At 35.8% G+C, this 72,089-nt stretch overlaps 5 protein-coding genes across 5 annotated transcripts; 2 read left to right on the top strand and 3 right to left on the bottom strand.

Annotated features, from left to right (window-relative positions):
* Window positions 1-694: 694 nt before the first annotated feature.
* Window positions 695-1,759, top strand: Alg13 (Alg13 UDP-N-acetylglucosaminyltransferase subunit). The gene has a single exon (XM_085941871.1). The coding sequence runs from the start codon at window positions 900-902 to the stop codon at window positions 1,395-1,397; it is 498 nt and encodes a 165-aa protein (XP_085797997.1). The 5' UTR covers window positions 695-899; the 3' UTR covers window positions 1,398-1,759.
* Window positions 1,760-5,959: 4,200 nt separating this feature from the next.
* eca (transmembrane p24 trafficking protein eclair) lies at window positions 5,960-14,845 on the bottom strand. The gene is made up of 4 exons (XM_085942102.1): window positions 14,651-14,845; window positions 14,341-14,564; window positions 9,050-9,193; window positions 5,960-6,444 (listed from the first exon to the last, which is right to left on the bottom strand). The coding sequence occupies exons 1-4, from the start codon at window positions 14,772-14,774 to the stop codon at window positions 6,295-6,297; spliced, it is 642 nt and encodes a 213-aa protein (XP_085798228.1). The 5' UTR covers window positions 14,775-14,845; the 3' UTR covers window positions 5,960-6,294.
* Window positions 14,846-15,155: 310 nt separating this feature from the next.
* Smyd5 (SET and MYND domain containing, class 5) lies at window positions 15,156-30,378 on the top strand. The gene is made up of 7 exons (XM_085942103.1): window positions 15,156-15,306; window positions 15,389-15,516; window positions 18,633-18,869; window positions 20,223-20,460; window positions 23,972-24,149; window positions 26,305-26,519; window positions 27,617-30,378. Exons 1-7 carry the CDS (start codon window positions 15,268-15,270, stop codon window positions 27,743-27,745), a joined length of 1,164 nt encoding a protein of 387 aa, XP_085798229.1. The 5' UTR covers window positions 15,156-15,267; the 3' UTR covers window positions 27,746-30,378.
* A 183-nt stretch (window positions 30,379-30,561) lies between these two features.
* On the bottom strand, window positions 30,562-43,046 carry LOC147075793 (tubulin alpha-8 chain-like). Its single transcript, XM_085942089.1, has 4 exons — window positions 42,806-43,046; window positions 39,645-40,117; window positions 31,769-32,125; window positions 30,562-30,819 (listed from the first exon to the last, which is right to left on the bottom strand). Exons 1-4 carry the CDS (start codon window positions 42,933-42,935, stop codon window positions 30,562-30,564), a joined length of 1,218 nt encoding a protein of 405 aa, XP_085798215.1. The 5' UTR covers window positions 42,936-43,046.
* An 856-nt stretch (window positions 43,047-43,902) lies between these two features.
* Ddrgk1 (DDRGK domain containing 1) lies at window positions 43,903-48,155 on the bottom strand. The gene is made up of 5 exons (XM_085942090.1): window positions 47,811-48,155; window positions 46,526-46,615; window positions 46,148-46,395; window positions 45,294-45,473; window positions 43,903-44,709 (listed from the first exon to the last, which is right to left on the bottom strand). Exons 1-5 carry the CDS (start codon window positions 47,905-47,907, stop codon window positions 44,452-44,454), a joined length of 873 nt encoding a protein of 290 aa, XP_085798216.1. The 5' UTR covers window positions 47,908-48,155; the 3' UTR covers window positions 43,903-44,451.
* Window positions 48,156-72,089: the final 23,934 nt, after the last annotated feature.

Consider the following 72,089-nt stretch of genomic DNA (forward strand, 5'->3'; position numbering starts at 1 on the left):
AGGAACCCATCAACGTCTCTATTCAACCCTATACATCGAACGGCACGATGGTCTATACCTCGTCAATGAATCATTGTCACATACAGGAATTTGGTATACCGAACACCAGGTGATAACAAACAGATATCTCAAGGACTTCAAAGTCAAATTCGAATAATGAAAGGAGTTTTACCTACCAATAAAACTCTTATTGTTCATGTTGACTTTGAAGTCCAGGTAACTTCTACCTGGTTCCTTGAGCTATATCATAATGACAAAGGAGTCCCAAACTTCCTACATAAAAAAGGGAGGAATGACCCAACGACAAGAAATAGGAAAATAAATTAGTAGAATATAACCTCACGCGAAGAAGGAAGAGCAAACCCTATCTCAAGGCCTTCAAAGTCAACATGAATAATAAGAGTTTTATTGGTAGGTAAAACTCCGTTCATTATTAATTCAGCAACACGTAGGTACATATTCCACCCTCGCGTAAGTCGTGTATTCATAAATATGACGTCTTCTATCTTACTCTAACGTATATTGCGGATATTATAACCGTGACGAATGCTTTCTCACTTATGGTTATTTTTTGTTCATGCCATGGTTTTCAAATATTTTAATAAATTTATTATTGGCAAGATAGTTCATTTTTCACCATTGGAAAATGGTTTTCAGTCAGTAAAACTGGCAGCACTGATTACCAGATGAAAGAAGAAAGTGACACTGACAGTGACAGTTGTCGGTTGCAAAGTGTATAACAACAATAAACTAAAATTTTAATTTTTATTATTATATTATGAATAATGGTTGTCATTTAATATAATTTAATCTGTTTCCATAACTATTGCCCCTTGAAGTTTGTTCAAAATCTCTTATATATACCGTAGTTAATATTAAATCCATATATTCGAATAAAGATGGGGAAGAATGTATTTATTACGGTGGGAACTACAAAATTTGACGAGCTGTGCGACTCTGTTTTTAATACAATAAAATCATTCAGAGCTTTGGGTTTTACCAAATTAACTATGCAAATCGGAAACAGTGATTGTTCGCCAGAGAAGTTTTCGACGGACGGTATGACCGTTGAAGTATATCGATTTAAGGAAAGCATCGCAGATGATATTAAGCACGCAGACCTAATTATCAGTCACGCAGGTGCTGGGACTTGTTTGGAGGTTTTAGACCACGCCAAACCCCTTCTAGTGGTTATAAACACAGACTTGATGGATAACCACCAGCTAGAAATAGCGGAGCAGCTGCAAATCGACGGCCATTTGTATTACTGTACGTGCGATTCCCTCCAACAGACCTTGGAAGATGCAGACTTTTCCCTATTGAGGCCATACCCAAAAGCAGATTCTACTCACTTCTTCAAATATTTAGATAACTTTTTGGGAATCAAAAATGCGTAAAGAATTTTGTTTCCACTCTCTTTGTGATGACATCTGTATATCGTGAAGCTGTAAACAGATCTTCCATTCGCTAGATGTCTTATCAATCACCAATGTGTTGGCACCAAAGCTGGACGGATATAATTAAGTTTATTTTGTATTAAAGGACAATTTCTTGACTTCTGTAAACCTAACACCTTTTGCATTTTTAGGACTGGTGTACTCCACTAACTCGATTATACAAATATTTTATTTGAACGTAAAACACTATCTAACAGTGCCAGAAATTCTTGAAAAAAGTTATATTAATATCTTTATTAGATATATTATTATTGTTGTTATTCTATATAAATTTGTTACAAAAAATGACAATAAATATTCTACCATGCATCTCATTTTTTATTTCAAAAAACTATTTCATGGTTATGTATTGCCAGTTTTCAAAAATACCAGATTTTATCATTCAAATAGCTATTCACAATGGTTTTCAAGTATTTCTATTTTCAAATTGAACATGTATACATTCTTCATGCATATTTACTTCAGTCTGCAATAGAAACAATTGGTTCCTAAAAAGTGAAAATTATGAATTCACCAGTTTAAAAAAAACCCTGCACTACACTAAAACCTCAATAAAATTGAGTGGATATAACGGTTAAAATTTTTCTATTTATCAGATTCCTTACACTCATTTTTGTAATTTTAGAAAAATTGCAGACTTGAAAAGTTCAAATAAAACCTGATGGTTTTGGAAAAGATTACTGAAAACAAGCACCGCATTAGTCTGTTACATCGAGGTTTTACTCGAAATAACCTATTAATCGTTGTGTGACTTACTATTTTTGTGCGCGAAAGATAAAGGGTGATAAGTCTTAAAGATTGAAAATGCCAATGTATAATAATATACAATACAGAGATGAAAAGAAACATAACTCGAATCAACACCTCTAAATTACTACATTCCACACAGAAACATTGGATTACGGAGTACATACGAAATGGTCCAAAAATAAATCTTCTTTTGGCAATTTTGAAAAATAGTGATTTTAGTATTAATGCCTTTTGCACGCAGATTTAACTATGCACTTGCTTAACGTTGCTTATCATTTTTTATGTATATATATATTGATGAATTGCGTCTCATAATACATGAGTAATTGCTAACAAAAAGGTCAAAGTCACACTTGACCTTTATGAAATTGATTGCAGCAGTATGCGGACGGATGCCTATCACAGAATTGTTGGATAAATATATTTATTTTTCCGTAGATAAAAACAAAACAAACCACTTTTATATTTTTGTTAATATCGGATTAAATGAGTACAAGTTACACATTATAATTTTGAAATGAGCAGTTTCAGTCCAATTTTATATTTTCTGCAACTTGCAGCTATGAATTCGTCAAAATAAAATACATGGTGGTCAATGTTCATCACACAAATATTTCCTACCTCCGCATACAGAAATATAGGCCATCCATAGACTAAAACTGTATGCTGTATCTGTTCATGGAAATATATTTTCACAAAGTACATTATAAGCATCAGATCGTATCAGTGTATACCATACACTTACAAACTTATTAATATAATAATATATTTTCATGAACAGAAACCATAAGTTTAGAGTATGACACACAGTTCTAAACTGCATATGGTTTCAGTCTATGGATGGCCTCTTATTTTAGATAGTAGTATATGATACCAAAATTTTGGTTGCCTAAGAAGTAGAGGTGGGAAAACTGGTCGATTTTGAAGACTAAGTATACTTACTACCAGTATTAAAAAATACTTAGTATCGAAACTTGTTCCAAAATACTTACTAGTATTTGAAATATCGGCTATAATAGAATCGTTAAAAATACATCCGCTTTTCGGAAAGTCCCATTTTCGAGACAGGTATAGCTGGAACTATGGCACTAGTCACTCCTGTTTCAGTAGAAAATACTGGAGCATTAAAAGCACTGGTTTCATTTATCTGTAAAGCATTTTCATTTACAGGTGGAGCTATATTTTGCCTGGCAAATTCAATATGAATAGTTGGGTGCTTACGCTGTAAAAGTTTCTTCAAATTTGACATTGACTTGTATGAATTTTTTATTTTACAAACATTACAGATGGCATAATTTGTAACTATTTCTTTGGAACGATTCCACACGAAACTTAACCTTTTAGTAGCCATTTTTACACAAATTGTTTATTAAGTATAATATAATTATTATCCATTTATACAATCACGCATACAATTTGAATTCAGTTTATGTTTATAAGTTCCAATTATAACACTAAAAAATCGAGAAACTTGACGTGACAAAACCAGATAAACGCGTAGTCAGTTAGCGTTATCAGAACTCCGCTATTCCGGCTTGCGACTGACGTCAACTCGATGTAAATGTCGTACTCAACTGAAACTAAAACTAAAACCAATCGCATACTAAACATACGTGAGTCGCGACGCCGAGGTGTGATGATTTCATACGTAGCAAGACTACGAACTATCTAGCGGACGGCGAGATCACATACCATGCGTCGGACTACGGAACTCGATAAAGTCTCATACTCAACTGAAACCTCTTAAAACTAAAACTACGGCGAACTCAAATAGTATACTATAAAACGAGTGACCATTTCTGTCCTTCACTATACCAACTTTACAACAGAGGAGAAAGGGAGAACAATGACAGTTGAGTATAATATCACGGCTAGACATACGTGTATCATGATATCTCGCTCGCGCGCATTTAATATCAATAGCGTTGAAAGTCAACCAGCATTACGCGAGTCACTGCGATGACATCATCGAATGCGTTTGAATTCGAACATCTAATACGTTTCAAGTTTCTTGAAACAAGTTTATTGGGCCACAAATACTTAGTATGGATAGTTTCATCCGAAACTTAACCCTTTACTGCATAGTGTCGCAAATTTGCGACATTTCAAACTATTTCGATATAGCCAATGCCATCTGTGTAAATTATCAAATAATATCATTTTTCGATGCCTAGAAAACTGTTTTACCATAAACATCTTACTTTACCAATTTTGTTTGGAAATTTCAAGAAATAAAGCATTTCTGCATTATAGTCTCTGCATTTCTGCTTTGACAGTTGACGAATTCGTATGTACGCGAAAATCCGCATTTGTAAATAAATAAAAAAAAATATACAGAAGATTGAAATTGGTTGAATAAAAATATCTACACATCAAATAAGGTGTGTACATTAGTTTTTTATAATTGTTTTCATTTGGTTTTGTATTTTGTCATACTAAAATGTAAGATTTCTAAATGTCATAAATCTGCGACACCACGCAGTAGCATACAAAATTTAATGAAATTTTCGAAAAATATTTTTTTTATTATTTTTCCTTCATTCACAAGGCATTTTGACACCAAGAATAAATAAAAATTTTCAAAAAAAAAAAATCATGCAGTAAAGGGTTAAGTACACAAACTGGTGACAGTATTTCCAACTCACCTCTACTAAGAAGACTAATTATTTTAATATTATTAATTTATTTAATATTATTAATAATTATTAATATTATCTTATATTAATTAAGTAGGTAATTTCTTTTTTTTTTTTGTGATTTTACCGAGGCTTTGACTGCGACTTGCTGTCATATCGCCTCTTCTCTTCTAGAAGGGGATCCGTCGATCAGGTCCTCACTCCTATTATGTTAAATAACTTTACAATTTTGCCTAGCTCTTCCGTCTTACCCACCGCCAGGACACTCTTCAATTCTTTGACATTCTCATAGATATCCGCAATTCGCAGCTGTACTCTGTGAAGTTCGTATTTAAGGCGTACTTTCTTTTGCAATGTAAGAGGGCTCGCACATCAGAACTCGCCGCATGCGTCTTACGACGAATTCGTCGATGTGACGTCATCGTAAACCAAGAAACAAACGTTATCAAATGGAGCTTCGCAGATTGGCCGATGCAACTGCGTTTGCTAAAGCCTGCATGTCGATATCGACGAATGGCGACTCCGCGCATGCGCACAGTCGGCCATTTCTGTCTCTGTCTACACTGTCATTGCTCGCTCATCGCTGGTCACCGCGTTTGATGTTTGTTCATACAATCAACACAATAAAAATGGCAGACAAGAGACTTCTCCTTAAATGTCTCCGGTACCAATACATAATAATCGCTGTTTCCGCGTCTGATGACATATTTGCGCAATGGCGTCGTCTAGCTAGAGTATATTTTGAAGTTTCGGGAGATAACGCGCGAATGTTGATGTCGCTAGAGATGTGCGAGGTTGTATCGTGCAACACTGATCGGCGGGTCTAGGAAGTTTTGATTTATAGCCGTCAGGCACACAAGGCGAGTTGTGATGTGCGAGCTGGCTAATAATTTGATGAGTTCATTTATCTACCCAAACTATATTTCCGCACATCATTCCATATACGCAATAGAAAAATTAGAGGAAATATTGATGGTTGTATGTAGGTAGCTATTTTGTATCACTAGAACTAAAAACAAAAGTTACATGGGGAAAAAACGCTAAGAATGAAAACACAACGCATTTCTCGATATGACATAAAATATTTCTATTATTTAGGTAAATAAAAAACAGTAATCTGAAAAATATGCTTCATTTATTGTACTCCAATTTTATTGATGACATGATGTTTTTATATACTTATTATTATGTAGCAAATATTGCATAGTAAATTTTAAATTAGATATTTTACAGATCTGGTATTAAATATTATAATATATTACTGTAAGAAAAATGTGTAAACAATGAAATACATATTTTTCCAAAACATACAATCACATACACGCCGATTTAATTGACCATGCTTAGATTTTTATGCGAATTATAACGCGACCGCCAAAATGTGAGCATGGTCATTAACTACACTCAAGTGTGGGATGACATAAAAAAAATGTTTGTTGAGCACTCTCCGCCTACACCAATTTTTTGGCCTCAAAGAAACTCTTGAGATGCCTCATCTGCCAAGCGCCCATCGTAATGAGGATTGTGGTTTGCAGCAAACTCCACCATAGAACTCTTTGGTTTGTGCTTTCCGAAGTGTGTCTGAAGCGCTCTTCTCGATACTATAAACAAAAATATAAGTTCACAAAAGTTTTTTTCCACCGCATCCACTCTTAACTTTGTAATAGTCCAACAAATATAAAGGAGCTCTTGACATAATATTTTAGGGTCAATAATTGGGATTGAAGATACGAGGGTGGGTCAATAATTCCTTAGAAAAAAGCATTAAAACAGTTTTTATTTTTGTATTTTTTTTTTATTTCTCAACATAATCTCCTTGGAGCTCAATACACTTGGTTAGACGTTTCTCAATTTTTTTTAAACCGTCAGAAAAATAAGTTTTCGGAAGGTCCTCAAAATAAGCATTTGTCCGATCGATGACTTCTTCATTTGAAAAAAAACGTTGTCCACTTAGCCATTTTTTTAAGTTTGGGAAAAGGAAAAAGTCACTGGGGGCTAAATCTGGCGAATACGGTGGGTGGTCGACCAATTCAAACTTCAATTCTTCAATTTTAGCCATTGATCGTAAACATGTGTGAACACGGGCATTGTCCTGATGAAAGAGGATTTTTTTCCTGTTTAAATGAGGCCGTTTTTCTTCAATTTCGTTTTTTAGCTGGTCCAATAAAGATGCATAATAATCCCCTGTTATTGTTTTTCCTTTTTCCAAATAGTCAACGAAAATAATTCCACGTGCATCCCAAAATACAGTAGCCATAACCTTACCAGCTGATTTTACGGTTTTCGCCTTCTTTGGACATGGTTCGCCTTTCGCAATCCACTGCTTTGACTGTTCTTTCGTCTCGGGAGTATAGTGGTGTATCCATGTTTCATCTACAGTCACAAAGCGACGAAAAAATTCATCCGGATTGCGTTGCATGAGCGACAACAGGGCTTTAGAGGCCACCACCCTATTGCGTTTATTGTCGACTGTGAGCAAACGCGGCACCCATCTTGCAGAAATTTTTTTCATGCCCAATTTGTCATGTAAAATAGAAATGACGCTACCTTCTGAGATCCCTGTAACCTCAATTATCTCACTCAACTTTAATCTTCGGTCACTTAACACCATATCGTGGATTTTATTGATCATTTCTGGTGTAGTCACCTCTACAGGACGTCCTGAGCGTGGTTCATCCTTTGTTGATGTACGACCACGTTTAAATTCATTTAACCAGTTATAAATAGTTGCAAGTGAAGGAGCAGATGTGCCGTGAACTAAATCCAACTCATTTTTTATTTCCTTTGCTGTTAACCCTTTTATATTAAAATGTTTAATAACAGCTCTAAACTCAATTTTCTCCATTTTTGTAAACAAGCAAATTTTTTTTTTTAAATGTACGAGAAACACACAACAACCCGACCAATCTGATTGAAACTTCGCAGCATACTGAATCGGTAGTGCCGCTGCATGAAAACAAACCGCTTACAGTACTAGTCGCGCCACCTGTCGGCTTTTCTAAGGACTTATTGACCCACCCTCGTAGTTAAGATAATAGAATAAATAATAAAAATCTATTTTACTTCCAAATTTTCAAGTTCTACTTTATTTTAATAATCGTACAAAACTGATGATCATATAGAAATCCTGATAATCGGGTGGATAAAATATTAATTTTGAATCAAGGTAGAGAACTGGATTGATGGAATATTGGTAACCGGACAAAACAGAAAATGACAAAACAGAACAGCCAGGGGAAAAATGAAACATTAATTTTTATGGAATCTATTTAGGTTAGGTTAGGTCATTATTTCATTGTACCTAGTCACCCAATCATTTATTTGAACATAATATATTGATTAAGATGAGATATCCTAAGCTTGCCGGCAACACTGAGTTAAGTCCCGTATATTTAAGGTTTTCTAGCTATTAGGAATGCAGAATTTAGGTATATAATTTGATTTATTATGGCGTATTGAAAATCTGTGCTATTAAAAATCTATCAACATAATAGAGATAGGACAATTTCAATTTCAATATTAAATTTATATTTTTCCTGAAAGGCCATAGTTATATTTATCGTTGTTGAACCGGAATATTGTAGTTAATCCCACAAAAAGGAACCTATTAGATAGATCCCTTGTCTTCTTTATAATGAAATCAATAAATAATGGCCAAAAGCTATTATTTTTTCAATAGTAATAAATTGTATACAAATATCCTTCGACGTACAACTGATTTACGTTTTGGTTAAATTGAGTTGGTCGTTAAGAAATAAATATAAATTGAATTTCATACAGAATAATATTATAATTACATATTTAAATGAAAAACCGTTTTGACCACAAATGTGAAATGTTATATGTCGTGAAATATATGTCTGTAGCCAATTTTTCGTGGATTTTAGTCACCTCCCAAGGAGGTTTGCTAACATATTTATTTACAAGGAAAAATGATCATTGAATATTCGCTCACAAAAACATGTTAAATTTTCTAGACACGAATTCAAACTCGCATCTCACAGTTTCAGAAGCAAACATTTTACTATTCATCCACAACTGAGTTACCAATATTAGTGTAATATTATATTACATAAGCTAGTATGTAATTTATAATATTAATCAGGTATAATTGTTCTAATATATAACTGAGATGATGTAGAAATAAAAAATTTAGAGAGGACAATTATTACATAAATAAAATAAATAGAGTGGCACTATCCTTACCCTCTGATAGTTCTGCTCCTTTGTTATCTGATCAACTTGATCCAAGAGTTGACGAATACGCAACTGCAATTCTGTAAGCTTCTCTTTTTGTGCAACATTTGCGTAATCCACTGCATGCTCTCCAACCTGGATGTCGAGATGTACCTGCAATTTGATCGGGTATTTTAATAAGAGAGCAATAACACTAATGCACAATAGTGGGGTCATTAATATGCGCAGATGGGATTTCTTCTAGGCGGCACTAATCTGTTTATTATTCACGGTTGCCATGGCTGACCTGCTTCTATTGTATCGCCATGTCTGCGTCCAAACCATCTTTCATTTCCTGCCCCAATTACGAACATTAATACATTACAGCCAAATAAAATTCCATAAAACTAATCATTTAGTAATTGGTTTCAATTTTCAGTAAAAATTAGAAAATCTCAGTGTTCAGTTGCAATTCATTTTATTTATTTCATTGCGCTTTATTTTACAGCATAATTATTCTACAAGCAAAATGTCATGGTTGTGATTTCATAGAACTGTATGTGGTTTAAAGGATGAAGCGGGGTCGAGAGGAGAGATATGCACGTGAAAGAACCGGGGATTTGTAGTTCCACAGATCGCTGTTAAGACATTTGCAACCAAGATATAATGGTAAGTCGGTAGAATAAATAACAAAATTTGAATAGAACAGTTTGCTGTATAAAGAAACTCTACATTTTTAAAAAGACCCCTCTGCAGGCGTATTCTAACATATCACTTAACATCCAAAAAGAGCTACAGTAAAACCTCGTTAATACGAATTCTATGGGACTGAAAATCGAAAAAAAATTCGAATTACGAAATGTATGGGGGAAAATATTAAAATTTTGAAAAAATTTTGATTTTCAATAATTTTGTTTACGATCATAGATGTGCCTAAGAAATTTCCGATTCCGTGTGTGTTAATAGGTCATAAAATGTCAGGATTATTTATATTACCTTCTTAAAATAAGTAATTTATGTTTTAAGAAAAATTTGTCACAATTTTCAATGACTGGCTCATAGTGTACTTTATTACGATTTATAGAATATTTTGACTCTGAAATCATTTCGAATTACGAAATTTGAATTAAATGAATTAGGGCTAAATCTGGCGAATACGGTGGGTGGTCGACCAATTCGAACTTCAATTCTTCAATTTTAGCCATTGATCGTAAACATGTGTGAACACGGGCATTGTCCTGATGAAAGAGGATTTTTTTCCTGTTTAAATGAGGCCGTTTTTCTTCAATTTCGTTTTTTAGCTGGTCCAATAAAAATGCATAATAATCCCCTGTTATTGTTTTTCCTTTTTCCAAATAGTCAACGAAAATAATTCCACGTGCATCCCAAAATACAGTAGCCATAACCTTACCAGCTGATTTTACGGTTTTCGCCTTCTTTGGACATGGTTCGCCTTTCGCAATCCACTGCTTTGACTGTTCTTTCGTCTCGGGAGTATAGTGGTGTATCCATGTTTCATCTACAGTCACAAAGCGACGAAAAAATTCATCCGGATTGCGTTGCATGAGCGACAACAGGGCTTTAGAGGCCACCACCCTATTGCGTTTATTGTCGACTGTGAGCAAACGCGGCACCCATCTTGCAGAAACTTTTTTCATGCCCAATTTGTCATGTAAAATAGAAATGGCGCTACCTTTTGAGATCCCTGTAACCTCAATTATCTCACTCAACTTTAATCTTCGGTCACTTAACACCATATCGTGGATTTTATTGATCATTTCTGGTGTAGTCACCTCTACAGGACGTCCTGAGCGTGGTTCATCCTTTGTTGATGTACGACCACGTTTAAATTCATTTAACCAGTTATAAATAGTTGCAAGTGAAGGAGCAGATGTGCCGTGAACTAAATCCAACTCATTTTTTATTTCCTTTGCTGTTAACCCTTTTATATTAAAATGTTTAATAACAGCTCTAAACTCAATTTTCTCCATTTTTGTAAACAAGCAAATTTTTTTTTTTAAATGTACGAAAATAAAAAACAACAACCCGACCAATCTGATTGAAACTTCGCAGCATACTGAATCGGTAGTGCCGCTGCATGAAAACAAACCGCTTACAGTACTAGTCGCGCCACCTGTCGGCTTTTCTAAGGACTTATTGACCCACCCTCGTATAATTATTGTTTTTATTAGAAACAAATTGACATAAAATACACACCTATGACGTTGGTAAAATAAATCATGATTTTGCTTATAAAGGTATTGATTTTATATACAATAAATTTAAACATGCCACAAAATTATATTTACATCAATCATCAGTATAATAATTAATTACTATGATTATTAAAATATATACATACTTAAATTTTATTTAGATTTACCGACATTGTCATTCACAATTAGGTATATTAATTTATGTTGTGAATGTCTTAAATTAATAATTTGTAATATTCACTACATACAATAAATAAATTTGAGTACTGAGTTATTAGTCTATATTTTCACAATAACTTAATTAATAATGCTCTCTAAAATTTTAACATTTATATTATATTGTATAAAATAATATGTTTACATAAATAACTATAACTTTGTTTTACTCTCGTAAAAATAAATAAAATATAATATTTGCGATCTCCGCGTACATAATATTATTACATTTTTAATAATAAATGAATTTGTATTTTATAACAAGCAACACCAGCCGCAGTTGTATCACGCGGTATATTCTACTTTACGTTACCAACATCTAACGTCACCCGAGAACTTTCGGTGAGTTGAAATTCCAACAGTTTTACAAAAACACGGGAGTGGGGGGTCGCTGGCAGTTTGAACCTGGCACACATCTGGCAGGTCGAAAACTGTCCGTCTATGGGCGCAGCAGATTATCTACCAAAGATAACTGTATGGCCGCCATTACGTATTAACTGGCATGTTCAACCTGCTACGAAAACTGTACGTCTGTGGCCGCCTAATGGCACTCATGACAAACCAGAACTTGCTGCAAAGAATTTGATAGTGAAACCATCTAAATGCAAAATATTTGGGTTTACGTTTATACTATACAATAACCCGTGTTATAGATAGGTAATTATGATTTGAACAATATATTGGAGACATTTCTCAGGATTCGAAACTGGGACCCACGACATTATAACATTATATTTAGTCAGGGTTTAATTACATTTCAAAAACTAACCAACACTATCCGTCAATTAAAACAAATAAGGATGACTGATAAAGTGTGCAATATTTTTGTAGAATCTCCACAGCCGTGACTATTTTCTACTATTTTCACTTTACATTAAATATACAAAGAGCAACCCTATGTGAGTTTTGTGCCAGCAAACATGTAATCGTAATGGAATGCTATTTCTTTTCCAATACAAGCTTGTCAATGTTCCAACATTCAGATCACAATAAATTTAGTTCATTATTTGATTTACTAGAAACGGTTGTGTCAATATTAGTAAGTAACGTAATGTACTCATACTGTCTAACTTAGCTTCATTATTACAGATAGATCTATCAACACTTTACATAATGTACAAGTTTCTCAACACAAAATACGATGTGATATAATTTTAATAATATTATGACAAATGTTAGCACTATAACTATAGACAGTCTTATAAATTTTCTATTATAACATTTAATGACGACTTTTGTGTGGTATATTTTGGTGCGTTTTCGTGATGGCAGCTATAAAATGTTGTTTATAATGGTTCAAATACATTATCATCACGTTATGTGCTGTCACGGCAACAAATTTAGTCTATGGTTTCGTCATTCCGCAGAATATTTTGAATGATCACTATCTCTATAAATTCAATAATAGAGAGTGCCAACTGTAATGTGTTAGTATTTTGAATTAAGTATTATTAATTATTTATGCTAATATCAATTAATTTTAACAGTTTCTACGTGTGTGTACGTTAAAATAACTTGCGATATTACATCCATAGATAATATTTTGAACAGAAGCCAACCAGGCGACCATAGATAATAGACGTAAACATCAGACATAGATAATAATCTAATAGAAAATCCACAGGGAAAACCACTAAAAACAAAGAACCACGCAAGTTGAAAATGTGTAGGCCTGCAGATAATAGAAAAAATCATTCACTGAATAGTGCAGTTCATGATGTAGCCCGATACGCGTGAGGTGATCTCATTGTTGTTCTGGCGATTTCGGCAGATTTTGCTAATAATTGACAATGTTCATTTAAAAAGGTCCAAAATGTGCTACGGGATGGGAGAAAAACGACATTACACACTTTTTTCCCGTAGTGGCAGCTTACTGCGACAGCACATAATGTGATGATAATTTATTTGAAGCAAGTTTTGAAACTTTTACAACATAAAATAAAATTATATATACATAAACTTTCAACCTTGAGGTTTACCTTAGCAATATCTGTAGATTGATGGACTTGTCTGACTGAATATGAATCTTAAATTGAATTGAATGAAAATAAATGTTAATGTAGTTTTTGACAGATACGGATGATAATAGTTTGAAGGTTGCTGCAAATGAATCTACAATGCGAAATGAGCATAAAGGGATGGTTTGATAATTTGGGCAGAAAACAAGAAAGAGTGGGGGATGCTCCGAGCAAAACTAGATTATACACAGGCACACTGTAAATGTAACCGTAAACAATATACACGCAGCCCCACCTATCTCTCGCCCACAGGAAGTAGTGCACATCTGGGAACCTTGTTTGTTATGCGATAGTATTATAATAATATTTTTTACTTCACTTTAAAAAAGGAATTCTGCAATGTCTTCAAATACGACACAGGTACTGACCTAACTATGTATGATTAAGGGCTTGCGCAGACAGAGAGCGGTCGGAGTTCTGCGTTCAACCGACCGTTGACCGCTAGCGTTCAGGGACAGCAGACAGGTGGCGGTCAACAATATGCGTTCCATTTGTATACAAACGTTGTAGTGACACAGGCGCTGCATAATGCGAGACCGCTATATTCCGACTGCGAATGGAAGTGAGAAAGCACCGCTGTTGCGTACTCACTCCCCCGTATGGTTTCGCTCTATGTTGTTTGACTGCTCAAATTCCTATGACGGGACTGGACGGGAGGTACGGCGTTCTTTGTAATTCCGGGAATAGAACTCTAGAACGCTAGCGTTCCAATTGACCGGCGCGGTCTGACCGCCGGCTGTGTACCCATACAGTATGAAGTCCATACAGTACAAAGAACGCCGAACTCCGAACGCGGAACGCAGACCGCCTGACCGCTCTCTGTCTGCGCAAGCCCTAAAGGGAATGTCTTTATATGTAGAGAACTACTCACCCTTAATTGAGATCCACTGAACCATGCAGTGCTGTTTGAATACATGCATATGACATGTTCACCGGGAGTATGTGAAGTAAATGAGATCATTCCTTCTGAGCTATACACTCTTGATAGCATAGTCTTATCGTCAGGATCTCTAACTTCAACATGCATCCCTATGCCTGGACTTGAAGGCATGTAGCCTCCAGATCTCGGATCATACAGCTCTACTTTATAATTCACTGAAATCAAACGAAAGAATTAAACATACATTATCCGTATTATCTATCTGGGACTGAAGTAAATATGGAGAAAGTGAACACTGTACCTATTACTGTAGTCTCATCTGGGATTTCTTCTATGAAACATTTTCTCTCGGTTTCTCCAATATGGAAATAAAGGGCAGAAGAAAAATCTAGGAATAAAAAGAAAGCTAGAATAATGACACGCATCGTAATATCACAAATCGCCGTCCTGGCGATTTAACCTGCCAAATGTTTGCAATAATATTAATTTAACACACGTCACCTTTAAAACCTCAGTGTTAGCAGGTGATAATAATAAATTATTTCACAATTGCCACGATAGGGGGCAAAGATTTTTTTTATTACCCTGATTTCCAAAGAGGTTTGACCTAATATTTATATTTAAATCTCAGAAAATATTGAAACTTGATTTTATTATGGTTTTCGTATTGATTATGGCTAGGTATATAAATAAAATTTATATTTGAACATAAAGTCATTTCTTGTCACACAATAAAAGCGATTTTAATGTTAAACATTTAGACCCAAAACCGAGTCCACAATATTTATCGTCGCACACACAACAGCCCTTTTAAAAAGTTTGCATTCGGAAACGTCAAAAGTTTAACCTCAAAATTAAAAGCGCTAAACAAAATAAATGTGATTGGATCAGCGTGCTAGGGCCGCATTTATTATTGAAATGGCTGGATATGAAATGAGAATTATTAATAATGACAAGGTAAATATAACGTTCGATGTATTCGTGAATAACCAGTTAAATATCTAATGAATATTAACTCATAATATTTCTTTTATATAAGGGGAAAGGACTCTTTGCTACCAAGGATTTTAAAGAAGGAGACGTTATTCTGGAGGAGATTCCAATCGTTTCCTGTCAGTTTGCCTGGAATGCAGCCTACAAATACCTAGCGTGTGACTATTGCATGAGGTAATCAAATTAGACTGAAATCACAGATTACTAAATTATATCCTGTTATTGTGACTGGGGAATTTATAAGTAAAATAGTATCAGCCACATATTGGATAGTTTAATTGGGTTAAATTAAAACCAGAATATTTTGATTCAATTTATTTGATGATAATTATCATTGGGTACCCACAATTGGGTACCCACAATTCAACTAAGGTTAATGCAAAAAGTAGTTTCCAGAGCCAGAAATGGAACCAAACTCTGGTACCCCGAGAACCCACTAATTATTTTGGAACCGGCACCGGAACCCTTGACTTCAAATCTTCGAACCCCAAACAGGAACTTTAAAAATGTTCGAGTCCTAGAGGAAAAAAATTAATAGTTTAGTAAAAATATTATAGACACCGAAGGTGTTGAAAAATACTTTGGTAATTGTGCCGCAGAAGTGGACACGAGCTTTTATATTTTTTTTTTTTACGAAAACAGTTTATTCCATGTAGACAATTATTATAATAAATACCTTTTTCTGTCGGCGCATCGGCTTTTCGATCCAAAAATCGTTAATTGAAAATTTGAAATTTTCATACATTTTGATACACCATTATCACAAACTAAGATTATATGAGGTAATATTAGGTTGGGGTAGGTTAGATTAGGTTAGGTTAGGTTTGGTTTGGTTTGGTTTGGTCTAAAACATGGGTGGCCAACCTTTTCAGCAGCCGGGCCAGATTTTTATTATACAAAACACAAAAAATATATTATATATTAATAAAATAAAAAAAAAAATGAGAATCCAGCATATTTATTAGATTGGACTTTTTAAATAATAAAAAATAATAAATTTTGGTGAGAAGTTTGATTTTGTGTGGCAGAACTAAGTGCATCAATATCGATATCTAGTGAGGTTGTTCCTACACGCAAACAGTTTTCCATATGCACATCAGTAATTTGTGTTCTCATTTGGGATTTGATATGCTTCATCCGACTAAAAAGCTGTTAACACTGTAGGTGTTTCCAAATAGCGAAGTAATCATTAGAGCATGTTTGTAAAATGCAGGATATTTCTCCTTGTCCAAATATGTTTTGTAAAACTCTTCCAAACCAACCTGATGGAATTTCTCCTTAAACTGTTCATCGCAACATATTTCACAATGTTCCATTTGTAAATTCACGTCTACGGAAAATAGCGTTGCAAATGCAGCAAAAAGCACACGGTGCTTTTTATAATCTTGAGCCAATATCGAATCTCAATTTGCGAATCACATTAGCACATCTAGCGGCAGCATTTGATATTATTTTTATTTTCTCACTGCTCCACGGGCCACAAGTTGATACCCAGCGGGCCGCGGATTGGCCACCCATGGTCTAAAATGAAAGTTGTAAAATCTCGTGTCCAAGTCTGCGCCACATTTACCAAAACTTCTATAGAGGTGAATGAAGTTGACGTAAAAAAAGACCTCTGGATATTTAGTTTGTGACTTGCGATTGCAGGTTCTTTGAAAAAAAACTTCACACTTCTATGACATTCCACCATAATTTTAGATTTACCTAATTAGTTGATTATACACCTATATGATACTATGTGCACATATTGCTAAAATAAGTCTTATATACTTAAATTAGATTGGATAGTGTATAATTAAATTTTACTTCAATTTGACTTTTCAAATATCTCACATATTGCTGTATCAAAGCATTTGAATATTAATTTTAGCTATACATACATAAAGATTAAGCGTCGTGGGTGCCAGGTTCGAATCCTGGGTCTGGCAAGTACACATTATTTTTCAATTTGTGTATGAGTCAGAGTATGGACCTAATAGGTTGAGCAAGTGGCTGACATCCATTTCTCGTAAAAACAAAATCTGTCATCCTTTTCACTGCCGGTAGGTGTATGTATGGCGGTACCTTGCACACCGCGAATTTTATTGTAAAAATAAAATAAAATCAATTTACATTTCAAGTGGTAAAAACGAATTCTGTTTCAATTGTGAGTATGTGATGACATTCCCAATATATGTCGTTGTGTGTTCAACATATTTGTATGTATAAAATAATTGATTTACCCCCCCGATTTACCCCCGTTTGCCATTTAAAGCGGGACGTCCAAAGACGTTCACGGAAAAGTTTGCGTCTTAAGACGTCATTGGCAGCTCCACTCCACTATGTAGAGGCCCATATGATCTTATTAGGATCGGACATGGTCGGAATAATACATACATAAATACCTGTGGAAATATACTCCCTCGTCAATTTCATATAGGCAACGTCAAACGATATATTGAGTATTATTTTGAAGATGAATAATCAAATGAAATGTAAACAAAGCAACAGACTTCAAACCAGAACGCTAGCTATTTTGTTTTTGGTGCAACTGGTAGAAGAAGAAAATAATAAACTTGTTACAGACCTACAGAGTTATCTGAAGAATGGGATGGAGGAGCCACTGTCGAAAACTACCCGATCAAGACTCGTAACTGGACAAAATCTGACATTCTGAATGACATTTTCAAAATGGCATCCTATGGTAGTTCGTAGTTCCATTTTTGGCCATTCTACAGACAAGTTTGTAGGTCTGTACTATCACTTCCCTCCATTTTGAATGTGAAAACAAACTCACTTTTATCTTTAGTATTCTTTTTTATCGTCTGTATTTGGGATGAAGGTGGATAATTAACACACCGGAATTGTTTCGGAAACGACGAGGTTTATTTGATGATAATATATACTAGATTACTACATTTTATATAATTTATTTTTTTTGGATGACGAAATATGCGAGCGCGAACGAACAGTGTTTTCTCTCTGCTGTCAAAGACGCTTCCCCCGCTCAAAACAAAACGGTTACACTTCCGAGCCGGGCACAAATGCGGGGTTGCCATTCGTATTTTTTTTTTGACAATGTTGCCGGTCAGATATTTATTAGACAGATATTAAATTATTTTATTATTTAATTATTTTCGCAATCAGCCGTTACTATTTGTTGGCTTCGATACCGATTCGGGCCTCTCAAGATACACAAAGACACCCCAAATGGGGACCATACGGGGGTGTCACAGTACCAATACACCCAAATTTACAATCGTTTGATTCGAAAATCGAATGTATTATATGTTTGCTTGTTATTATTTTAGGCCTTTAGAGACAGCTGAGCAAAATGTACAACGGTTAACGGCAAAACCAGATATAGTGTTGCCATTCCCCGAATGCTGTAGCAATCCCCTCGAGCAAATGGTGCAATGTGATAATTGTGGAATACTGTATTGTTCTCAAGTTTGTAGAGAGAACGCACGAAACGCGTACCACCAGACTTTGTGCTATGACAGAACAGATGGCTCTCATCCGCTTGCACAGCTTTTGGAAACCTGGAAGTATGTACCTATTTTTATCGTTATCTGTAATATAAGATGGAGATGAAAAATCTGTGTCTGCTGAGATGTTTGAATCACGTTCGTTAAGGCTAGGCCCACACTACGCGGGAATTCCGACGCGGAGGATGCGCGACGAAACGCTAACACGTTTATTACATATAATTTGCCGTCATCGGTCACATTACGCGGAAATTCTTTCCGCGTAGTGTGGGCCTAGCCTAAGAGAAGTCGTAACTTTTGTATGGCAGTAGATAATTCTGTCCTTTGTCCATAAAATTGAATTTTATATATATGGACATGCTTCATGTATAAACCCATGAAATATGCATTGGCTGTGTTGTCATGTCATTGTTAATTCTGCAGTATCCTCATAAAACCGTAGAGTTCAGAGGACAAATAAATAATGTTAAACGCTTACTATGGATTGTGTCAAATAAGGTGATAAGATTTAATGAGTATAATTGGCCTAATTTAAAAAAAAAAGAATGAAAGAGCAGTTTTAACATTACCACATAGGTAGGTATTCATGCCTGAAACAGAATTCAAATGTAACTGTTTCGTATGGAAAGTTATAAGCATTTTATTCCTAATTTATTCCATGTAAATAGTGTATAAAATTTTATTATTATCATAGCAACTTATCAAATTTTAATGTCTAGGCCTGGCTTGTAGTTCTTTAAACACTAAAAACATGAATAAAGCATTTGAGAACAAGTCCTCATTTACACAATGTTGAAAACAGTTTGGTCACGGGTGTACTTGTGTTTGTTTAATCCGCAGTTTAATACACAAAATAAAATAGGCACTAAGTGTGTACCTACTAATTACCTGAATCGAGATATAGGGGTTTTAATGAATAATTCATTTATTTTTATAAAATCACTGTTTTATTAGCTTCTCAATAGATTTAACATACAATCTCAATGTCCTTAGAAGAAGAAAAAATACAATTTATAATTAAACATCATAAGAAAAACATGTTTGAACAATGATATTTTAGAAAAGCACTACATCGCAACACTAATTTCTTAAAATAAGGACCAAGTGCCAACTCTATATCGAAAACGAGGAACTAAGTCTGAATGACACAATAACCAAACGGCACTTAGTGCCTATTTTTAAAATAATCACGCTGCCTCTTACACCCAGAGCCATCTTTGAATATCCATATAAGCTATAATATATTTTTTTAGCACTTGGACAAGAATTTAGGATATTGGCGATGGCACAGAAAATTTCTGCATACTCACTTTTTTTTCTATTTTCGGGTACTTAGTGCCTATTTTATTTTGTGTATTCAATTACGCCATGCTATTTGTCTTTGATAACATGATCAATTGCTTATTTTTCAAGGCAAATGCATTACCCGCCTGAAACTACAAATATAATGTTGCTAGTTCGTATTTTGGCAATGATCAAGCAATCTCCGGACGGTGAACTCACGTGCAACAGATTCAAACAGTTTTGCCATCGAACTGTCAACGATGACGCTCATTTAGTTCACAAACTGCTTGGAGACAAATTCGTTGGACAGCTCGGCATGCTCAGAGAAATGACCGCCAATGCAATATCTGGAGAGCATATCCAACAGGTAAAATATTCTCTCTTTTGATACTTCAATATCTTAAGACGGTGCTTCAGTGAAACGGCAAATAATTTTCAACTATAGGTGCGACGAAATTTCGGACTGGCTGGCAATCGGAGAGCGAAAATCGAGCTGTGCACACGTCAATTTGTTTTGTGATGGCACGGGGGAATTAATTCTTAAATCGTGTAAAGATGACTAAAAAACGTTACCCATTTACTTGAAAAAGAAAACATGTCAATGAATATATTATTATTATTATTAGTAATAGAACAATAAACATAACATTAAATGGATGCATGTTGACATTTTATGACAAATTATGTTTTGTTCTGCACGCGTCATTTGCACAATCTTCGCGTCGCGTAGTCACAATCGTTTTAGACCGTGCCCCAGCTGAAGTATAGCCTTAATAATTATTGAGTGTTTTACAACTATTTAGTATGAAAATTATCTCAATAATTTGGCATCATAAAAGATGATGTAATTGAAAATGGAAGCATCCTTGACAGTAATTTTATTTAACATTTTTTGTAGTATTATCTTTTTCATTTGAAATTGAAATGATTTTTAAAACCAAATACAGTCGATCTTGGTTATTACAAGAAAGATGAGACCAACTGAATTTGCTCGTTACAAATATTACTCGTTATATCGTACTATTTAAGCATAGAACATAAAAAAATCTGAAAAACAATGTAAAAATCCCCGAAACAAGCATGGAATTCATAAACCACAAAAGAAGTTGTTTATTGTAATGAACACTAGTAGGTATCTACTGACTTGACAAAGCTTGGATTTTTTACATACAATTTCAACCATATGCATGGATACTTTTTCATTGTTGTTGGCGAAAACACCAATTAGGTACTTAAACACTTAATTAGTGTCATAAACATAATCCGATCCCGGCAGCATCCTGCCCAGTCGGATTTTATTGCTTAGGGTCGAAAATGTTTTAAACGGTCGACACATTAACAGTTTTAAGAAAATTTTTGATGATTTTTAGCTTGGTATATCCGATAAGTAGCTCGTAATAAAAGTGAATAAATGTATGGAGAAAATCATAAACTAATGGTACGTTTACATTTGACACTAATATCGTCATATTTATGTATGACACCATATTCACTTAAGTGTAAACAGTAAGTATATTTGTATCTGCCACTTATTTTGCGTGTGTCGTCTCTCACCTACCACTTATTCAATCTACTTATATACGCAAATGTAAACACCGCGTATTCGACAAGTTCGAACTTGGAGCGATATATCACCGAAGTTGGACCACCGTCTACTTTTATGTCAAGTACCTGACACAATATTCGTAGTTTGACAGGTACCTAGTGAATTGCATATGTATATTTCTAAAACAACGGACAATCAATAATCATAGGTACACCATGAATGTATGCCCAACGTTTACGTTAATAAATGTACTGTAGCGATCTGTCAAAAATCATAGACAATGAGAAATAAATCGGATGTGCCGTGTTCTATGGATTTTGTTCGAAAATAAAATATCGCTTGTTCTCGGCACATACGATTAATTCTGATGCACTCTGTGAAGAAAAAATGCGCTTCAAATGGTTTTACCTAATTCATTTTGGCCCACACCTGCACTCGTATTAGGTACGATAATATTATATTGAATATGCAATGACGATCAAGTGCTAGATATCGCAATGTTACTGTTAATCGTTCTTCTACGCATTTCTGAATTGTGTGTCTTGTTTTTTGGCAAAAGGTCCAATCTTGCAAACTAAAGTTCACAAATTGAGTTGGATCTTCGATTTTAAACTCTGACATTAAACGGAAGGCACCTAGTTCTTCTCGTCGCTGAATCCATTCCCGCACCCATCTAGACCATTTTTGCCTCCTTTTTGTTGCCAAAAGACTTAAAATAATAACACTCGCTGCTTTCTTTTTTAACATTCCCATATTGACAACTGACATAACGTTTTTGAGAAGTATACAAAATAAGTGTCCGAATAAATTACAATATCATATGTAAACACCGCATATATTTATTCCAATGTTGCCATTGAATAAAGTGTCGAGACTTTATTTCAACGAGAAGTATACCAGAATTTTATGTCAGATCCATGCAGGTGTAAACAGTAAATGAAATTTTATGTCCGACACATAAAATAAGTATAACGGTATAAGTGTCAGATGTAAACGTACCATAATGGTACGTTTACATTTGACACTAATATCGTCATATTTATGTATGACACCATATTCACTTAAGTGTAAACAGTAAGTATATTTGTATCTGCCACTTATTTTGCGTGTGTCGACTCTCACCTACCACTTATTCAATCTACTTATATACGCAAATGTAAACACCGCGTATTCGACAAGTTCGAACTTGGAGCGATATATCACCGAAGTTGGACCACCGTCTACTTTTATGTCAAGTACCTGACACATTATTCGTAGTTTGACAGGTACCTAGTGAATTGCATATGTATATTTCTAAAACAACGGACAATCAATTATCATAGGTACACCATGAATGTATGCCCAACGTTTACGTTAATAAATGTACTGTAGCGATCTGTCAAAAATCATAGACAATGAGAAATAAATCGGATGTGCCGTGTTCTATGGATTTTGTTCGAAAATAAAATATCGCTTGTTCTCGGCACATACGATTAATTCTGATGCACTCTGTGAAGAAAAAATGCGCTTCAAATGGTATTACCTAATTCATTTTGGCCCACACCTGCACTCGTATTAGGTACGATAATATTATATTGAATATGCAATGACGATCAAGTGCTAGATATCGCAATGTTACTGTTAATAATCGTTCTTCTACGCATTTCTGAATTGTGTGTCTTGTTTTTGGCAAAAGGTCCAATCTTGCAAACTAAAGTTCACAAATTGAGTTGGATCTTCGATTTTAAACTCTGACATTAAACGGAAGGCACCTAGTTCTTCTCGTCACTGAATCCATTCCCGCATCCATCTAGACCATTTTTTCCTCCTTTTTGTTGCCAAAAGACTTATAGAAAGATAGAAAATAATAACACTCGCTGCTTTCTTTTTTAACATTCCCATATTGACAACTGACATAACGTTTTTGAGAAGTATACAAAATAAGTGTCCGAATAAATTACAATATCATATGTAAACACCGCATATATTTATTGCAATGTTGCCATTGAATAAAGTGTCGAGACTTTATTTCAACGAGAAGTATACCAGAATTTTATGTCAGATCCATGCAGGTGTAAACAGTAAGTGAAATTTTATGTCAGACACATAAAATAAGTATAACGGTATAAGTGTCAGATGTAAACGTACCATAAGATGTCAACAAATGTTTCCTCATTATATCCGAGATCTCGCTATTTCCGCGATCGTAATAACCGAGTTCGACTGTATGTACTTAACATTTTTGATGTAACAAAATGGTTTATGATTTACCGATCATTAATATTATTATTGTAGTATTTTAATAATACAAACTAAACTATATCCTTAAAATATCTTTTGTTTTTTTCTTTAGTTATTAACGGAAGAAGGATTCAGTTCGTTGGTAGCGTTGATCGGAACAAACGGTCAGGGAATCGGGACCAGTCCAATGGCCCAGTGGACCAATAAAACTGAAGAACTATCCATTCCAGAAGCAGAAAAAGAAAAACTAGATAAATTTATAGACAAACTGTATGAATATATGTCAAATGGTGAGTTTTATTTTTGAATATTCATCATTCATATTCTTAACAGATTTTTGTTTTACGAGATACGGATATTAGCAACTTGTATTAAAATATAAAAGTATAAAAGTATTAGGTCCATGCTCTGGGTCTAAACACATATTGAAATGCAAATGTGAATTTGCCAGATCCAAGATTCATGAGATCGACACTTTACCACTCATTGATAGTGAGCGCTACCGGTAGTCCCAAAAGTACCCGACCTGACGTATAGATAGCAGTTGTTGTTTGAAAATAGTGACCATGATAGAAAGTACCAACCTTATAAAGCCTAAGTTTGAAGTTTGACGACGCTACGTTGTTCAGTAATTATTTGTCAGCCATCAACAGTGAACGCTCTCAGTGAATTTGTAAACATGGAAAAAATTGGTCATATTTATGTGATACAATACTTTCATTTGAAAGGCTTCAGTCCAACCAATATCAAAGCGGTGCTAGATTCTACTCTGGGGGTGTCTGCTCCTTTGTTTACAACAGTAACATATTGGGTGGTAGAGTTTAAACGATGCTGTACGAGCTGCCAAGACGAACATCGCAGTGGTCGACCAAATGAGGTGACCATACCAGAAATGGTGACGAAAATCCATAAAATGGTATTGGATCAACGTCGACTGAAATTGCGCGAGCTAGTAGACATGGTAGGCATTTCAAAGAGTGCTGTACATCACATATTGACTGAAAATTTGGACATGAGAAAGCTGCGCAAGGTGGCTGCCACGATTACTTACAATGGAACAAAAACAGCATCGTGAGAATGTTTCATTCGAGTGTTTGGCGAAATTTCACAGCAATAAAGCAGAGTTTTTGCGTATATTCATAATCATGGATGAAACATGGGTCCATCACTTCACACCTGAGACTAAAGAACAGTCAAAACAATCGACTGAAAGGGGAGAATCGGCTCCAAAGAAGGCGAAGACAGTTCCATCTGCAGGTAAGGTCATGGCGTCAGTTTTTTGGGATCCGAGTGGGGTAATTTTCATTGATTATCTTCAGAAAGGAAAATCAATCAACTATTATGCAAACTTATTGCAGCGTTTGAGTAATGAAATCTAGAAAAAACAACCGCATTTGGCGAAAAAGAAAATTTCGTTTCATCAGGACAATTCATCAGTTCACACATCCGTTATCGCGATGGCCAAAATCAATGATTTAAAGTTCGAATTGCTTCCTCTCGCACCCTGTTCGCCAGATTTAGCCCCCTCGGATTATTTTCTGATTCCAAACTTGAAAAAATAGCTCGGTGGTGAAAGATTTGCCAACAATGGAGAGGTGGAGTCGGCGGTTGATGGCTATTTTGAGGAGCTCAACGATTCTCACTATAAACAGGGTATCAAAGTTATTGAACATCGCTGGAAAAAGTGTATCGACCTAAAAGGAAACTACGTAGAGAAATAATAAAAAAAAATCCCAATTTTTTTGTGTTTTCTTTGTTAGGTCGGGTACTTCTGGGACCACCCTCGTACATATCAAGTATTATTAACTTAAATACTTACATTAGATTATGAATTTTCTTTTTATATGTAGTACACTAATAGATCTTAAAACCTTATCATGCTCATATACTATATGAATCATCTATTCATAATTCAATATCTGTCATTAAAAATAGTTGATATATTTTTTTCTTTCATTGTACATATGTAGCATGTTTTTAAATTACAACAATATGCCCATTTTTCTTCGCCGATAAACCACTTATTGCAATAAATATAATATATAAAAAATTAGACATAATATGGACAGTAATTTATATCGTTTAAGTCATTAGGTATTTAAACATTTTTTTTGTATGCTTTTGGTGGCTTTAGTTATAGATGATTGCATATTGTGTGAAATTGTAAATCGAATACGTATAATTATATTTTTCGTTAGATTTTTACCATTATACGCGGGGACCCATGTTATAATACAATAAAATATACAGAAAAATGTTATCTAAAAATACAAAGTCGAGCAGTTCGTAAAACTAGCTAAATATTTGATGCGTGTGTAACATTGAAAGATTATCTATAAAATGGCACTGCTGTTTTGATTGTCAAACTTAAAATTATCCTTCTTTACTGCACTTTATAATTTCATTTCTGATTTTTAAATATGTACGATAAATGTATTGTTTCAGAATCTGGAGATTTTTTGAATACTGAAGGATCCGGACTGTATCAATTACAGAGTACATGTAACCATTCTTGTATTCCAAATGCAGAGCCTGCTTTCCCATACGGCAACCATTGCCTGCAGTTGAAAGCATTGAAAGAAATCAACATTGGAGATGAAATATTCATCAGCTATCTTGACGAGTGTATGCTTTCCAGGTCAAGGCACTCTAGACAAAAGGTGAGTAAACATTTTGCCGAACAGTGTGATAGAGAGACTAGCGTTCTCCGGTTCCGATTGGTTGATCGCTGTATATTCATTCTTCAAGAGACAAGCTTTCTTTTGACCTCTACAATTAAAAAACATTAAATTTCCAATCAATATCGATATGAGAGGATAACTTTGAAATTATCCAAAAGAAGTGTCCAGATCAGGGGTTCTTTCGATTATGAGACAAAATTGGATCAATATTTTCTATATACAGTCGAACTTGGTTATTACGATGAAGATGGGACCGACTGAATTTGCTCGTCATAAGCGTTATTCGTTATATCAGAGAATAGGTATTTTTAAATGAGCGGTCACATAACACAAAAAGTCGAAAATAAAAAATTTGAAAACCATCGTAAAAATCCCCGAAACAAGCATGGCATTCATAAACTACATAAACTGTAAAGAACGCTGGTAGGTACCTACCGACTTCATAAACTTGGATTTTTTACTTATTTCAACCATATGCGTGGTTACTTTTTCAATATTGTCGGCGAAAACACCAATTAGGAGGGTACTTAGACACTTAACTAGTGTCATAAACGTAATGTGATCCCGGCGGCATCCTGTCCGGTCGGATTTTATTGCTTGGGGTCGAAATGTTTTTAAACGATCGAGACATTAACAGTTTTAAGAAAATTTTTGACGATATTTTAGCTCGGTATATATGTTGCTCGTTATAACAGTGAATAAATGTATGGAGAAAATCATAAACTGAAATCTCAACGAATGTTTCCTAATTACATCCGAGATCTCGCTATATCCATGATCGTAATAACCGAGTTCGAATGTAATTCCATGTGATATGTTACAGATATATCTTTTACAAACCTTTCAAAATACTGTGTTTCGAAAGTGACAACTTATTGTGATAACCTCCCCACATACTGTATTAATTATGTTTCACTATAATAATACATAATATATGGTAACACTGTCAGATAGCACTGTGGGGGGCTACCTACTGTATTTTGTATTGGCCCTGTGGCTATGAAACCAAAGCTATTACCCAAATCTGGGTCGCAGGTGTAGATAAGTAAGTTAACAATTTGGTTTGATTATTGCAGGAGTTGGCCGCAAACTACCTATTCAAATGCTGCTGCGACAAATGTATTACTCAGATCTGCGAACCGGACGAAACGAGTGCCGAAGAGATGAGTGAAGGAGAAGGAGACATGGAAGACATGTCCGATTGATGTTCAAATTTCTTCAGCCTCTGCTTGCTGGGAATTTGATTCCGACATCTCAAACTGTGGATCGACACAAGTCGAAGAATGTAACATAAAAAGCTTTATAATACCACCTCGTTTGTGTTCGAGGAACATTCGATATTCTGCTGCATTGTTCACCTTATGTCTATCCATAGTACTGCATTTACGTTTAAATCGATTCATCTATGATCATTATTTTGTACATTAAAACACCAATATTTTATAATATTAATTCTATTCTGATTATAAAAAAACTTATACATTCATTGTCTATGTCTGTATTGTACAGTTGGTTAACAATATAGTTATAAGCAGCAGAAACAGTGCAAGAGACTTCGTACCCCTGCAACTAAACCGCCACAAGTCCAAAATTACGTGTTTTAAGTTAATTACCATGTTTCATTGTCTATCGTTCATAGTATATGTACCGAAAATTTCATATCTCTAAGTCATCAAATTCAAGTGAAAAATTCATTCAATATCTAGATATATGTATTTCAAAAACACAGTACAAAAATGCGATAGGTAAAAACTTCAAAGCTGATTTTCTCTGTTTGAGGTTTTTTGGATTGTGGCAGTTTAGTTGCGGAGGTGCGACTTGTGCGCTAGCCGTGCAAAGAATAATATATTTTTTTATTTACTTTATATTTCTTTGATATTGAAACCAAAACATAATATTTAGTGGACCCATTTTTGTTTATAAAAAAAATATTGTATACCATGCTCATTGTTCCATGTCTGAACAAAAAATGCAATGTCCTTTTCTCAAATGTCGGCAACTTATTACATTTGAAGGGCCTATGAAAAACTTGTATTGTGATGTAAATTAATTAATAAACCCCATTACTAATTAACTCGACTGTGTCAAATCGTTGTGGAATGTTGTGTCAAATTGTGAATAATAAAATTAGCGAGTAATCTTTGTTGCATTGTACAATTCAGAATTAAGAATTATAGATAGTAAATCTTATAGAATTCGTAAGACAGATACTATATTGTAATTTTATGAAAGTCTACAGTTAAACAGTATTCTTTTCACCGAAGCTTTAATACTGGAATACAAATAATATACATTAAAGTCATCGACTTACGTGAATTCGTTATGTTTATTAAGTTTATTAATAAATAATTATGTTATATATGGAGCATGTAAAAAAAATAGTAGTAATGCAATCTACGGTAATTACCAAGAAAAGAGGAATATTAATAGAAGAAATGGAAATATTGGTTATATGGATGGAAGATATGCAGCAACAACAAATTCCAATAAGCCTTAAACTCATACAAGATAAAGCCTTGAGTCGTTTTGAAGACAAAGTGTAAAAATGATGATAAGTGTTGATACTAATAAATTCACCGCAACCCACGGACGGTTTTAAAAATTTAAAAGTCTTAATAAACTACACAACATTAAAGTAACAGTGAGGCTGCCGAGTTATGCAGATACGGGGGAAGCTATGAATTTTATCAAGAGTAGCAGAAATCGCAAAAATGAGGATTACCTGCCACAAATTTTTTTTAATGTGGATGAAACTGGGCTTATTGGAAAAAAATGCCAGATCAGTCATATCATATATCCCAACTAGAAAAATCTATGCCAGGTTTTAAGGTGTGAAATGCTGCTGGGGATTGCAAAATCAAACCACTTTATCAATCAATAATGTTTTCTTAAATGTCCATTTTATTTTCACTTATCCTTTGAAACTGCAAATATTATTCAAAATAATTGCATGATTTAAAGTTCTATTCGACTTACACGAAAATCTTCGGAACAAATTAATCACGTAAGTTGAGGACTTACTGTAATCAATATATTGTTGATTTCATTATAATATATAAACAAAGTTTGTAATTTTTCTTTCAAATAATGCAAATATTTCTTGCTAAAATCATAATTTGGAAAAGAACTTATTTAAAGTTACAGATTTATTTGCCAGTGGCAGAGTGAGTACACACTCATGAAGCGGAAGGTCGTAGATTTGAATTTTGCGTCTAGCAAAATACACATACTGCTTTTGATCCAGAGGAAAGGCTCAATGTGTAGGGTGAGTGTCTTAACAAGCACTCCTTGTAAAAAAAGTCTGTTTAGCTAACCTACCGCGGAATTCAGTGTGCTCCACTGACGAGTGTACTACTTATGTACTTCAATTCATTTTTTGGTTTAATGCATGACAAAATTTGAATCATTGATTTTATGTTCCTATAAACTGTATAATAGCACCAATCTAAAATTTTCGATAAATAATATATTAGTATAAGTGTAATTAATTATATGCAGTCAATTTGAAAAAAACACCTAGATAGTTTTTAATCTTTAACGTAAAACAAATTACGATTTAAGTAAATTTAATATACTATTGACTGAAGCAAGGGAACACAATTCAAATTATGTATTATTTTCTTTCTAATGGATATAATAATGTATGAAGCTGGTGTTAAATTCAATAGATATTCTCATAATGTAGAAAAACAAACACATAGTTTGGTTTATAATTTGACACATTTAATGATTTGATATGGTTACAAATTAAAATTGAAAGAGAACATGAAAAATCATCATTGTTATGCTTGTGTACAAAAATATGAAAACTCAAAAATTATTAATAAAAAAATATTGCAACAAACATGTCTTTCTATTTCATCAAATCAGTTTCGAGGCAGATCTTACTTAAAAAAAGAATTTTACCTTGCCATTTTGATTATTCCGAAATAATCTGTAAATGAAATTTTTGAGTTACGACATTTTCCTACAGGATGGGCTCTTGATTTATTGTTTACATCTCTGCTATAGTAACATGATCTCAACTTTCGACTTCCATATAGTCCATTTCTAAAGCGGCAATATCCTCCCGCGCCTCGTCAAACTCCCCCTCCTCCATCCCTTCCCCAACAAAATGGTGAACAAACGCCCGTTTTCGATACATCAGATCGAATTTCCTCCTGAGACTCGTCCAAGCCGTGCAGATGGCCGTACTGTTGGACAGCATCACCACAGATCGCTGCACCGCGGCCAGGTCTCCTCCGGGTACTGTAGTGGGCGGCTGGTAATTTATTCCAATCTGAAACATCAAACTCATTAATATGTACATCAATCAATCTGCTCTAAGTCATATTATTTAGTCTTTGACGTTGAAGATCTTCTATAGAGATGGAGCCTAAATAATATGAAAGTGGATGAAATGGTTTCTAAGGCTAATGATTAAATTATGTGCAAGTAACTTTTGTGCTCTGAGGTTTATTTAGTAGAGTAGGTACCACAAGTTTTTAATACAATGGACCCTCATTTAAATAAACAATCGCAAATAGTACATCAAAACAGGATGCCACCTTATGCTTTCAAGTTTCAATGCTACCAAGGTATAGAATGTTAATTTTTCTATGGCTACCAATTCAACCACACTGAAAATATTCTGGAATCACCATTGTGTAATAATAGTGTAAAAGTTCATAGCAATCCTTCTAGATCAGCGGTTCTCAAACTGGGGTCCGCGAAGCGGTTTCGTCTGCGAAACGTCTGATCACGGTTGATTTCATCACGTAAAACCATTAATATATTTTGAGAACACAAACACTTGCAGGTGCATGGGTTTTGAAGATTTTATTGGAATTTTCAGCATAGGCATTTGGACGCCAAAAATTCGCAGATCACCGAAAAAATTCTGCAGACCACCGATTGGGAAACACTGTAGATTTTACTACAAACTCTGGTATTATATTTGCTTTTCCCTCCACCACTCGCCACGTCTCCACACTTGTTATGCAGGTATATACCATGACATATTGAATGTTAAGCGCCCTTCAATGTTGTGCTGAGAGTGTCCCAGGTGAAGTTTCCCAAGACCTTGGTTGGCCTTCAGTGTGCGTGATTCCTATTCTGATTTTTATGCTAATGTCTTACAATAAATTCCTTTACTCATTGATTAAACCGGCAGAAGTTGAACAATATTATTTTAATAAAAACAGTTTGCAAACTTAATAAAAGCAATGAAATGGGAGTGTATTATTTACCTTAAATCCAGTTGGTGACCAATCAACAAACAATACGGAGTGTTTGCTTTTGATGCTGTTGATTGCCACGTTGACATCCGTCGGCGTGACATTCCCTCGGAAGAGGAGACAGCACGACATATATTTTCCCGTTCTCGGATCGCACTTCACCATCTGGTTACTAGGTTCGAAACACGAACTGACCAATTGATGGGTAGAGAGGTTCTCGAAGTACGCTTTCGACGCCGGAATAAAGGGTGCATAGGTGACCAAAGGGAAATGTATTCTCGGATACGGCACGAGATTTGTCTGAAACTCTACTAAATCCACATTCAGCGAGCCGTCAAATCGAAGTGATGCTGTCACGCATGATACCACCTTTAATAAAATGAAAACTCAATAATAAAATGATTATTAGGTGTATTAGATACTTGCACAAAATTCAGACTCTGCCAGAACCGTCAGCTGCCTGTTCAACGTTCAACGTCCTAACAGTGCTTTTAACATAAATGTGGAGTTATCTTGTGTCAACATATGAATGAACATTTAAATGTCAAATAAATCAATATTAAATTAGTATTATTTTCAAAGTCTTTGGTCTAAATATTAGATAAAAAAGATATTTCGTTTGATAAAATATACGTGAGTATTGAACTTTTGACAATATTCTATTATCAACATGTGCATTACATATATGTTAAATTTAACTTTCACTGAAACTAAAACATTGTAATATTATATAAAATATATATTCGGTAAAACTTTCTAATAAACTTTTGTAATTGAAATACAAATTTATAAGTATTTAGTAGCGAAATGCAACTTTCTTAAATCAATATTTTTTTGATACAGAATTTAATTATTTTTATTATCCTAAGTTCTATTATCATTTTTTACCATTAAATTATTGCTAAAATGATTAGTGAAAAAACTATTTTCTATTATAAAATAATATAAATTTTGTAATTTCGGGGTAAAAGTGCTTTGCCAGTTTGGTTGCTGCTGAGATATTATAATTATTTTTAGTGTGTTTCCTGACTATAAAAGTGGCTATTTATCCAATATGTTACTTGACCACCATAAAGGCGGTCGCAATTAGTTCTTCATAATAATATGATGCTGAATGTCGACAACTCATATACCAAATGTATTTATTTAAGAGCATACTTCAGTGAAACGGCAAATAATTTTCAACTATAGGTGCGACGAAATTTCGGACTCGCTGCCAATCGGAGAGCGATAGTCGAGCTGTGAACATGTCAATTTGTTCTGTGATGGCGTCGGGGGAATTAATTCTTAAATCGTGTAAAGATGACTAAAAAATGTTACCCATTTATTTGAAAAAGGAAACATGTCAATGAATATATTATTATTATTACTAATAGAACAATAAACATATTATGTTTTGTTTTGCACGCATTGTTTGCACAATCTTCGCGTCGCGTAGTCACGATCGTTTTAGACCGTGCCCCAACTGAAGTATAGCCTTAAAACACACGAAACACCCATAATTTGACCTCAAAGAACCCTGGGATTCCGCGGAATACCATTTGGGGGAAACTAATGTAAAAAAATCACACTACCCTTCATCTTAACGATAGGTAGGGAGGCCCACCAATCATCCTGGTCTGGGGGCCCACTTCCGGATGTGGGGGCCATGGCTGAGATAATCGGTTTTGAAATAAATCACAGTTTTAAATACTCTTGCTTAGAAGTTAATTGGTGTATCTTTTTTTATTTCTTTTACATTATTTATGTACCTATAATTAAGTTTTTACATACAGTTAAAAATTACTTTAACCTTCTCTATGCCTCATGATATTACTATGGCAGTATCTGACAAGCCGCAGATTTTTAACGATACACGTTGAATGTAGACGACAATCGCTGTAATACCGGTAATTTGTGGCATAGTATTTCATAATCATTCAAACAGATGTCAATGTGTGTTTAATTTTTTAGATTATGCAAATCAATCGACTGTGGCCAATAATTTGAGTTTAAAGTCGGACGAGATAACTCGCGAAATTTGTATGTGCGGCTTGTCGATCACGGCCTCATAGAGGGAGAAAACTCGCTGAAGAAATAAAACCAGTTAACAATTTAAGCTATTTCTACAAATTAAGGTATCTATTTATTTTGCTTACATAATGTGACAAAATCTGTGATATAAAAAAAAAATAGCACAATTATTATTCTTTACATACGAGGGTGGGTCAATAAGTCCTTAGAAAAGCCGACAGGTGGCGCGACTAGTACTGTAAGCGGTTTGTTTTCATGCAGCGGCACTACCGATTCAGTATGCTGCGAAGTTTCAATCAGATTGGTCGGGTTGTTGTGTGTTTCTCGTACATTTAAAAATGGAAAATGGAAAAATGGAAAATGGAGAAAATTGAGTTTAGAGCTGTTATTAAACATTTTAATATAAAAGGGTTAACAGCAAAGGAAATAAAAAATGAGTTGGATTTAGTTCACGGCATATCTGCTCCTTCACTTGCAACTATTTATAACTGGTTAAATGAATTTAAACGTGGTCGTACATCAACAAAGGATGAACCACGCTCAGGACGTCCTGTAGAGGTGACTACACCAGAAATGATCAATAAAATCCACGATATGATGTTAAGTGACCGAAGATTAAAGTTGAGTGAGATAATTGAGGTTACAGGGATCTCAAAAGGTAGCGTCATTTCTATTTTACATGACAAATTGGGCATGAAAAAAATTTCTGCAAGATGGGTGCCGCGTTTGCTCACAGTCGACAATAAACGCAATAGGGTGGTGGCCTCTAAAGCCCTGTTGTCGCTCATGCAACGCAATCCGGATGAATTTTTTCGTCGCTTTGTGACTGTAGATGAAACATGGATACACCACTATACTCCCGAGACGAAAGAACAGTCAAAGCAGTGGATTGCGAAAGGCGAACCATGTCCAAAGAAGGCGAAAACCGTAAAATCAGCTGGTAAGGTTATGGCTACTGATACACCCCTGTTACAGGCGGGCTTCTCCCGGTGTAAAATAATCATTTAGTAGCTCAAGTCGAAACGTAACCCTGACCTCTAGAAACGGCTTCATAAAACATCTAATCTGATTCCTTGCTCAACCACGTAAGTATTTTTTAATTTAAAAAGTATAAATGATGATGGATGAAAGCGATAATTTTAAGACTAAATATAAGTATTTAAATATAATAAATTTTGCCGCTCATTGTGCGTGAAATCCTCGCGCGCCGGCGCCAGGGTCAGGCTCGTGATTCGCCGAATCAAAGATCACGCGATAAAATTTGGCCAATCACGAGAGTCCTTTTTGCTGGACGGCGTCGGTACGAGGAATTTAAAAAGAAAAAAAAAAAAATTAGTGAGCGTCCGGTTTTAGAACGATACGGACTGACGACTGCAACTGTAAAAAACTACAAAATAACCTTGTCAAACTCAAGATTAAAATATATACCTAATACCAAGTTACACACAAGAAAGTCTTAGTGTTTTATTTAACCACAAACATAAATATATCGTTCCCTCTTTTTTTGTGAATCCGGGGTTCGATGGACACCTGAGCTAGCCGCTGGAACCCCGGGGATCTCAATGGCGCCCAACGTGGGGCTCGGAAAACGCATGGTTTTCCCGACATCACACCCTGCTCAGCTCTAAAAATCTAATTAAAGTGTTCTACATCTAGACCATAGAACAACTGGTAACTATCGAGTTCCAGGCGCCTGAAGTACCTAGGACCATGTACCAGGGAAACCAAGGACATGGCCATGAGCGCCCTAGAACTCCTGGAAATGTGAGGCCAGGCGGGTGGCACAACAATGCCACCTGCACGAAATGGTACGGAGTATCCGACCGGAAGTAAAATGGAAGAAGAAGAGAGACATGGAGGAGGCGCCGCGAGCTGGTGGTCATCTTGGAGCAAGAAGAAGACACTGGATCCTGTGGATGCCCCCCTACCGTGGATCTTCGAAGGAGCGGGTGCAAAAGACGTGAATTTAGTGGAAATAGTGAATGTTTAAGTGTGAACTCTCGTCAAGCACAAACTAAGTTTTATTATTAGTAAATAAAAGATGCATCAAACGCAAAGCAAAGTTGATTTAGAATAATTTTAGATACGTAATGAAATGCAGTCCGCAAAAGTAACAAAAAAAAAATACACGCCTTCGATTCGTACAACGGCCAGTGGCGTGGAGTAAATGTAAATCCGCGCGGTAAAAGAGTACGTCGACGCTCGGAAATATTAAATTCAAAACCAATTATAACGCCACGTCGGTAAGACGAAATACAACGAATCAACTTTGCTCGGCGAGCTGATTAGTTATAAGATATATTGTTTAAAAATATATATAAACATATATAATAATGTGTGAAAGGATGTACGTTTGTGAAAGTATTCGTAACTATTTCTTTCGGAGTCGACACTGGCGAGATTACCAAAGAATCCTCAAATCTAAAATAAATGATAACGCCTCGCATATCATTATAAAAAAAAAATATAAATACAGTATTATAATACCCTTCAGGACTTTTATAATTTTTGTTTAATACTGAAAAAGAAATAGATGATATGTATTGTAATAATCGTGTGAACAAAAAGCGAAGCTGCCAACGTTCATTATTAAATAATGTGAAAAATAAATGTTAATAATAAAACGTGAGAGGCCCCGCAAATCGGTGCGGCGCGCCTTTGGCGAGAAGGAATCGGATGACATGTCGACTAAACGCGATAACGCCGGGATCGGGCGCGAAAAACATAAAAAAAACCGTCTGGACTAGAAACTTTGAGACGCGCGGCAGAAAATCGAGTCGCATACGCGCGTAAAACGAAATAACAAATTTTTTAAATAAAACGGGTTTTTGCTAGTAAATAAATATAATGAGAGGGTGGAATATTTCAATTTTTAATATCAATGTGATTTATACAGTCAATACAATGTTGCAAAATAACTATGGGTATTAGGGTAAAATATTAAAAGTAGTAATTAATAAAGTAAATTCGAATAAATTTAAAGTACAGGAAGTCTAATGAACGAATAAATTACTAAAGAAAGAAAAAGAATAAATACAGATGAAGACAATTTGGAAGCACAAAGGGAGCCACCTCTCGAAGTAAGCGCATCCAAAGGCAGCGTAGCCGAAAATTCATGATACCAAAGCTTGATGGAGTGGAGAGTGCGCACTCTCCTTTCTCGCGCAGGTTCATGGAGAGACTAGGGACGTGACGCCTGAAAGATATCGTGAAACAACAAGAGGTACCTCCGAAGTGTAACCATCTATAAAAAAAAAGAAAGGGAAAAGGATACTTATTGTGAAAATCCATCCTAGTACCTGTGGGAAAGCCGTGCCGCCGTCAACGAGCCTGGCCGTTGTACCGCTATACGATGCCTTGCCCGCAGTAATAGGAACAGATGGAGACACAGTACCTGTCCATCTATGAGGTGATACTCCAGAGACCAGCAGATCAGTGGAAAACTTTCCACAGAAAGATATCCGCTGCTCGGAACGAGCCTGGCTCAATAGTAACGCCACTACCACGCCCTGGTTGCAAAGGCAGACGACGCCAAACGAGGTACGCTCCTATTGCACCAGAAGAAAAAAAAACGTAACACGAAACTATAATTCCGAACGAGGGCAAACGTCTACAAATGTAGCCTCTCGGAATACAAAAAAACTGGACAGCCCAAGAGTCGAAGACTGCAGCGCCACGACCCTCCTATAAAAGAACGAGAAGAATAACAAAAACATTACGAAAACAAAATAAATGCACGACATTACAGGAGAAAAATAAAATAATAATAAATTATGACAAATGATAATAAGAAAGGAAAATAAATCAAACTCTGACTTATTCAGGAGCATTGCTTTGAGCAGGAAAATAGTAATTAAAATAAATATAGAAACAATACGTAAAGTTAGTTGTTTTTTTTTTTTGTTAGAATAGTTAGATTGTAGTTGAATTTTTTTTATATAAACTGTTATCATGCCATGTACTTAACGGATGAACAAGGAATTGGATGGGTGGCCGATGAGATCAGGGCGTACCTTTCGACTTTAATCCAGATGGGGCGAATGATACACCCCTGTTACAGGCGGGCTTCTCCCGGTGTAAAATAATCATTTAGTAGCTCAAGTCGAAACGTAACCCTGACCTCTAGAAACGGCTTCATAAAACATCTAATCTGATTCCTTGCTCAACCACGTAAGTATTTTTTAATTTAAAAAGTATAAATGATGATGGATGAAAGCGATAATTTTAAGACTAAATATAAGTATTTAAATATAATAAATTTTGCCGCTCATTGTGCGTGAAATCCTCGCGCGCCGGCGCCAGGGTCAGGCTCGTGATTCGCCGAATCAAAGATCACGCGATAAAATTTGGCCAATCACGAGAGTCCTTTTTGCTGGACGGCGTCGGTACGAGGAATTTAAAAAGAAAAAAAAAATAAATTAGTGAGCGTCCGGTTTTAGAACGATACGGACTGACGACTGTAACTGTAAAAAAACTACAAAATAACCTTGTCAAACTCAAGATTAAAATATATACCTAATACTAAGTTACACACAAGAAAGTCTTAGTGTTTTATTTAACCACAAACATAAATATATCGTTCCCTCTTTTTTTGTGAATCCGGGGTTCGATGGACACCTGAGCTAGCCGCTGGAACCCCGGGGATCTCACTACTGTATTTTGGGATGCACGTGGAATTATTTTCGTTGACTATTTGGAAAAAGGAAAAACAATAACAGGGGATTATTATGCATCTTTATTGGACCAGCTAAAAAATAAAATTGAAGAAAAACGGCCTCATTTAAACAGGAAAAAAATCCTCTTTCATCAGGACAATGCCCATGTTCACACATGTTTACGATCAATGGCTAAAATTGAAGAATTGAAGTTCGAATTGGTCGACCACCCACCGTATTCGCCAGATTTAGCCCCCAGTGACTTTTTCCTTTTCCCAAACTTAAAAAAATGGCTAAGTGGACAACGTTTTTTTTCAAATGAAGAAGTCATCGATCGGACAAATGCTTATTTTGAGGACCTTCCGAAAACTTATTTTTCTGACGGTTTAAAAAAAATTGAGAAACGTCTAACCAAGTGTATTGAGCTCCAAGGAGATTATGTTGAGAAATAAAAAAAAAATACAAAAATAAAAACTGTTTTGATGCTTTTTTCTAAGGAATTATTGACCCACCCTCGTACATTGGCATTAAAATCTTAATTTTATAAAAACGTGACTTAAGAACTTTTACCCTGCTATCACAGAATTTATAATAGCATGTTATTCATTCTCTACTTATTTAGGTAACATCACCCGTATGTTACATGAAATTTTGATAACATCACGCCACGTACAATTCTGCTTCTGTAGGCCTTCCGCCTACGACCTATTAAACTGTGATCGAATCGGTTGGTGATTGATATCACAGACTACACTTTATTGATTAAAATCACAAACTCTATGTGGAACACAGATGGTGCAGCGTATTTAAATAATTATAGTACAGTTAACTCTTAGGGTGATTATTTCAAGTTTTTAATTAACATTAGCACATTAAACCTTGCGCAAACCAAGCTATAATAGATAATAGTCAAAAAATATTCATCTAACTATAAAATATCTAAAATTATGCCTTGTTATCCATTATTATGACTTGTTGCAAACTGGTTAGAAACTAGTCAAGTCGTGAGCCAACCACCATTGAAGCACATTACCGTGATGCACACCAACTAGCTGGTATTTTATGTTACAGTGGCATCTCATTGGGTGGATAACCTATCTCCACTGTTTATTTTGGATAATTGTGTTTCTATTATTTTTATATCAGAAGGCACCTGAAGATATAGTTACCTGTGCATATATTTAGTAGACATTCATGAATAAGGGATGATGATTGTTTACCTGCGCAATCAATCTGTTCAAATTTGTGTATGTCGGTCTCGGAACATCCAAATATTTGGCGCAAATGTCATAGCAAGCCTCATTGTCCAGCACAAAGCAAACATCGTCGGAGTCTATGGAACTATGCGATGTCAACATTGCATTGTACGGTTCCACAATCAACGGAGAGATCCGGGGAGCGGGGTAAATGGCAAAATCCAGTTTGCTCCGTTTGCCGTAATCGTTGCACAGGTGCTCCAAAAGTAAAGACGCAAAGCCCGACCCGGTGCCTCCGCCGAACGCTCGGTAGAGGATGAATCCTTGGAGAGATTCACACTCGTTAGCAACCTTGCGGACTCGGTCTAGAGTCACGTCGATCATCTCTCTACCCACAGAATAACAGCCTCTCGCATAATTACTAGCCGCGTCTTCCTTCCCTGTTATCAATTGTTCAGGATGGAATAGATGACGATATGTCCCAGTTCTGATTTCATCTGGAATTATTTATATTTTTTTACCCTACAAACTCTCAAACGGAGCATTTTTAGCCCACAATGTGAATATAACATAATAAACCTTTTTAACAAAGTATTGATTGTTTGCTTCCAGTTCAAACCCCTTTTATGAATTGGAATGGCTCATTTACGAAGTACAACTCGGAGCTCTATCAATTAACACAACAAAACAGGAAACAAAAAATAATTCGCTGTTGTTTTTCATAAATCGATGGCTCAGTTCCATAGTACGATAAGTCAAAAAATTCAAGTTTTGAGTTATGTTAGTCATTTATTCATATCGACTGTAGAAAGGAAAAAGGGCATAACCCTCAGTTTTTTCAAAATAGATTTTATTGTATAATAACATTGTACACGACTAAATACACAACGTGTTCAAAGGATGTAAGCTGCAAATGCCAATTTATTATCTAAATTTAACTGGCAATTTTTTAAAACAGAAGGAGGTGAAGTGGGAAATCATTTTTGTTGGTTTTTCTTTAATCAACTCAATATTAAGATTAGATTATAGCATGCACTCCACGGCTGTCTATATTGTATTTTAACTTTGACCGAAAACCATAACAAAAATGTTTTTGTGCCTCCTGTAAAATTTGATTTGTGTGGGTTACGTCTTTTTTCCTTTCTACAGTCGATATAAAATTACTAGTTGCCCTCGTAGGGCTGATGTTTTTGTCACTTTTCTACAAGCCAGTATGGTGAGTCAAAACTTTGATCAGCCATTACTCAAAACTACTAATTCCTAGTTGTAGCACTATGGAACTGAGCTATCGATATATATATATATATCTATTAAATCGATAGATTTTGACATAGCAGCGGATGTGCCGTGCAGATGAGCCGTTTGATATCACTCCAGCCTAAGGAAAGAAAGGTAAACAAAATACATTACTTATATTGGTAACATCTAATCTCATTAATGTGTACCTTAGATTTGAATACGTTTTGAAAACCCATCGAATCTTAGTAATAACATATTATTAGATTGGCTGCGCTCATCTGCAGGTCATCTTCAGGCAGCAGTCTACTTCGCAATTTGGTTTTTGTCATAGATGAAAATTCTGTCTGTATTCTGTATATACACACATGTATGTTATGCATTCAATACTTCGTTTACTAATGTTGGCTTTACTTTTTTATTTGTTCAACCAGAATGTTCATTAAAACAGTAGTGAAGTGCTTCATTACAATGTACAAATTAATTATTTTTGTAGGTTAATAATATTTAAAGAATTCTTGATGCACGTCTGACTCAAAAATATATTGCATTTATTTTCAATTATATTTGAGGATATCCAAAGAGATTGAAGATATCCCATTTTGGGAATATATCTATCAAAATGTATGTTATTTTCATACTGTCTGATGACACTATTCTAATTCACCACTATTACTCTACTGCGCAGACGCAGAATGTCCACATGAAAGCGTGTAGCGTGTAAAGTAGACCGGCTTCCAACTTTTCTCAGTAGATTATTTACAATCTGTTTGTTAGCTTGTTCGATGATGACACTGGGCGAGTTTACAAGCAGATTGTATATTCGCCAACAAGCAGCTTGTAAAGTAGCTCAATGTAATTGAGGCTTTCGTTGTGATTTTTATAAATGTGCGAAACAGTTTTCGTATTGTATGGCCGTCACAAGATAACGTTTTTTAAATTTTAACAGTGTCATAATATTCTATTTACCACAGGTGGCTCTCGTGGTGCAGTGCGTAAGGCGCTGGCCTTCCACCTGAGAGTTCTGGGTTCGATTCTCAGTGAGGACACAATATTTATTTGTTTTTCTCAAAGCCTGGGTGTTTGTGATTGTTCAAAATTACCAACAACCACCTTGTACGAAAAAGCAAGGACATGGTTATTAATAATTCTAAAAAAAAATATTCTATTTACTATCCCTAAAGCCTACTCCAGATCAATATACATCAATGTTTGCACTTGTGCAGATGCATTGAGGTTCAAACAAATGTTTATGTAGTGAATTTGTGTAATGCTAAAAGATTACAATTCTATAACTTTTTTGAGGGCAAATGGATAATGACCTAGACTGAGCTACACAATTATTATACCTGAACAATAGCAAACAGCTGCTACAGATCACATTGAGATTTCTTGGTCATGCAGAAACAAAATAATGATCATTATAGCGCCTGTACACACGTGCATGGATTTACTGGCACCAATAGTGTGTAAATTAAACTATCGCGATAATAACTGTTTCCACGTAATATTTCTTTCTGACTGTCTCCCCAATCTCATTCTTCAAGCGTAAGCGAGACACGTTGTTATCATTGTATGGTGTTATTTGACTGGTTGTGAAAATTGATAAACGTCAAAAATGCTCTGCACGGTGTAGCTCGTTTTTTTCCAGCAGGTTCGCCACTATCGTTCTACTATGCATGTGCATACTGATAATACATACTGTCAGCAGTAAATCCGTGCATGTGTAAACTGGGTATAAGATTACAATTATTCTATAATTTCTTAACGGGTAGATGTATATTACACAATCATTATACATTTACAATAACAAAAAGGGGCTACAGGTCATAATATATTAAGATTTCTTGGTCGTGCAGAAACAAAATAATGATCATTATTTTACATTCTAATGTATATTTTTGCAGATATAAACTACTTATTATGCAAAATAATCAATTATAACTCACCTATCGGTGTTGGTTCTAAATCTACCATAACCAATCGAGGAACGCACTTTCCTGAGTCCGTGAAGTTAAATATGGCGTTGGCTGTATCGTCATATTCACTATACCCTTGACTGTTTCTACTGAAGGCCATATGACCGTCAGGCGTAATACCATGTTCTAAACAAAAAAGTTCCCAACAAGCGCTCGCTATCTGTACTCCAGCTTGCCCAATATGAATTTGAATGATCTCCCGCTTGAAATTCAAAACAATAAATGAGGCAATACATAATAATTATAAGTGTCATTTAAATTTATTAGTATTGTAATATTATGCAACTTCATATTGTTCTATTCTTATTCATATTGTTCTTCAATATTGTCATTTTTTAATGGATACAGGCTATAATATGTATATGAATATCTTTTTTTGTCGCATTTTGTTATCAGTATAACTACTGGATGTCAGTCAAATGCAATTAATATATTATAGCCCGATTGCAAAACATATCGTTCAATCCAACATCATTATCCCGTACTTACATTATGAGACATATTAAAGAATTTATTTATTTTTCACTACTAGGTATTTTATAAACAAACATTCAAAATTTGGAGCCAAAATAATTTACATAATAAAAACGTACTTTCAATTTAATAAAACTTAAACCACTTTGCTGCCAAAAGTTGTGACTATGACATTTTAAAAATGTGTGAAACAAAAGCCTTGTGTGGATTTTAAAACATGTTTAAAAAATAGAACACAATGGCAAAAAATAGATACATAGGGAGATAGACAGCTTTTCTTTGTATTGTAAAGTAATACATAATGCCAAATGAAAAAAAAAACAATTGTCTGTGGTCAGTTTTATGAGAAAATTGTGTTGTATCACGGCAAAACCTTGATTTTGTCGGCCTCAATCAAACGAACTTCGGAAATAGTTATAATTAAAAACAGGTAAATATGTTCAGTTTATTCCAGTCCTACTTTATTATGTAACTGACTTTGGGCTTTAAGGGACATCCCTCGCCCAGATTAGTAAGTTACATTGTGGGTTAGTGTATTTCCAATACATAGGAATTATATTAGCAAGGTGTGTAATGAAAGAGTTTTTATTTTTATAATACAATTTTATTCATAACATATAAACATTTAATATTACAAAACAAGTTGAATAAGAATGTTTACATAAATAAAACAATGTCTGTCCATTAAGTTAAACAATTTAACAGTTGTTTTCTTTAAAGAAAAATATTAAAACAATGTTTTGTATTATGTATTGATCATTGGAAATGGTTAACATTAAAAAACCTCTTTGAAACATGTGAATGCAGCCAGAACATTTGTAAAAGACTCAATTTTAGAATCTGCTATTGATATGATTGTCAAGTTTTTATTCAGGTTAATTATAAGATTCCCCAAGATAAGTTGGTTACGGAGGTAATATGTTGTTTATCCAACACATAATTATACAAAGTAGAAATATTATTATGATAATACAGATGAAGTCTAGAATACTTAATTGTGATTTCAATTGTTATTTTTCTCAAAACTAACAATATGAGAGTTGACACTGATCACCTCAGGTTCTTCATTTGACCAACAGCCGTTTTATATTAGTATTATCTACTATAGCAGTTTTACAAGATTTGTCATAATGGCAAAGTCATTAAACTGGCACAGGAACTAGATTGATCAACTGGTTACTGCTCTCGACGAGGTCGGTAATGGAGACTCTCCCCCGTTGCTTGATGAATTTGGCCACATTCTCCAGTTCCTCTTGGGAAATGTAGATGAACTTTCCCCGGTCATCTACCACACCCGTGAGGATGCCATCCGCTTGCAGCGTCGTTATCCTGTCGATGGCCGCCTGCGTTTTCAACTTGAAGTGAGCCGCCAAGTCTTCGATGACAACCACTTTGTTTGCCTGAGAGATAATCGTTTAATTAGATACCTACGACTTTAACTTGAGTTACGGCGGTTTGGAAAACTGATAATTCGCAATACTAGCATTATGACTGGCTGTGCCTCTTGTAAAAATTTTGCAGTCTAGTATCTACCACTTGAAAATATCCATTAAACTGATGAAACCAGTAATATATACAAACCGTTAGGATTTCTGCAGAAGTTTGATTTGATTTTTAAAAACCAATCAACACCATCTGTAGTTTGTCTTCTTCGTTCAATGAAAACAAATAAGTGTGACTGATAAAGTTTAGTGTGCATCATTTATGTCGGATCTCCACGGCCGACCTTCACCCTTCACCACCGGGTGAGAGAAGTGCTATTCAAAAACAATTTTTTTATCGTGAGATGAAGCATAGGTCAAAAACTTGTGCAACAATGAGATCTATTATTGTGTTGTGTATTGTTAATTTTCCCGTAATTACTAAATATTTTAAATAGTCCCCAGTGCCCCACCCCTGCACACACTTTAAATACCACAATGTCAAATTATATTAAAGTGATCATAATCAGATGATTCAAAAGTAGATGTAGCGCCCTTCTTACCCTTATATAGTGGACGAATTCTTGCAGTAAATTTTTTCCAGTGTCATTTTCACCCTCATCTTCAAATCCTTCTCCTTCAACGGAGAACGCGGCTTTCATCTGCAGGTATTCTTCGTGCTCCCGCTTCTCTCTTTCCTCAATTTCTTTTCTCTCCAGCTCGGCACGTTTCAACTCTTCCGCCTACAAATATAATATGTAGTTTCAAATTTGAATAATCATTTGTTAATTCTGTCTCTATTTCGTGTACTTATACTAAGCTACTATTACTAGCCTGATTTTAAGACGCATCAGACTACAAATTGTCACCAAAGTTACCCAGCGAAGAACACATTCATAGAGAGGCTGTATTAGTGACACCAAGGCCGAATTTACTTTTTTTGTGAACGATTTGTAATTTGTCATCCTCATTATACATAATATTATTATGTAAAATAAATTTGGATTTGACAATTAATAAATATAATAATTGATAATTGTGGAATAAGTAGTAATAAAACTATAATACATGTACAGTGGATAAAAAGCTTTTTAAATTACTAATTATTAATTGTCTATGTTACATTTGGGCATTTTGAGATAATCAAATAAAGCTATTTTGTTTAGAATATATTATTTATAATTAATTAAAAGGCCTCTCCTTAATCGCATACTTTTATTCCTTTTTCAATTTTCCATGTGAATTTTTCTCTGTGAAACTTTTTGCATCCGCAGGCACCATCAGTGATTGAGCACTAAATGCTTGTGCAAAAATTTCGGCTCAGCGCGCCCTGTCAGTCCTATCAATTCACATTCAGATCTCTCTTTTAATTAGCAGTGACAATAAAAGCATAATATACGAATAAAATCAGTCTTACCTTTTCTATTTCGGCTAATCGCTTCCTTTCCTCTTCATCTTTTTCATCTTGAGCTTTCTTGAGTTCCCTGGCCCTCTCGTCCGCTTCCCTGGCTGACTTCCGCTCAGCCTTGGCTTCTAGCTTTGCCCGCTTCTTGGCACCGAGTTTAGCATCTCCTGCACCCGGTTCCTGATCATCAGCTTCGACGCGGTTATCCTCAGCGGCCTGATTGTCATCTTCAACGTTAACATCGTGTCGCTGTCGCGCAGCTGTATATAAGGAAAACATAATATTTCCTTTTATTTGTTTACACTGGTAGGGTAAACTACAAGTAATATTGAGCCTCCATATAATACTGGAAGTTACGTATTGAATTTGTATAATATTTTGACTTCTTACCGTTGGCTCTCATACGAGCTCTTTGATTTCTTGCCGCTTCCAATCGTCCACCTCTGCCCTGTACTTCTGTCGTTGCTTCCGACGCAGGTGCTACAAAAATATAAATCGTTTAAAATAGTACCTAATAAAAATAAAGGGTAATAGTGCCGCCCGCGTGAGCTTTTATAACTTTCTTTTTAGACCTAACCTAACCTAACCAACACTAACCTAATATAATCATAGTGTGTGATAATGATCCATTGAAATGTATGAAAATTTCAAATTAACATTTATTGGATCATTAAGCATCTGCACCGACAGAAAAAGGTATGTAATATAATTGTCTGCATGGAATAAACTGTTTTCGTAAAAAAAAACATTATCTTATGTGGGCATCTGCGGCATATTTACCAAAATAAACTACACAATGTTTTTTCTAACAAAATACAGCACTTGAAATGGAACGGAATGCACCGGAGCGCAATTCCTGTTCGTGATATCTCCAAAAGTATCGCTCTGTCTTGTGTAAAAAGTAATTATTGCATTCTGATTTGTTAAGTATTAAAAAGTCATAAAATTAATTCATTACATATTTTTTTTAAAGTTTATATGAAACTTGTCGAATTCATACTAAACAAAATATTTATGAATCAAACCTCGATTTTTGTCGATTATATCGGTTAATCTTGTTTGCCACAAGTATAATACCCCGTTTACACGTGCATGGATGTACTGTGCACAGTAAGAAAATGTATGGGGAAATATGTATAATCCTGCAGTTGGCAAGATTGCGTGCATAAATCAAACAAGATTGGAAGATTCCAAATTGTGATGATTTATTGCGCCCAAGTAAGATTATTTTCGATCTGCGCCTGCGCAGTAGAGCGATAGAGAACATGCCGGTAAAAAAACGTACTACTCATTTTGAGCTCTGATTTTCAATACAACCTGTCAGATAGTAGTATAAAATGACAACATCGCGCCTCGCTTACTCTTGAAGAATGAGATTGGAGAGACAGTCAGCACTTATGCGTGTAAACAGTTATTGTCATGACAGTTTAAAATAAGCACAATTGCCGACAGTAATTCCATGCATGTGTACAGGCGCTATTAAGACAGCCACTTCATTTGAGCGGCTGAGTTTGGCAGGTATAATACATACAATTATTACATAAACATCTAAGTATTGTCGAAAAATTATCGAGCGCTCCGGTTCATAAAATCTTCCATTTCGATTGCTGAATAAATACTGTCATTACAATCGTATTTTTATTATTCTCCATCATATTTTAAATGGTTTCCTTACCTGTTTTCTTTTTAGCTGAAGGTATTAAATATATTGCCAGACCCATAACGGACAGTAGGACGAAAGTTATCACAGCGAGTATGATATTGAGCTCCATTTTCAAATTTCTTACGGATCCTAATGATTTTATAAAATGAACACAGGTATAAGATAATAAAACTAAAATTAATAGTTAAGTTGCAGATTTTTTATAGCAATATAATCAACGAATAATAGCTTAATATCAATAATAATATTCATCACCCCAGAACATATGTGGCAAACGTCATTTTTACCACACCATACCAATTATTTCCAATATGAAAATACTAAATACTTGTTTGTGAAATTTGACGTTTCAAGTGGGCTGGGGCTGCCTTTTCTAAAAATGATTTAAATGCAATACATAGACATTAGACTGGTAATGGCAATACACTGTTAATGCCGTTTGACACGTATGCGCTACTCATACAAATTTCATATATTTGTGCAAGATTGCCCAGGAGTTTGGGCCCGCCCAACTCCCCCTTTCCTCCTGCGGGTTAAATACCTAAAGTTGGACTCTAACGTTTCGGCGTGAAAAATTATTTATAAATACCTAACTTCGACTTAGAGAAATTTCGCGAATAATTTTTGAACATAAATACCTATCCGGTACTTTAATATTTTGCACGTGAAGCCTAGTATCGTACAGTGGTTCCTCAACGGAGGCCCCGAATATTTTTTAACTTTTTCTCATTCATACATCGGTCCTCAAACCTAATAGTGGCGGCCCTTGATACGTTTGGACAATCGTGAATTATTTTCGAAACTAATATTTCCATTTACAAGTGTTAATGTACTTTATCGTTTGACGGATGACCGTATACTGTGTTTCGAATAATTATGTGAACAATATTAACTATCTGTACAATAATAATTATAATATAACGAACCATTGTGAACTTTTGTGAGCGTGAACAATATATGGACCATTTTCCGACTATGAGTTTTTATTCTGGTTACCAACCACCTGAAGACCTTGGCCTGTGACTCCCCTTGGCATTGACAACCTCCACTTCCAAACCCTTGGAACTAGCCGTGGCAGTAGAGGGCCCGTCAATCTGGCGCAATGCCAATAAAGCTATATTTCATTATATGACTCCGACACTAAAATAAAATTAAATTAAATTTTATCTTTATAGGTAGTAGGTAGGTATAAATGAACTTTTAGTACGTACCTATTGATGTTTAAACAAAAAATACAATTATTATTAATAGTGAAAGGAGTTTTACCTACCATTAAAACTCTTATTATTCTTGTTGACTCTGAAGTCCCTAGATATGTTGATCGTATTTTTTGCCTTGTGTTCTTCTGCGCTGGCCCTTTCTTACCCCTTTTTCTGCTCGATTATTTACCTCTCTGGTTGCTCATCTTGTTTTACCGGCTGGCAGGACTGACGCTTCTATCGTAGCGTGCTTTGTCTTTGGTTATTCAATTTGATATGTCTCAAGGAAACCAGGTAGGTGTTCTCTGGACTTCAGAGTCAACAAGAATAATAAGAGTTTTAATGGTAGGTAAAACTCTTTTCATTATTCGCTATTGACTCTGAAGTCCCTTGAGATATCTGTTTGTTATCACCTGGTAAAGCAAGATAGATCCTGCAAGATAAGGTGGATGAACCTAACATGAGAATTAGGTATAACATCTCCTTGCTTGCTCAGTGCACCGGGCTGAATAGAGAGTTCAACATATTTTGTTCCGCCGCTGTAGAAGTCCGTGTATCTATCGGTCTCTGGTAAAATGTCTTAAAAGTAGCTTCTTGGCACCAATTACCTCTCTGCAGGATGTCATCTATTTAGAGAGGCGACTGCTGATCGAGTACTGCCTGGTGATTCCTGTACCCCTGCATCAGCGAGTACTGACTTCCCCCAATTTCCAATGACTGCTCGAGTCGCAGGTTTTGGGGGGCCTCTTGACGAGATAAATAATGCCGGAATATTACCACCCTCTTCTCTTCTCTCATTGGAAACGCAGATAAGTTTTCGTAGCCAAAATACTGGATCGATGTTTTGGCAACTGGAAGCGCTTAATTTCCATCCAGATTGGCGGTGCCTTGATGTGTCCGTCTTGGAACCAAACACTGGGCATAGAATTATATGGTCGCCATTTTCGACTAGGCCATTATCCGCTACACTGAGTAGGGTAAGGTCATGAACCCGTCGTCCCGATGCGAGTAATAATAGTACCTATAGCTGTTCTGCGTGAAACTTCATATAGGTTGTATACTAGTGGTGTTGTTTTCTTGAGGTAGTTTACGATTATTCTAGGATCCCAAATCGGTGGTTTTGTAGGTCTAGTCTTGCGGGTGGATATGGCTTTTAACATATGACGCACTACTATGTTACTGCTGATGTCTTTACTGATCATAGGTTTGCAAAAGGTAGCTATGGCTGACTTATGTACAAGAATAGTGTTATATGAAAGACCTTCCTTATTGTATAAGTGACCCAGGTATCTAGCCACTTCAATCGGCTCGGGGGTATTATAGCTTATCGTGTTGGCCATGCACCATGTCTTCCATTTGTCCCATGCAGGTCTATAAGTCTTCAAAGTGGATGGTCGCCAGCCGGAAGTGAGAAGTGATCTGTCTTCTACCGACCAGCTAGAAACTAACTCTGCCCACCCAAAATTATCCATAACTGGAGTGATAGGTCCCGGACTTGTGGAGGTGGATGGTTTGTCACCGTATCCACTAGAAATGACTCCAAGTGCGGGATCGGGTAGGGGGGTTCCAGTGATCTCTGCTGTATGTATGCGCTCCAAAAACACTTCTTCCACCATGGGGCCACTAGTAAATATTTTCCCCTTGCCATGTTCAGGTGTGCCAATACTTGTGGAATTAGATTCGGTGGCGGGAATATCCAGGCTAGTTTGAAGTCCCACTGTCGACTGAAGGCATCGTGGAACAGTGCAAGGGCATCGTTCGGATTTCGTGAGACATACGTTACGACAACATGGGCTGTGTTGGATGCGAACAGGTCTTCGTCTGGGAGTCCCCAACTTTGAAATAGGGGAGCTGTAGCCGCCATAATTAGGTGCCATTCTGGGATAATTTTGCTGCGTGAGAGATGGTCTGCCACGCAGTTGTATTTTCCAGGAAGGTATTGTGCAGTCAATGATATACTGGCCTGGTTGGCGATTTCCAGGATCTGTCGGCAAAGACTTAGTAGGGTTGCGGACTTTGTGCCCCCCTCGTTGTTGATGTAGGCCACCACTGTTTTGTTGTCGGTTTGTAGGAGTAATTCTAATCCCCTGAGCGTTTGCTCCCGGAGTTGTATGGCTGAGAGTACTGCATACAGCTCTTTTCGGTTGGAGTGCCACGTGGATTGGCGTTTTGTCCATGTACCTGATAGGTGGCACTCGTCTTACTGCGCTCCCCAGCCTGAATCGGCTGAGCTGTGGTGAGGGGCTGAGGAGCCCACCGCTCGAATCCACCACATGATGTCCTCTCGAGCTTGTGGTGGAATCGATGTTGATTTGTGAGGGTGGCTCCTTGATAATTGAGCGCTCGTACGTTGTAGACGTCGGCAATGCAACCTCCCCTGTGGAGTGACAAAGGTTGCAAAGTTGAGTCGCCCGAGGAGGCGTTGGGCCTGCCTGAGCGACCAACTGCCTTTTTGGATCTGCAATTGCAGGTGGTGACGAAGTGATGTGCACTTCTCTGTTGATAGATATTTACGATTATTGTGAGTATCCCACGTGATACCCAATCTTTGCTCAAATGTTGGCTTGGAATCAGACAAGATTTTTTCTTGTTGATTATCCAGCCTAGCGCCTGCATGAAATCTATCATATAAGTCAGTTGCGACAGAAGAATCTCTCTGGACTGATTTGCCATCAGAAAGTCGTTTAAGTAAGTGACGATTCTCATACCCTTTCCCCGGAGGTGTTCGGCCACCCAGTTTGTTAATGAGACAAACAGTCTTGGTTGTGCCGACAGTCCGAACGGAAGGCACGTGAATTGAAGGAGTTCTCCTTGGTAAGCTAGCCGAAGAAATCGGCGATGTTGTATAGCTATAGGTACATGTAGGTACGCTTGGCTTAGGTCTATTTTTACTAACCAGTCTTCCCTTTGCAGGAATGTTGGGACCTTGAAATGGTGGAACAGTTTGAACGGCCTTGGTTGTAGGAAATCGTTTAGGCGTTTTAGGTTGAAGACGGGTCGTTGACTGCCGTCTTGCTTCTGACATATCTGGGGGGTGTCGGGTAGCTCAGGTGGTAGTTTTATCACCCCTCGATAGTACAAAATTAAAATTATTATTCTTTAGTAACTGGTTATTTCTAGTCGTTCTCGTTGATTATGTATATCGGAGTGTGTAACACAGTTTTATTTTATTTCCAGTAATAAAACACTCAGAACTTTTCGAATTATTGTTTATTCAGAACACAATTAACTCCTACGCAGTGGCGCACCCAGGGGAGGGGGCAAAGGGCCTTGGCCCCCCCAAAAACATTGAAATTGAAAGCCAATAGATTAGACAAATAAAAACACGGCAAAAAATGATTTGAAATTCTCCAGCACCCTCTAGAAAAATTTCTTAGATTTTAATTTCTAACACAAAAAATTCGAAACAATAATGTCGGGTTTTTTTAGAAACTCAATCTCTAATGGAAATGTCAAAAAATTCTCGGTGTCCACCCGAATTCCGGAGTGGTGTACACCGAGTGCAATAGACAAAAGTCCGATAAACGAGAAATTAGGCTGTGTTCTGTTGGGTAGGTGTACCTATAAGTTAAATGCAATAATACTTTTTTTTCCATTTTCAATTAATATTTTGGAACTTCACTATTAAAAAACGCAAAATCGACGATAAAAATTCGGCGAAAAGTACGACTACACCCACCACCATGGGCTGACAGGGCTACAGCCTGGGGGCCCGGGCTTAAGAGGGCCCGGCGTGGCGGCTCGTCTAATTGTGAGATAAACACACACCAGAAATTTGTTATATTATAAAAAAAAATCGCATGTGGCGCTATACTACTACATCAAAATTAACATAAAAATTATGAAGTATGATGAAAATATGATATACGTAACTACATGATAATAATTCACGTGTATCATTTTATATTACAATTATTTTTAGTGTTTCTACAAAAATAAAAATGGTTATTTATCCATTATCGAAGGGTCAAATGCTACTTGGCTACCACAAGAGGGGGTCGCGACCAGTGGTTCATAGTATGATAACGATCGATAATATGATATGAGGTCCGACAAATCAATAATTCAAGGGAATTATTTAACAATATAGATAAATCCACGGAATACGATTTGGGAACACTACTGTAGAACATCATATTCCCCTTAACCCTGGTGATAGGTAACGGGGCCCGCCAAACATTCATGATGTCGGGGCCATGCCCACCACAGTCGGTGGTGGTGTAAATTAAAAAAAAAACATTTTTTTCGGTGGAATTCAGCATAAATATTGTGGCTCTAGACCAGTGGTTCTTAACCGGTGCACTGCTGGCTTGTTGCAAGTGCACCGCGAAAATAATGATAAAAGCAGAAAAATCCGCGAAATAGCGAAAACCGAAAAAGTCCTTCGTGAAATTATGAAAGCCGATGAAAGATCTAATGTGATTTCGATGTTGCCGAATCGATCGCACGCATCTACCGTTGGCCTCACAGGTTTTCGTTTCATAAATAAAAACAAAATAGTGGATCAATATCTATGCTGCAAAGAACTCACCGAGCGTACGACATGACAAGATGTTTTTGATTCTATTTCTTCATATTAATTAGAAAAATCTAAAATATCATGGAGGAATTTGTAGGGATGGTGCTCCGTCAATGTTAGGCTCATTTAAAGGATTTGTTACCCTCGCAAAGACAAGAAACCCTAACATTATATCTACGCACAGTTTTATTTACACAGGGAATCTATAGTTTCGAAAACATTACCGCAGTGCTAAAACCTGTACTAGACCAATATGGTAAATTTCATCAAATCCAGACCTTTAAAAACAGGCATTTTTAAAAAAAACTTTTCATTTCTATGGAAACTAAGTACGAATGTTTGCTTTTTCACACTGAAATGAGGTGGTTACAGTGGCGCACCCAGGGGGGGGGCAAGGGGCCCTGACACCCCCCAAACATGAAAATTATCAGAATGATTTTAGCCATTGAAATTGAAAGCCAATAAACCTTCGGGCTTAGACAAATAAAAACACTGGCAAAAAAATGATTTGTAATTCTCCAGCATCCTTTTTAGAACAATTTCTTAGATTTTAATTTTTAACACAAAAATTTCGAAACACTTGTGTCAGGTGATTTTAGAAACCCAATCCCTAATGGAACTGTCAAAAAATTCTCGGTGTCCACCCGAATTCCGGAGTGGTGTAGGTCATGGCTGGGGAGGGCTGACAGGGCTCTAGAATGGTGGCCCGGGCTGTGGGGGGGCCGGCGTGTCGGGTTGACCAGATAAGTGAGATAAACACACATCATAAATTAGCTTTAATAGTAAAAAAATCGCCTGCGGCGCTATTATACTTCATGGCCATGAACATTTTCAATTACTTATATAATTGTGCAATATATTTTTTTATTATTATGTGTCGATACTCGACAGCTCCATTATTAAAGTGGATGTATTAAAAATCGCCAATAATTCACTGTATAAGTACCCTTAATTTGAACTAAAACACAATTTGAAAAACGTTAATGTAGTGTTTCACACTGCCTTTAATCTTAGCGGTAGGTAGGGGGCCCGCCAAATATCCTAGCCTGAGGGCCCGTTTCAGGATGTGGGGACCATGGTGTAGGTACACCGAGTGCAATAGACAACGAGAAATTAGGCTGTCAAGAAGAAAAAGAGCCTATGGGACTAATTTACATTCTCCTCCTTGGGCCCCCCCGATATTAAATCCAGGGTGCGCCACTGCTCCTACGTATAATATTGTGATTCGGACGGGAGGCGACACACAGCTAACGACACTATAAAATTATCTCGCGGCACGTATGCAAGATGGCTACGTTCCATTTATCTTATTTTTCCCGGAGACAACATACGGTACGCGGTGTCCCTTCGAATCGGCAATTTACAACTAGTTGTTACACCTCGGGACCTGGTGGCTAGCTTGGGATGTTGGTGGGACTCGGGATTCACAAAAATTAATAACTAAATTGGTATTTTTCTCGAATTTTACGCGTCACTCCGAGTTGTGAAGGCCGGATCATAAGTAATTTTTGATGTTTTAAGAAATGTCTGTCACATTTTTCAATAACTGGCTCATGAAATAGTGTACTTTATTACGATTTATTGAATATTTTTATATGCCAGGACTCTGAAATCGTATTGAATTACGAAATTCGAATTAAAGGCGGCCGGATGTCAACCGTTTCTTTTTGGGACCATAGACTCACTAGCAGTGTTGCCATCCTCCCCTCACATACTCCTTATTATTAATTAAATACAATAATTCTTACGTGCTAAGTACAAGTTGAATATTTTTGACAGTTAATCAAGGAATAATAGACGTACGTACGCCCATTGTTGACTAGGGGGTCAGGTGACATGGTTATACCTAATAATTAATTTTGATATATTGAATATTTGATCTCCGGCGATTGTCGCGTTTGGAAATCCTTCTGGAATTGCACGGAAGACATTATTAGAGGGGAGAATATTTCTTTATAAACGGAATACGGGTTCCCGTTATTATTTTTAATAATGGTGGTGGTGCACCCTTGGCCTGCCAGATTTCCTGGAAATGCTGGAGGCGTCCCCCTTTGAACGTGGTGAGGGAGACCCGGTCACCTGCGTCTAGGGTAAGTGCCCCTCGCACCACCTCGGTTATCTCTCGGAAAACCTCGGTTGGATGGGCGTGGGCATCTCGGCAAGCCACCCCTAACCTGGTGTGGTATCCTCCTCGTGTATCCCTGCCTCCGAAAGGTGTCCTTGTGTCCACCTGACGAAGTGCTAGGTTGACTCTCCCTGCCCTGGTCAACCACTTTGGTGGTCTGATCGAAGACCTTCTCACGACCCCCACCTCTTTCTAGGAATACCGCCAGTTTATCTTTATTGAAGATATGTTCGGCGCTAGGTGGGATCTTGTTAAGAGCCTCTCGGGTGAAGGTGTCTCTTATACCGGAGAGGATTTTCTTCCGCCTCATCTGAACTTACTCTGCCCGTTTTCCACAAAGGATTCGGGTGACGTCCTCAGACACTTTGTTGAGTGCTGAAGAGGGCCCGAACTCCTTTACGACCGTCTCAAAAAGAGCCGTACCGATGGTGTGGTCGCTGACAGAGTCGACCACTCGCTGTAACGCGTCCCGAATACACTCTTTTTGAGCGAGCATCGCATTTTGGAGGCCGGCGATCGTACGCTTCATTAGATGAATCGTTTGCTTTTTGAAATGTTTGATGATCGTAGGGGCGTAACTCATCGTTGAGTCCCAACTCAACGAAAGACGGGGCCGCCAAATATTGTTTTTGGGTTTCAGCGTAGCGAACCTCCGCCCAATTATCTGTGTCGAACAGTTGGAGCCTGGTAAGTTCCGTTACCCGAGCTTTGTCTGGCGTCGGAAAAGCAGGCTCCTGAACTACGACACTAAATACAGGCAACGGAATCCTGTTGGGTTTTTCCGCTGTTTCAGGCCTTGCGGGTGGCCGTAAAAAACTTACCGGAGAGACGATGTTTACCGTCGGCCTCTGCGGAGTAGCCACCACTGCAGGCAGACCTGTTGGGTCAAGATTGAAAAAATCTATGATACCTTGTTATCCAGTGATCTTACTGTTGCCCTTAGCTCACCCACTGGATCGTCCAACAGCAATTCCGACTCATTCGAGTCGGTCTCCATCGCTAGTCCCTCCGCGACGTTGCTGGCTTCATTACGCTCCATTATTGCACAAATTTCACAATTTAACTGCACTTTAACGTTTGACAAAAATTTTTCGCTTCCGAACAAAGGGAACACAATCAAACAATGAATAACCAAAGACAAAGCACGCTACGATAGAAGCGTCAGTCCTGCCAGTCGGTAAAACAAGATGAGCAACCAGAGAGGTAAATAATCGAGAAGAAAAGGGGGTAAGACTTTTTCCCTCAAAGGACTTCAGAGTCAATAGCGAATAATATTTAATTATTATTGATTTATGGCTCAAATTAACACGACATGAGTTGGCGTACTACTTTGTTTTAGATTTATTTAGACTTGGCACATTGCACTTCGATTTTAGGAAAAGCAATTTTATTTATATGGCAACTCAGCCCAAATTTAAAAAAGAATTTCGAAAGACAAGTGTGTGCACACAACTACCTACCAGTCATGCCAACCATACTATAATTATAGTATTTGTACTATAATTTTGGTCCGTGTACTATGTACGATATAAAACAGGTAGGTATAGTACGCCCAAAATACTATAATTTTGAATATCGGAAAAAATATGTAAAAAGTAGGTACTAAAATGTCAATATTTCGATAAATTGGTGCAAAGTACTATAATTTCGCAATATAAGAAGGTTTGGAGAACTTAAAAAAAAATTGCTCGAAAAACGTAAAAAAATCCCTTGACTTTGGTTTAGAATGAAATTTCTTGAATTCTTCGGTAAGCATTTTTGGTGGCAAGAGGTACCTAAATAAAAAGGGGTCTCGGAGTTTCTCAAATTCTCCGATATTTTTTTTCTGAGAAACATAAAACCTGGCCTCCGAATCCCTCGGCTAGCTCTGAGGGTGGGAGTGGAGGTTCATCGAAGAGGGAGAGCAGTGTAGTGGACTCTCGGAATGGTACTTTCACAATCATCATTCAAATAAAACTCATTGGTTGAATTAAATTTTTATATTATTTTCACTCACAAGTGGTTGCACAGGAAATGTTTATATATTGTCAGAAGTTTTGGTTATTTATTCACATAAGTAGGTACCGCTCGCGTTAGGAGGATTATAAAAACAAAATTAAAGTTCACAATAAATAGGTACATTGTTCACGATAATCGTATTAAATACAAAGGAATAAAATTTAAACTTGCACTAAATTGTTATTAATGTGCAAGGGGTCACTACGGTAAAGTTTAGAAACTGTTGAGAGAAAAGTCGGAAAAAGTTCGGAACGATTGGAGCCTCCGTTGAAGGACCGCTGTTCGAGAATAAAATTTTCGCGCACTCAAAGTCCCAAATAGGGATTTATAACTTTCGCGTTGAAACGGCTAAGTCCCAGATAGGTATTTCCCCACCGGCGGGTGATTCTCGGGGGTGGCGATTCCACCGTACGACCGAGTTCACTATGAACTTTGAGTCTGCGAGCGACTCTGAGAAATTTTATATGAAGATTTGTATGGAAAACTTTGCGCTAACGGACGTGGAGAGTCTACGTCAAATTGCGCAGGAGAACTGATGATAGAATCGAAAAAGTCGCCTTTTTATTCGATTAGGGTGGTTTATGGCTCTTAGATCGGCGTTAAGGGTGTGAACAATTTGCATAACGGTTTTGCTATTTTAATCGGACAAAATCGGCCGGCAAACTTTTCATTGATTTGATAATATGCATGTAGGTATGTTTCGTGATGGCGACGGGGGTATTAATTCTTAAATCGTGTAAAGATGACTACAAACGTTACCCATTTACTTTAAAAAGAAAACATGTCATTGAATATATTATTAATGTTACTAATAGAACAATAAACAGAACATTAATTAAATGGACGCATTTATATGACAAATTATATTTCGTTCGGCATGCATCATTTGCACCCGCGACCCGCAATCCGCGCATCGCCTAGCCACGATCTTTTTAGATCATGTCTCAACTGAGGTATAGCCTTAAAAATACGTTGTACGAAAAAGCAAGGGTATGGTTATTATTAAAAAAAAAAAAAATATATATATATATAATTATCTTATGTCTGCACTCATATCTAACGCCCGTCCATATTCTCGTTTTAATATTTATCAAATCATTTACATTATATTTTCAATTTATAATCCATTATATTTATATTACATAGAACAATGCCTATCTAAAGTTATTAATATTTTTATGCTAAAATTGGTCCTTAGGTTTTATTATTATTTTTATCGTTACCTTTATCAATTACCTATATATACATGGTCCTTATGACCGACTTATTACATCTACAGCTCACCTTGAGGGGTCGTTAGATCCGTCAAGCTAAGCTGCAGGACTCTCTACATATTTAATTATTTTGAGCTTTGCCAAGGGGTCTGCATCCCTTTGATCTAGTGGTAGGTTTGACTATTAAGGTCAGATTGAAATGGTTACGTCTTCAACTATTCCACCTGGGGAGCACTCACAGAGGGCTTAAATTCGTGTTTATGCCATCCGCCTCTCCTCCAGATAGACTCAGTGACGTCCCGTGGGGGTAGGCAGATTGAGCGTCGCTTGGGGGCGGCAGATACTCGAAGGGCGGCAAATCGAGGAGGATCATTTGGTATTATATAGAAATAGCTAGGTACCTAAACTTAGTTATATTATAACCAGAGCGTTGGAGCGGAGCTCGGAGCAGGAGCAGAGCAAATGGGTTTTATCAGGAGCAGGACGGCGCCGGAGCACCGAATATTTGTAGTACTTCACGGCTCCGGATGTTTTTTAATTATATTATTTATTACCCAGTAGTGAGTAGGTATTCGCGGCGATTTTAGTATGATGTCACCACTCTCAGCCAGAGATTTTTTCTATTATTTTTAACTGCTCGGGTTCGTAATACAAATGCCAATAAAAAAAAAATTACGAGTCTCTTGCCACCTAGACACATGACATTATGAATAATATAATGTCATTTACTCAGATTAAAGAGTTCCTTTCATAACAGTGCCTGCGCAAAAGCCAATTATGTGGCGCCAATGAGCCAAGAAGTTATTGAAACAAAATAATATTATAATCTATATGTCAACGTAAGTAACGAAACAATAAAAATTATGGTGTAGATTTATGGGTATATACATCCGTATTTTTTAATTTATCCAAACATTTTTGCCAGTCACCCGCGAGATTTAAAAGTTGCTGGATGTACCTATTGCAAAATAAAATTGATATTTGACATAATCTAGTATTCGTGCATATAATAGGTATTTACGTTAAGTACCAGCTAATTGTAATAAAAATGTACACTAGTAGATACCTACCTAGATTATAATATCATATTGAATTTGACTGTTTACTACTATTTGTTAGTAATTGTGCTGTGAATAACAATACCTTCTTTTAAGTCGTTTTTTTGTAAACATATCTTTTGCTGATAATAGTGTGGATTTGTGGTTTATTTCAATCATCAACATGAGTGCAAGACAACGACTTTCAAGAGCAGCGTATAAAAAGATAAGAGAACGAAAGGAGGCAAATGCTACAAATAATACAGGTACTTACACTTAACAATTATTAAATTACGATGCCAACGATAATGATTCAGACGACGATTATTTAGATTATTTAGACAAAGAAGAAGACAATAATTTTGATGATCCACATTTTTGGCCAAGTTTTCTTGATGAAAGTACAAGGATAATGATATTAAAAAAAGGACCTATACAGAAAAAAACTTGCTGGTTATCCTATCAATACGTGCAATAGAAAGTTTTCCAATGCATAGTATGAACGTAAGTACGTTGAAAAATGGCGAAACATATGAAAGAACTTGGTTAGTGTATTCTGTAAAAAATGATTCTGCGCATTGCTTTTGCTGTATAATATTTAATAAAAAAAAATGTGAGACTGGAATGGGATCATCAGTTGGCTATGAAAATTGGAAAAACTTGTCGCAAACTATACAAACCCACGAAAAGTCAAAAAATCACCACGAAAACTTTTCAATCTGGCAAGATATTCTAATCAGATTAAAGCTAAATAAAACGATTGTTGTCAACAAAAACTTTTCAATGAAGAAATTATACGGTGGCGGTCAATTTTAACTCGATTATGTGCGGTTTTTCGAGTCATAGCGGTGCAGAATATGGCTTTACGCGATCCACAATCAACACACTGCACAATGGAAATGTCTTAAAATTAATTGAATGTTTTGGACTGTTTGATAATGTTATTAAGGAACATTTGAAAACCATAAGCTGTAAGTCCCGCACTACTCATTATCTTGGACCAAGAATTCAAAATGAATTAATTGCCATAATGTCACAAAAAATCAAATCAGAAATTATTAATATGTTAAATGAGGCAAAATATTTTTCTCTTATATTAGAATGTACACCTGATATAGGACATATAGAACAGATGTCGATTATAGTACGATTTGTTCGAAAACACTCAGAGGAAGTACGTGAGCATTTTGTAGGTTTTATAGAAATTGACGATAAAACTGGAGCAGGATTAGCAAAAGGCGTAAGATTTTTCAAATTTATGTATAATATTAGCCTCTTAAGAAACATGACTCCTGAAAAATTATTGGAAGATTGTCAAACTTTAGAAATTAAACTCACTGCAAACGGCACATCTGATGTCGATGCAGTGGAGCTTTGTGAGGAGTTAAAATTACTGTGTAGACTTGTGACTGAAAAGTCTTCGCCACATGACGTATTAAAATTTATTTATGATAATAATTTGAAAGAAATCTATCCAAATACGGTCACTTCAATTAGGATAATATTGACAATGCCAATAACAGTGGCTAGCGCAGAGAGGAGTTTTTCAAAACTGAAAATTATTAAAAATTACTCCGATCTAGGATGCCCGAAGAAAGGCTAAATGGACTTGCAATATTGTCTATTGAAGCAGAGATGGCATATAAATTAGATTTGGATGACATAGTTACGGACTTTGCTACAAAAAAGGCCAGGAAAGTTTATTTATTGTAACGGTTGAGTGTTGAGACAATTAATTAATAGTGTATTTGTGATTAAAAGTATGTTCATATTAAATGAATGATAAGGAAAATGATTTTGTTTACATGTTGTACATAGAAAAATAGTGTGAAAATAATACATCTGCGTATTATTACTAAATGGTATCTGCAAATCAAATTTGTCAGACATATCAACAAATAGAATCTCAGACTCTGGTGATTTAGGTAAGTGTCTAACTAATATTATGTGTATTCGCTTTTAATATCTAAATTTAATTTTGTATGTTTTAGTGGTATATATTTTGTTATTAATGCATCGATACAACACATTTCTTAGATATAAAAAAAATGGGGCGGCATTTTGACGCTGCCTAGGGGCGGCATTTTGTCTAGGGACGTCACTGGATAGACTTAACTCAGAAAGTAGCCAGTCCACATAGTATAATGCAAACAAATAAATAGGCACTTTTATTGGTTGTGATTATTTAAAACTATACACCCTACTCATAGGATATTAGCTTTTTTAGTGATAAAATAAATACTATGATATAATAATTATTATCTATAGCAGGGATGGCCAGTGCGTCGATCGCGAGGTACTCGTATTTTTGGTCATCGCGAACATAATAATATATTGTACAATTAATTCTTGTGAATTCTTCTAAATTTCAAGTCAATGAATGGGAAGAGGAATTTTTTTTGACTATGGCAAATGAAAAATATATTTGTTTTATTTGTAGGTACTTCGAGTGTATCAATTCTGAAAAGAGGCAGCATTGAAAGACATTTTCGAACCGTCCATGGAAAGTATGATGGAAATTATCCGCCTGGTACGGAGTTGCGTAAAAATAAAGTGAGACAATTGATTGATAGATTGAGAAAAGATTGTCTGATCAACAGTCTTTTCTCACCGAAAAATCCAAGACAGCTACCGTGGCTTCTTTGATAGTAGCAAATGTTTTAATGAAACATAAGAAACCCTTCGAATATTGTGAAATATGGAAAGAGTAAATTAATAAATAATTACAAGATAAAAATAACTTTTATATAGGTACGTTTTTAAATTTTCTGTTGAATCATATTATAAACTTGACTTGACTAGCTCAAACGATCAAAAAAAATTGTACTTGATAGAAATAATACTGAAATGTCATATTGATTTCCATAGTAACGCACGTATAGAGTTGGGTTTCGGGAATTTCCCGACGGAAATTCTCGAGAAATTTTCGAGATTTTCCATCCATAATCTCGAGAATTGAAATTTTTAACATTTCGGGAAATCCCGGATCTCGAGAATCTTTTCTCGGGATTCGGAATTTCTTTATTATCAAATTTTAATTGAAAAAATGATTTTCTATATGAAAAAAGTGGACAGAAAACACAAAAAATTCAAAGACTGATCGGGGCATTTAACACAATTAAGCCAACGTCGACCCAAAATGAGCGCGATTTTTGGAACATCAGGGAATTTTGTGTCTCAAAAGCGTACGCGATTATCAGACGCAGCGATTAACAGACTGTATTTTGAAATCCCATTTGAATAAATAATGTAATTATTTTTATTTTCCTACTTTGTTTTTTCTGTTTTGTTATATGTTTTTGTGTAATTTGTCTGTTTTTACACAGATTTTAGTATTTTTACAGTTTTTTTTTTAATTTCCCGATATCTCGAGAATTCCCGAGAATTCTTTTCTAGAAATCCCGAATCTCAAGAATTCAAAATTTTATCATTTCGGGAAATCCCGAGTCTCGAGATTGAGATTTTCTCGGGAAATACCCAACTCTACGCACATATATAATAATAATTTAGTTGCTAGGACCCCAGACCCCTAGCAACCAATAATGGCGTTGAAATAACTTTCCATACAAAACAGAATTAACTGAAAATGAATTCAATTGCACTTAAAGATGGCTAAAAGTATTAAAAAAATCAAAGAACCACCGGACAAATAAGAATACGAGCTAAGAAAAACGTTGTAAAATAAGAAAGATTGAAAAAAAATACTGCTTTGCACTTTTAACAAAGTGATCTACCATGAAGGTACTAAAAATTTCTCTATCACTCCTCTGTCGGAGCCCCGCATCAGTTGAAGTACAGCCTTATGGTGGAGGGTCCAGAAGAAATTTTTGAGACTCCTTTACTTTCGGTTGTATGGATATTATCCGTGGCTCTTTCCGGGTGTCTTTCTCTTAGGTATGCTTACATATTCCGACGATGTCCGATCCTAATAAGATCATATGGGCCTCCACAGGTGGAGGTTTAGATTAACAGATTTTTGTTTTTACGAGAAATGGATGTCAGCCACTTGCTCAACCTATTAGGTCCATACTCTGACTCATACACAAATTGAAAAACAATGTGTACTTACCAGACCCAGGATTCGAACCTGAGACCCACGACACTATATGCCAGGGGAGGGCAAACTGCGGCCCGCCGGGTATTTTTTGCGGCCCACCATCATTAATTGTACTTTTGATTACGAATAACTTTTTTATAATTTTTTTAAAAATATTGATAATAGATTAAAATTTGTTTAGCAATAGTACGCGATCCATTTTCAATAGATATTGATAGTGTACCGACAGAGCTACAACTTGAGATTATTGATCTGCAGTGTGGCACTGATTTAAGAGAATTGCATCGTCGTGAAGAAATCTCTAATTTTTACAATGTCCTTATTTCAGACAAATTCGACCTACTTAAAGATTATGCAAAAAATGTTCGTTATTTTTGGTTCAACCTAAATATGTGAACAAACATTTTCGATCATGAACCTCAATAAAAATTCTTTACGATCAAATATCTCCAATGCCCATTTACAAGCAGTTTTGAGAATATCAACTACAAAATTAACACCTGAATTTAAAAAAAATTACAACGGTTTCATTCTTCTCATTCATTTTTTTGTAATGTTTATTTTTCGTGATAATAAATAGTGTATATCTGAAAATGGTATTTTACTTGCTGCCCGCCGCTCATTTTGAATTTGGCCGTCCATCCAAAAAGTTTGCCCCCCCCTGCTATAGGCCGACGTTTAAGCCACGCGGCCATCGTGGGCTTACTGAAGCTTAAAATTTAGATGGGATTTTTATTTAGTTACATATTTTTTCCGACTTATACATAAACGGAAGCTCTGCCATTTATTGGCTTGTGTCTCCGATAATTATCTTAGAAATTGGGGGCATCCGTTGTTTTTTCTACCAAGGTGCCAGTTGGGAGGTCAATAACTATGTTTAATCAAAGCTTCGGATATTGATATATTCCACTTACATGAGGCGAATTTAGGTGGACGATGTTTTATAAATTTTTAAGATAGGATCTATCAACCTAGTTCACTCTTTGTGCTTCCATGTACTTTTATTTTTATTATTTACTCATATTACCCCATATTTTTATTTGAAAATTGGTAACACTTACTTATGCAATGAACGCTTTGAATTTATAATTTGTCATGTTCATTATTAAATACGTGTATTAATTAAGGCTCTAAGTACCAAAAAGTAGTATTGCCTGTAGTTACAAAATACCGAGTCATTGCAGTAAAATTTCATGAAGCAGACCTTTTGAAAAATGTGGTTTTACAGTGTGAAGCAAACACGGCAGCTTCTATAATTTTAGGTATTAAGAACTCGCAAGTGTCAACACACCATCGTCAGTCATTTTATATTGAATGAGGTTGACCACTGTAGTGCTATTTATGTTACACCGAATGTGCGAAATTGACTATTACATGAAATGGGCAAAATTTTGGCTAATTCATGTAATAGTCAAGCCTGTTGCCTTATTCATGAATTAGGTCAATTTTCTGCTGAGTACATGAATTCGCCAGGCTATGGAATTCTTGAACTGTCAACCTGACAGAAGAAAAAGTAAATTTAATACGGATGGTTTTATTAGTTATAATTGGACATAATATAATATTATTATTATTAGGTTAGGTTTTTGTAATTCTGAATTAAATTATTCAACTGAATGTCCATTTTGAGGTTAGCTATCAAGTGTCAACAGACTATCACAAACATTCAATCGACCATTGCACGTTACATTCTTCCGTTATCATATTATAGTTCTAGATTTTTTTGCGCATAGTAAATGGATATGAACGTCATTGCAGTTATTGATTGGTATATTTTTATATTATAATCAACGACATTTGTTTAGTTGCAAAAAATACCACCGGAGCGCGATCATCTATTTTGACCATTGATAATATATGTACATTTTGATCAATGCATGAGCATTTTGATACATTTAGTTTAGTTGCAAAAAATACCACCGTAGCGCTATCTAATTTTTCCAATACATGAACTAGGCAGAAAAATTACTGCCGAATTCACGCACTCTCCAGATATTTTGTCTAATTCATGAATAAGGCAACGGGCTTGCATTTTTCATGATTTAGGCAAAATTTTGCCCATTTCATGTAATATTCAATTTCGCACATTCGGCGTAACATTTACACCATTATAAATAAAACAGGCCAACGGACTTACAACGTCGACAGGTTTAAATATTTTGCTGTATTTTTTTGACTTGCTTGATAACTTAGGTCTTAGACCATAGTTGAAGTTATTAGCGTTAGTATGTAGAACACTTTTCTATAAAAATGTCAGTTTTTTTGATTTTGGTACTTAGCGCCTTAATTAATACACTTATTCATTATGTAAAATAAATTTGAATTTGATACATAAATACAGACTAGGTACCGATTTTATATTCACCTTTATGTATATTGTATATCATTGAACTTCAAAAGAAAAAAATGACAAAAATATATTTTTTTTATAATCTGTAGCCTGCATTCCTGTTCAACCATTTAATAATTTTATTGTTGTTTAATACTATTTACTCCAAACCTCATCAATTGTTATAATTTATTTTAACACAAATTGTTTTAATGGCATTTTTATTGCTGTATTGATTTAGCGACCGCTCACAAAACTGTTCATTTCTAGGAAGATTTGGAAATAAGGATATGGCGCGAGGATAATGTGGAGGTGCCCACACGCTTCAATCCAGCAGGGCAACTTGTATACAGGGAAGGTCAGCGCCAGCTACGTAATATTTCAAATTGCCTTCAATACCGAGTATCAACTCTTCTTCTTTCAATCTAACCTAACGGATGTTTTTTTACTCAGATAGAACTTACAAAAGGGTTAACTGTCAAACCGAGCTGTGATACTGCCACTCACTTTGACATTTACGATCAGTATAGTCTGGTGAGAAATGGAATCAATTGACCTTCAAGGTTTGGTTTACGCTGGTATACCAGCAATCATTGACACCTTGGAAGCCAATATTGTTCATGTTATTCCTAAATCATTGTCAAATGTTAATTAATCGTCGCTATTGGATTGGTTTGTCGAAATCGACCTTTTAATGCAGAATATTTTTTTGTATCTAAATGGACTAGAACCATCCTTTTCTTTAATTACTTTGTAATGGTAATGAATACATCATTCATATGCTGTAAAAATAACAATTTAAATATCTTCATGTATTTAAATATAGGATTATGAAATTTGTTTTTCGTCTCCTGAACATTTGGTCTATTCGTCAAACCAATCCTACAGCGACGTAATGTCATCCATCGAATACATTTTTTTTTTATTAAAAGTTAATTTCCTGTGTTATTTTTTACAATTATTTCAATTTCTATCAGGCTGAAAAAACACATTTACATCCCTAATTATAACTAGTACAATTGAGCGAATCAGGATTTTAATAATTTGAGGTATTATCAGCTTGGTAATAAGTTTTGTGGTAGGTATCTACTAATAATTCTGACCTGCAGACGAAAAAAGGTTGATCATACCTGCTTTACCTGACTCCAACAAAGTTGTATAATAAAGGGCTGTATCTATGAATTCCTTGTCATAAGAACCCAAATTTACTTTGACTGGAGCATAATCAACGAAACTCTGTAGGTTAGCGTAGACCAGTGGTTTCCAAACTTATTATGCCTATGGACCCCTTCTTAAAGCAAAAACCTGACCATGAACCCCCGAGTGATATAACTCTCCATAGCATAATAAAAGTTATAAATTTAAAATTGATGTCTTGAATGGTCATTCAAAAATAAAATATCAATAAAACTTTTTGATATTTAAAGTAGTATTTATTGAAATTATAATTTTTGTTTTAAAACACAAAAACACATTTTTTTTTAAATGAAATGGGTTAACCTGATGGGATGATAATATGAGATTGTTTATGTTTGTGAGTAACATTCGTAAGTCTCCACAAGCACTAATTTCCAATTGGCTTCTTTTTCGTGATGAGGTTCATAGCTGCACTAAATCCATGTTCTACTAAATAGGAAGATGGGAAAACAATTAACAGCCTCCATACAGTGTGACCCATAATGCAGGATATAAAATTGTTATCGGTTTTTGTAACCAGAATTTGTGGTATCCTTGTTCAAACCTTGGTTTCGGCTCCTTATTTGTGGATAATTCAATAATTTCTCCTGTATTAGTATGGATTCATGAGTTTGTGGGTCTGCTTGCAAAAGGGTCCAACATCCAACCTGGGATAATCAAGTGAAGAATATCTTCAAATCTTGGACTGAGATGAAGAGCCATTAAGTGTTAACAATAATCTAGCAAATCATCATCTCGTGTTACAGCTTTGAAAGATTTGGAAACTGAGAGCATTCTTCTCTCCCCAAATCTTGTTTTTGCAACAAACGCAGATATTATTCTTTTAGTTTTGATTAAATTTAATTGATCACCTTGTAGCTTCAAATTGATTTCGTAAAATTTGGCAAATAAGTCAGTATAAGCTGTCATTTTTTGAATTAATTAAATTGAGCCGCATATCATTGTATTTACTTTCCAGGAATTCCAACACTAAATAAAGCAGTGCATAAAATCAATCCAAACATGCACTTTTAGAGCCGAGCCACACCGGGCGACTGGTCTCGAGACCAGACCGATGTATGCTTGCTTGCGCGATTACTGGGCGACCAAGTGTGGCATGTTCCATATAACTGCATACATCGGTCTGGTCTCGAGACCAGAGTCGCCCGGTGTGGCTCGGCTCTTAGATAGCCAACGAACTGCTATAATAATGAAAATATGTCACAAATATTTTTTATATTAAACCTTTCGCGGACCCCCAGGCGTTGTCCACGCACCCCCAAATTATTTTTAATTTGCCACAGACCCCCTCAGCACTCACAAGGACCCCTGGGGGTCTGTAGGAATCACTTTGGGAACCACTGGTAGACAATCTACAGAATTAATAAATAAATTCTATAAATTATGAATTACAATAAAAACACAAAAACATAAGCCATTTTCGATTTAAACTTTGATTTATTTGAATTGTTCTATAGACTTACCATTATCATCACTGTGGGACCTTAGTAGTTATAAGGAACTTACCACGTACATATCTATGTACCGACCCTCTCTTTCGTCTTATACTACACAGAGATATGAAATCACAGTCAGATGTTGGTTATAGAATTTGAGAAAAAAGAATTGTTCTCTCCTAAGTAGAGTATTTGAGTCTCCACAGGACGGAGGTTAGATTGATTTACTTTTTTACGATGAATGCTTGTTAGCCATTCGCCCAATCCATTGGGGTCTTAACTGTATCAAACGGACATGGAAAAAACATGGATTTTTCAACCCACGGTCCAACAGACGCCTAGCCGCTAGACGTAGGTGCTAATAGATGCTAGCTATAATTAGATAGGATTATTATTTTACACATGAGGCGTGTATTTTCAAAAACCGATAAGTTCACATGTCAAAATATCAAAAAAAAACTACATGCATGTTGTATAGGTATGTAATTTCACATAATATGTAATTGTATAAAACTATAGCACACAATAAAATGTTTTATTGACTTAATGGAGAAACCTATGAATTAAAATGATACAAATAAAATTTTATTTTAAATTACAAAACTGTGGATTAGATATTAATGTTAAAACAAATCACTTAGCTGACTCACACATCTAAACTCACCTCGTCTACCGCACAGCCATAAATCAAACCTTCTAGGAACATCGCTCTGATGTTGCATATGAAGACCACGCACATTGGCACCTAACTAATCGCGTGTAATCTCTTGAAACGTGGATATTATATTGGGATGCGGCGACCAGTAGTATCCAGTACAGGAACAACCAATTCGTAGGTGTGCGTATGCGTTCTGGCGGCTTGACTCGTAGCCCGAGACGCATGTGATTTGTTGCTAGCAGCATTAGATGTTTTTTTCAAACTAAAAAGTCGCATTCCACCAATGTGCGGAGCTCCATTTGGCAGCGTGTTTTGTGAATAACGACGATGTCATATCGATATATTCGACACGTTGCAGATGAGACGAGTTTTGATGTGCGAACCGGCTTAGTCTTTGAAACAAAATAACTTTACCACAAACATTGAAATGTGGACTTATAATAGATGCTTCATATACAAGTCAATTGAAACAAAAGAAAAACACAATAAATTTCACTTTCATTTAATTTATAAAGTAATCAAAATTATTACATAATTACATCAGACATTTTGATACACAAGTTATTTGTGGGTACATTAAGAACGCTAATATTTATTTTTCATACAAATCATGTTGAAATTTATCACATAAAAACATTTTCAGAATTTTAAAGTAGATAGTCAATTTTATTTCACTTGTCAATATTAAAAAATAGAACGGAAGTAATAGTATTACTGTGATGAAAAATCTGTTCTAATCATTTACAGAGCAGCGATTTCGTAACTCGCGGAACTGATAGCAACCAAGGCCAACTATGCGGCATTTGAGAAATTTGCAGCATTGTATGGCGAGCAGGATAGTCCTGACTCCTCCATAGATTCATCCAATTCAAGTAATGAAAATCAGTACACGGGTACACAGGGCGCTTAATGCCAGCGGACAGCAGATCTGGACCAAACTCTTATACTCTCAAGTCTTTCTTTACACACCACGGTGCATGGTTGTAGCATCAGTTCCGTGCGACTTCATTTCGGTAGAATTCTAACAATTGAAATGGATTTGGATGCCATCAAATGAAAGACTTGGCTTGAGTATTTGCGGAGTGCAATATAAAATAGATAAAGCATAACAACACTTCCATGGCAAAACCACTTATCAAAATGTATTTGAGTTTTGAACCACTTTTTTTCCACTTTCCAACACGTTTTTGCCACTCTAAGCAAATTAATATTCAATTCATCGGTTCATTTAAAATGAAATTAAAACTGTTCATCACTCAGTTTGAAAGTGAGGATTTGAGTCTATTTTCACACTTGAAAGAGCTTTGTGAAAGAGCAATGTGCTGCGGACAATAGCAATTTGACTACATATATTGAAAAAATCAATTATATTGCAGGGGTCATTTGCTACAGAAGAAAACTATGCTCCCTTTTATAAACCCATTTTCACTTAGTGAACAAAATGTAATGAAGATGTCTAGTAACATATAAATGGAACTGATAATAAATTCATTATTGAAAATTAATTTTGATGAGCTTTTTCCAGATCAAAATGCTTCTGACATAATTAATTTCTGGCATTCATTACCCTGTGAACATTTCCCAGAGCTAAGAAAATTTAAAAAAAGTTATATATGTCGATTTAGATCGACATACAGATGTGAACAAGCATTTTCACCCATGAAATTGATTAAAAGCAAAACAAGGTCGTGAATAACTGATTCAAATGTATTCTCTGGCGCATCTGAATTCTTAAAAAATTGGCGCATGGTATGCAAAAGGTTGGCCACCCCTGGCTGATACCCTCAGGTATGGAGGACCCCTTCGGGGTGAGTAAGCGGAGTGAAGCATGACGCATTCTCGTTATTGACATTATGTAAAATGTATGTACATATTACTAGCTGAATGAGATAAAAAGGTTGGTCACGCGGGATTAATATTAATAATCATAACTCAAAACAAATAATATTAGTTTTAAAAATCATGTATAATAAGATTTTTTTTGTAAGAATATCTGTGGGTGTTTAGTTAGGTTCGGATATTTTAAAACAATACCTACCGCCCGGCAGATGCCTAATATTGTTTCTATCGAACATGATTCTCAGAATTACTGTGGCTCACAACTACATGGTGGCTGGAATGTGAGCCGAGCTACCCTTAGTAGGTAGGAGCCGAGGGTCCCGCCGCCGGCGAGAATGACAGAGAGGGGTGTGCGTTGAAGGGTAGATTGAGAGAGACAGCGATAAAGCCTGGAAAGGGACATAGCCACGACACACGGTAGATGTCCAATATCGGGCAGTAGCCCGCGGTAAGGGATTCCGACTCCGTGGACATAGTTAACCCGATCGCCGCAGATGGGACATCTGTTGTTGTAAACATAAGCTCTGATTCTGGGCGGATGTCACACCACCTGATATCGAAAATTGAAATTTCGGTAAAGTAGGAAATACGCGCATAGTATTGATTTTTGTATTGAAAAATGCTCTGATTCGTGTTCGTACCGCCATCTCGATAGGTTTGTCAAAAATAATTTGTCTAAAGTT

The sequence above is a fragment of the Rhyacophila brunnea genome, unplaced genomic scaffold (assembly GCF_057557595.1).
Source record: "Rhyacophila brunnea isolate RB1 unplaced genomic scaffold, BYU_Rbru_1.0 scaffold_14, whole genome shotgun sequence".
Classification (NCBI taxonomy): Eukaryota; Metazoa; Arthropoda; class Insecta; order Trichoptera; family Rhyacophilidae; genus Rhyacophila; species Rhyacophila brunnea.

Excerpts from the sequence above, each read along its gene's own strand:
- Alg13 (XM_085941871.1), top strand. The coding sequence starts at position 900 with ATGGGGAAGAATGTATTTATTACGGTGGGAACTACAAAATTTGACGAG.
- LOC147075793 (XM_085942089.1), bottom strand. The coding sequence starts at position 42,935 with ATGGCCTTCAGTAGAAACAGTCAAGGGTATAGTGAATATGACGATACA. Across the intron at positions 40,118-42,805 it reads TTTAGAACCAACACCGATAG|ATGAAATCAGAACTGGGACA; the intron begins GTGAGTTATAAT and ends AAATAATTCCAG. Across the intron at positions 30,820-31,768 it reads GGTCACCAACTGGATTTAAG|ATTGGAATAAATTACCAGCC; the intron begins GTAAATAATACA and ends TTGATGTTTCAG.
- Ddrgk1 (XM_085942090.1), bottom strand. The coding sequence starts at position 47,907 with ATGGAGCTCAATATCATACTCGCTGTGATAACTTTCGTCCTACTGTCC. Across the intron at positions 45,474-46,147 it reads GATTAGCCGAAATAGAAAAG|GCGGAAGAGTTGAAACGTGC; the intron begins GTAAGACTGATT and ends TTATATTTGTAG. Across the intron at positions 44,710-45,293 it reads AATTCGTCCACTATATAAGG|GCAAACAAAGTGGTTGTCAT; the intron begins GTAAGAAGGGCG and ends ATTATCTCTCAG.
- Smyd5 (XM_085942103.1), top strand. The coding sequence starts at position 15,268 with ATGGCTGGATATGAAATGAGAATTATTAATAATGACAAG. Across the intron at positions 15,307-15,388 it reads GAATTATTAATAATGACAAG|GGGAAAGGACTCTTTGCTAC; the intron begins GTAAATATAACG and ends CTTTTATATAAG. Across the intron at positions 15,517-18,632 it reads GCGTGTGACTATTGCATGAG|GCCTTTAGAGACAGCTGAGC; the intron begins GTAATCAAATTA and ends TTATTATTTTAG.
- eca (XM_085942102.1), bottom strand. The coding sequence starts at position 14,774 with ATGCGTGTCATTATTCTAGCTTTCTTTTTATTCCTAGATTTTTCTTCT. Across the intron at positions 14,565-14,650 it reads AGATGAGACTACAGTAATAG|TGAATTATAAAGTAGAGCTG; the intron begins GTACAGTGTTCA and ends GTTTGATTTCAG. Across the intron at positions 6,445-9,049 it reads AGGAGCAGAACTATCAGAGG|TATCGAGAAGAGCGCTTCAG; the intron begins GTAAGGATAGTG and ends TTTTGTTTATAG.